We start from the raw sequence: 72089 nt of genomic DNA, 5'->3' as shown, positions 1-72089 counted from the left end.
AATGATTACGATGATAAAACCTTCTGATATTATAAATGTTATATAAAGTAATAAGAAATTGTTAATTCAAGAGTTATAAAATTATCGATCGCCAAAATTAGATACCTGCATGATATAAAAAAAAAAACGAGTGTAAATAACTATTTTACAGTTTTAGCCACGTGCCATACTATCGAAAATATTTATATTTGTTAATAAATTTAAAAAATGAAATACCAGTCATTCGAATTAGGGGACATATCATTTTTCAGGAACTAAATGTGAACAGAAAATGTTACATAACGAGTGTTTATGGATGTATTCTGTTTCATTTTGTTTAATGACTGTTTCATAATTTATTAGAAAAAGAAGCAAGGGTAAAGTATATCTCTCTCACTCTCACCCAAATTACACTTTTCTCCTCCGATTAACCATTTTATCGAAATTATTCGTTACTCATAATTTTTTAATGACATCAAATGTTCCTGCTTTCTTCTAAGTTATATCACAACGACCATGCATAATGATGGAAAATAAAAAGAACACATCTTTTTTGAAGATCAGGGAGAATAAAGATTGAGTTTTTTCATAAGACCCATACACCATTAAAGAAAAAAATTCAAAGTCATGTTATACAATATTTCTCTTTCAAAATGTAATAAAAAGATCGAAAAGCTTCGAGTTTCAAAGATTAAAAAATAAACATTAACCCATAAAATTGACAGTTTCGAGAAGGTATTTGTCGTATCACCTTCAGTGCAGAGATGTTAAGTATACCTATATAAGGTGAGGGGTTTTAGTCTGACTAAGGAGATTATTAGAATAAATACTTATCCCCAAAGTAAAATAGTGTCCAGAAATAAAGCTGTACACTAAGTTTCAGAATTACAAATAACAAAAAGACTGTACATTCAAAATACTACTTCGAAAACTAAGATGGGACAACACACCCCAATCTCACAATGGGATAGTTCCTGCTCTAAATGTGGCAATCGTCGTGTTTTTCATCCGAGTAAAAATCAGGTGGTAGATTAGGACGTCACAATTTAGGACAATAGGGGGTTTGTAAATATTACAATTGAAAAATATATGTGGGCATCTGTAACACGGATATTTTATAATGGTCAACCAACTTGCCATGTAGTCTGTCAAACTTTTGAAGTTATAACTTCAATTGACCACTTGAAACAAGCGAGGGAAGCGGCCAGGATTGTAAGTAGAACATATATGAAGTAAGATGAATATGATGTTATATGCGGATTGCACCCTTCTGCACAGACTAGCCAAGTCGAAGCATACATAGCATTGATTGACAAAACCCTTTTTACAAAGACATTGATTGTTATCAACCGTGTCATAATTATACAATAATGGTATTCTTAGAAAAATATTAATATGGTTTGCCTCATTAAAAAAATATATGTTCTACTTCAGTCACTTTCAATAAGATAATTAAATCATTGAAAGATTTACGTGCTTAAGATTCTTAATATAGTATCTTTTCTTTAAGTATTACCAGGACAAAATAATAAATCATATTTATGCTGTCTGTGCTCTTGTTGTAAACTAAACCGAATTAAAAGTCTTACTAACTAACATGGTTATATAAAAAGATGTAATTGTCGATAAATCATAAGCAAATCTTATGATTCTAATGTAGATGAAACGCGCGTCAGGCGTGTTAAATTATCAGCCTGGCACCTTTGTAAATGATTAGCATGTCAAAATATATAATTGTATTCTTTATTTGTGAATTTTTTATGTGAATGTTCTTGCATTTATTTGTACTGTAGTCCTGTCAAGTAATGTTGTCCTGCACTTTTTTTTATTTAACATTGCCATAAAAGCGAGAAGTTAGGCTAGCTACAAAACAAGGTTCCACGTTCCATTTTTTAAATGTCCTGTACCAAATCAGGAAAAAGGCCCGTTGTTATCTTATAGTTCGTTTCTGTGCGTGTTACGTTGTCATTTGGTCTTTTGTTGCACTTAAGTGTGTTTGTGGTGTCGTTGTTTTCCTCTTATAGTTGATTATAGTTTGTAACCCGGATTCATTTTCTTTCAACAGATATATGATTTTCGAACAGCGGTATACTACTGTTGCCTTTATTCTTGCTTATATTTCTTCTTTCTCTTCTCAGTTGTGATTCGATGGAATAACCAATGCATATATATGCGTTTTCATATTGTAATGTTCCTATAGCATACCTTAAGCAGTTTGTATTCTTGCAAAATATTCAAACCGTTTGCGATGTAGTTGATTGATTGTTCAATTTTAAAGTACATGACTACGCATCTTATATCTTATCCTACACTTTACATATTTCTAAATTGATCTGGTAACGCGACGTTACGACGACATATGTTAGATTTACAAAGGATCTATCGGTTTACTCATGATTTCTTTAAAAAAATTGTAGTTTCTTTGATGTTCACCAGTTACCTTTAAATAAACACATAAGATTTGTTCTCTTCCTTTGTACAATTACAGATCGTGTGTATATGATATTACTCTCTGAGTATGTAGCTATAGTGTAATAAGTTACATCTTGATAAAATCTTATAAATTTAACAATAGTTAGAATTATCTTATCGCGTACATCCATTGGAGGAAAACAGAAGGCAAATATCTTTCAAGATATGATATATAACACAGACCGTCAATGCTAAATATGTTTTTGTAATAAATTTTGTGGACGTTCTCAAACTAAAAATCCCTGTTGAGTTTAACTAAAAGTTATAAATGTATATCACAAGCATCATCAGTTTCTAGATACTTACAATTATTTGGTACATGACAATTGTCAATAGTTTGCTTTACTTGCGTATTACAAGGTCTGTTCAACCTTTGATGTGAAATATTGGTTAAATCAACCTTTAGCTTCGTAAGTGCATTTTTGAAAAGACTGAGGTAATTGTTCAGGGAATTCATGTGACTTAATTGGGATTAATCATAACCTACTGCACCAAATTATAACAAAATCACTGTATACATCATATGTAAATATTGCATGTTTACTACATTCGCTTAAGGCGCACATCAAAGGGCAGGATAATCGTTTTAAGTATTGTACACATCTTCTTTATTTGATCTGTAATGATGAGATAAAAAGAGAACAAAGAAGGGTGAATGAAACCAGCGGGACAGGCAAGCGCGTAGATAAAAAAATTGACAACACCATTGCTAAAAAAAGAAAAAGACACACAGACAAATAATAGTACATGACAAAACATAGGAAACTAAAGAATAAGCAACACGAACCCCACAAGCACATGGGGATTGTTTTATGTGCTCTGGAAGGGTAAGCAGATCCTGCGTCAATTGTGGCACTCGTAGTGTTGCTTATATTATTACAAACCCTTGATTAACTCCCAATGCAAAGGTAAATGGTTGTCCACTGAAAATTTAGATTAATAAGATTGATAAGAAAGATAAGTATATTTCCTCTTTAAGTAATATATCTAACATAGATAATATATATTCTTTGATTAACTGTGTTTTCCATCATTAATTGCTTCACTTTATACACATGAAAGAACTCTTTAAGGGCATACGATTCAGGTACAGGGGAGATAATGACGTTGCTAACGTAAATTATTATTTTCGCGACGCCAAATTATGACTTTTTGGAAAAAGATACAGTTTTCGTCTGATTTTTATCATTTAAACTTATGTTACTTAAAAACAAGTTCATGGACCCCTTTGTTTTTAAATGCCATATGGTTTGATTACGCAAGAAGATTATGTGTTCCAAATTTCATTAAAACGTAAATAGTATAAAAAAGAAGATGTGGTATGATTGCCAATGAGACAACTATCTACAAAAGACCAAAATTACACACATTGACAACTATAGGTCACCGTACGGCCTTCAACAATGAGCAAAGCCCAAACGGCATAGTCAGCTTTAAAAGGCCCCGATGCGACAATTCAAACGAGAAAAATTAACGGCCTTATTTATGTAAACAAAAAGAACGAAAAACAAATATGTAACACATAAACAAACGACAACCACTGAATATACAGGCTCCTGACTTGGGACAGACACATACATAAATAATGTGGCGGGGTTAAACATGTTATCGGGGTCCCAACCCTCCCCTAACCTGGGACAGTGGTATAATAGTACAACATAAGAACGAACATTGTTTATGAATTGATAAATATACAGCAAAAATTTTTCTTTTTTTTCTACATTTATGAACATTTGATAAATATGAGTTTTTTTCTAAATAAAAAATGTATAATTTTTTAGGATACTTATAAAATACAGAAATTACAAATTATTTCACAAAAAAACATTGTGTGTTTATCTTTTCGAAAGAAATACATACGGCCACAGATCCGAAATTTGAGCGAATATACACAATTGCAACCTCATTTTACTTAAAAAGTAGCACATGAATGCATATTTTTTATAACATATTTGATTTAATCAGGTAAAAAAATAGTATAAATGGAAATTTTTATTAAAATGTAAATACGGGATCAAAGCTGTATCGTATGCCCTTAAACGCCTTCAGCATATAGATAACTCTATTTCCAAGTGAACACGATATTTCATAGACTGTGTTTCATATCATGATTTCCTTGATAGAAGAAAAGCTGCTTACAGGGACGTTTTTATATCATGGGTTTTTATTGGTGAAGTTAACTTATCTGTAATAAAGTTTTACAGACTTCTTTATGCGATGGAATATTTTTTTATTACATATAGCCAACAATTTGTTCTAATTGTCGAAACTACAATATCTAAGCTGTCTATCATAGAATGTGTGCTTGTGTGTGTGCCCTATCGTAATACCCGAGTTTCGTCGTTGTTTATCACCATGGCATTACTCATTTTTCTTTACATTTTTAGTTTAAAATGTTTCCATTGTTTCTTTTAACTGATTTTTTAAAAACAGTCTCGAAATTTCTGAATATGTTCTTACGACAACCATGTCATTGATGCTCTGACTTGAAATAATTATATAAGTTCGAATATCTCCAGATGGCTTAGGGGTGCTAAGTTGTGAGAAAAAGTTTGGAATTGTACGATATAAATGAGCTTCTGTCTATTTAAATCTTCCAAAAAGACTTATTCATAAACCCGTGCAGGGAAGACCAATGCATAAAATCACCGTATAGGATTATAGCACGGTACTTGTCTATCCCAAATTCATGTATTTGGTTTTCATGTTATATTGGTTAGTCTCGTGGTGTTTTGTCTGATGCTTGGTCCGTTTCTGTGTGTGTTGCGTTTCGGTGTTGTGTCGTTGTTCTCCTCTTATATTTAATGCGTTTCGCTCGGTTTTGGTTTGTTACCCAGATTTTGTTTTTTGTCCATGGATATAAGAGTTTTGAATAGCGGTATACTACTGTTGCCTTTATATAGCAAATAAGTATAGATCCATGAGATGTGTCTATTTTATTTAATAAATAGTAATGAATGAGAGAAAACGTTTCATCAAGGACACGATTATTGTTTTATAGCTAAACATTCTACAACCCCGTTTATCGTTAATGAAGTTGGCGATGTCTAGGTCACAGAACGAATTCTCTTTAGGTAGAAATTAAAACTTTATGATGTGATTACGGCGATATTTAAGAGAGGCCTTTATACTATATATAGTACAAATAGTTGTCTTTGCTAAACTATATCACCTGCTCTATTACAAATAAACAATTCTGAAAACTTTCTTTTATGAATAATGAATATAATATTTCGGTCATGTTCGACTAAAACAAACAGGAAGAAGCATGTATTTCCCTTGTGCGGCTACACTGTGCACGTAATTGTTTGTAGAAAATAACAATGTTTATTTTCCAACATCAATCTTTGATATCTGCTTTCGGCCAATGATACTATTCTTAGTCCTTATCCTGTTCATAATAAAATTGAAAGCGCTAAATACTCACTCGTATATTTGCTATTTTATTTGGTTATGAAATAGATATAAAAAATTTCGGACTAACGCAAATCAATACTCACATTAAAACTCAGTTTAATAGACGTCCGTGTCCGATGTCAAAATATGTAACTAAGCAAAATGACAACATAGAATTACATGGGACTCCTTACAGTTACTGACTTGTGGACGCCAGAACCTAATTAAACTGATTGAAATATTATATCTGCATCATATGGAATCAAGCACAATCCTTCCATTAGAGGATTAATAGCAAACCATCATTAAATTACAAATTATTTCACAAAAAAACATTGTGTGTTTATCTTTTCGAAAGAAATACATACGGCCACAGATCCGAAATTTGAGCAAATATACAAAATTTCAATCTAATTTTACTTAAAAAGTAACACATGAAGGCATATTTTATAACATTTGATTTCATCAGGTAAAAAATAGTATAAATGGACATTTCTATTAAAATGTAAATACGGGATCAAAGCTGTATCGTATGCCCTTAAACGCCTTCAGCATATAGATAACTCTTATTTCCAAGTGTACACGATATTTCATAGACTGTGTTTCATATCATGATTTCCTTGATAGAAGAAAAGCTGCTTACAGGGACGTTTTTATATCATTGGTTTTCATTGGTGAAGTTAACTTATCTGTAATAAAGTTTTACAGACTTCTTTATGCAATGGAATTTTTTTCTATTACATATAGCCAACAATTTGTTCTAATTGTCGAAACTACAATATCTAAGCTGTCTATCATAGAATGTGTGCTTGTGTGTGTGCCCTAACTTAATACCCGAGTTTCGTCGTTGTTTACCACCATGGCATTACTCATTTCGAATTTTGAGTTTAAAATGTTTCCATTGTTTCTTTCATCTGATTGTTTAAAAACAATCTCCGAATTTCTAAACATATTCTTATAACAAACATTGTCATTGATGCTCTGACTTGAAATAATAATATCCAAGTTCGAATATCTCCAGATGGCTTTGAGGTGCTAAGTTGCGAGAAAATGTTTGGAATTGTACGATATAATTGAGCTTCTGTCTATTTTAATCTTCCACAAAGACTTATTCATAAACAATGATAAACCCGTGTAGGGAGGACCAATGCATAAAATCACCGTATAGGATTATAGCAAATAAGTATAGATCCATGAGATGTGTCTATCTTATTTAATAAATAGTAATGAATGAGAGAAAACGTTTCATCAAGGACACGATTATTGTTTTATAGCTAAACATTCTACAACCCCGTTTATTGTTAATGAAGTTGGCGATGTCTAGGTCACAGAACGAATACTCTTTAGGTAGAAATTAAAACTTTATGATGTGAGTACGGCGATATTTAAGAGAGGCCTTTATACTATATATAGTACAAATAGTTGTCTTTGCTAAACTATATCACCTGCTCTATTACAAATGAACAATTCTAAAAACTTTCTTTTATGAATAATGAATATAATATTTTGGTCATGTTAGACTAAAACAAACAGGAAGAAGCATGTATTTCCCTTGTGCGGCTACACTGTGCACGTAATTGTTTGTACAAAATAACAATGTTTATTTTCCTACATCAATCTTTGATATCTGCTTTCGGCCAATGATACTATTCTTAGTCCTTATCCTGTTCATAATCAAATTGAAAGCTCTAAATACTCACTCGTATATTTGCTATTTTATTTGGTTATGAAATAGATATAAATAATTTCGGACAAACGCAAAGCAATACGCACAGTAAAACTCAGTTTAATAGACGTCCGTGTCCGATGTCAAAATATGTAACTAAGCAACATGACAACATAGAATAACATGGGACTCCTTACAGTTACTGACTTGTGGACGCCAGAACCTAATTAAACTGATTGAAATATTATATCTGCATCATATGGAATCAAGCACAATCCTTCCATTAGGGGATTAATATCAAACCATCATTAAATTTACGAAAAGAACACTGACAACTTTGTTAAAAATAATGTGTTTATTCCGGAGAATAGACACTATGCGTGATCAAAATTAAATCCCAAAAAGCCATCAAGTTTTTTCGTAATTTTATCTCTTCTGAATATGTCAAATTTGTGTATTATATGTAATTTTTCTTTTAGTTTCATACTTGCATCGCATGTTCCCTCCTTTAAGACTACAATAAATATTTAACCTTCAATTAAATGTAGTATTTTGACCTGTACAAAATAAAGTGCGTTTTATTAATGCTTTTGTTGCAGTTTGAAAATCGAAAACTTCCAGTGAAAACAAACCAAGAAGTTTATAAATTACTTTCTGACATTGTGTTCGAGATTTCGAAATAACTCCCGACATACGACAATGCAAACTACAAGGTCTTATCAGAAAAAAAGATCACTTCGACAATTTGCTAAAATGTATATATCAAATTGTCTAGACATTAAATCAATTATCAATGCATTATTAAAATGTTGACATTTAAATATTAATTTGATTGATTCTTTATCATTTCGCCATATCAAATACAATATGTCAGTTCCTTTATGGGTTAGCAATTTGGTCATACATAGTATGTTCGGGTTGCTAAGCCTGGAATTATCTATGGCGTGCAAGGTGAAGTGTTGTTTGTTTGAGTGTGTCTGGTTTATTTTTCTTTTAGGGCAAGATGTCATTTTATTCTCGATTTATTAGTTTGAAGGTTCCTTTGACCACTTGTTGGCATGACACGGATTATGTTCTCATTTATTGTATGATGGTATAATACTAAACCCTAACAGTAAGTCTAGTGGCTGATATTTAAATAATGAAGACATAATCGTTCAATCAGTTTAATTGAGGTTTGGAGCTGGCATGTCAGTGACTGCTAGTAGTCTGTTGTTATTTATGTATTATTGTCATTTTGTTTATTTCCCTTTGGGTTTTTTTCTGACATCGGACTCGGACTTCCCTTTAAACCGAGGTTTACTGAGCGTATTGGAGTGCGTTTGTTTTTCTACATTAGGTAACGGTATAGTAGCAGGGTTGAGATCTCAAAATAATGTTTAATCCCGCCGCATTTTTGCGTCTGTCCAAAGTCGGGACCTTCTGGTCTTTGTTGGTCTTGTGTGATTTTTTTAAATTTTAGTTTCTTGTGTGTAATTTGGAGTTAAGAATGACGTCAATTATCACTGAACTAGTATACATATTTGTTAAGGAGCCAGCGGAAAGACGCTGTCGGGTGTGGGGGTTTCCCGCTGCATTGACGACCCATTGATGGCCTTCGGTTGTTGTTTGCTCTGTGGTCGGGTTGTTGTCCCGTTGACAAATTCCCAATTTACTTTCTCAATTTTAGTATCCTCTGGGATCTTTCACCAATATGTTCCTGCTGATAACTTAGTAGTGTATCTTCTGAAATCAAAATATATATCTTAAGTAACCCTTCAGTCGTTCCACTATTTTTAGCGACTTCATGTCTTTAAGTTTCCAACATAACTTCAATGGAATGTTACGGTGTGTAATTGCTTATTCCTAATATCTGATCAATCACTGCTGTTTCATGGTATCATGGATGACTGTGGTATCATTCCGTACAAAATTTATTCCTGTTTCAATAACGACCATGCAAATATTAACTTATCAGCTGGTTTACATCAATTGGAAAGAAACATGGCTTGAAATCGTTTGCATCTTTTGCTTGTAAATTTGAATCTTATGGGTTTTGTATTACAAGAGTCTAAAAAGTACATAAAGTACTGCCTTGAATATAATTGTTTCGTGAACATAAAGTAGAATAAAATGCAAATAACAGCAAAAACTTATAAATGCATAAGACATAGATCAAAAGGTAGAAAGAATAATAAAAAATATATATAAAACAAGAATGTATCATAAAACTGACGAAAACCTAAAATATTGTGGGAAAAAATGAAGACAACACTATATACAGTTGTTTGATTTGTTGGCAGTTTCTACGTACTTCCACCTTTCGGGTTATTTATGTTGCCATATTTTGTTTTACTTATTCAGATTATTCTCTTCGATAAAATTATAAATTAATATATGAGAATAGTGAAAACGATATTCTAAATTGTATGAAAAAGCTAAATTAACAAGCAAAGAATCGTTATTGAGTCTTGAATAAATTTTCAAAAGAAAATTGACATGTGTTTATTGTTAGAAATATGTCGTGGAGAACTGTCATACTAAATATACTCAATTCCAGATAATTGGCTTTTTGATAATTAAAATTCAGTTTGATAAGAAATGAAGGCCATAAACATGATTATCAACCGATAATTATTATTGTCATCTTGATTGCTTAATCAAACTGTTTACTGCAGTAATAAGTTGACATGTTCTCTAAAACAAATCCACAGTTATAAATAGTTTGACATGTCCGGTAAAGATTACAGCAATCCTCTGTGAAAGATATATGTGTCATTTACATATCATCCGTTCCATAGACATGCATGAATTCTGACAATATTCTATCCTAAGAAATAAATGGACATGTCCATGAAGATTACTGCCGTATTATCATAACTGTAAAAAGAAAAAATATAGAATTTACTTCTAAGTAAGACGGTATATCCTTTGGTGTTAGCTGATAAGAACAATGTGTGTACAAACAATACACATATCTATATTATATACATGGACACAATCTAAGAGTAAATTTCTAAGTAACAAAATCATAAATCATAAATAAAAACAATTTCTCAAATCGATATTTAATTCTATGTTTTTTTATCAATCCAAATGATTATGGAGTTTTTTGCTGATTTACTGTTGTATATACCATTGTGTGCTATATACAAATATATTCCTAACAGATTTCGATGAGGCACGAAAAAATCACACTATATCAATTTACGATCAACGTCATAGATTGTTGACCGATACGATATTTTTGCATCTTAACAAAGTAATGACAACTCGCGGAACAAATGTTCAGCTACAACAATTATACGTCTGATCTATTTCTATACCGATTGTCTTATTCCCGATAGTGACATATTGAATGAGTTTGGGTACGCGTGACAGGTGATGCATGAGTATTAGGAGATTTTTAACCGGTCAGGCTGCGTTGAGAGTTCATATAGGTTAAGATTAGGTTTAAATGTCTACACCACTTTTTATAAATTGAGAGGAGATTTAACATCGATTGGACAGTTAGTGTTGCGTCTAAAGCATTGAAATAATTGGTGTAAAACATCTGCGCCTCAACAGAATATAAGACAATTTAAATAGTATGACTCCAGTCAAAAATATGAAATTTGTGTATCTATAAACGGCAATGAGTATACAATTAATTATACTGTTGCTGAATTATCTTTGCAACAAAAGATTGTTTTTAAAACGGGAATTTGGAGCACATACATAGGTAGATAGATTTTGTGGACATCGAGCTTCAACACATTTCCTGAATGAAATGGAATAACAAGAAACGACTGTACATTATATCAAACAAAGACGTGAACCTTCAATTATTTTGGATAGTAAAAGATTCATCGAAATGAATGTAAAAATACAAGACAGAAATACTAAGATTTCCCATTAAACGATGAAATGATATTTAATCCAACAGTTAAACATAATATGCAAGTCAGATGCAATTAGAGCCAAAGTTCGTCATGTAATAAGGTGATGTATATTCATATTGTAGGACATTAATTTGTCCCTAAGGGCACAACGGTACTAAATATTTATGAAAATCTAATAGCATGTAAATTTAAATTGGTACGCCTATAAATTAATAAGGAGTGTTATGTGTCTTGTACCAAGTCAGGAAGATGGCCATTGTTATATTATTGTTCGTTTCTGTGTGTGTTGCATTTTAACGTTGGGTCGTTTGTGTTTTCTCTTATTTTTGAGATATTGAGATAAGACGTGGCACGGTACTTGTCTATCCCAAATTCATGTATTTGGTTTTCATGTTATATTTGTTATTCTCGTGGTGTTTTGTCTGATGCTTGGTCTGTTTCTGTGCGTGTTGCGTTTCGGTGTTGTGTCGTTGTTTTCCTCTTATATTTAATGCGTTTCCCTCGGTTTTAGTTTGTTACCCCGATTTTGTTTTTTGTCCATGGATGTATGAGTTTTGAACAGCGGTATACTACTGTTGTCTTTATTTATCCGGTTTTAATGCAGACATAATTTTAAAAGAAGAAATGATGTAATTGTCAATAAGACATTTCTCAAACAAAAAACAAACAAATGCAGATATTAAGAACAAAAGGTCCTCCTACGACCTTCTACAAAAATCGAATCCCATATTGCATATTCAGCTTTAAAAGGCCCTGAAAAGTTAAACGAAAAACAATTAAATGAAGAAAAAAAACTTATGGCCTAATGTATGCATGTGCTCTCAAAAGACAATTCAATACTAGACATTGACATTACATGTAAAGGTTACTATTGAATTAACAATGTTGTCAGAGAGGTAATCGTTAAAATTTATTCATTCAGAAATAATTACACACATTGTTGCATAAAGTGTTAGTCAAGATAAAAAAAAAACTTGTACAACCATATATTCGGATAGTATTCTAGTCTTACTATTACTTTCATATTTCAAACAGAATTTGTCGAAAACAATAAAAGAAATCCCAGGGTATATAATTATCCATATGCAAACGTACATTCACAGACTATGCGAGAAGAATTCATCTTTATTTTACTAGTATTATCATGTATGTAACAGGTTTTTTTTACGGTCCATGATAACAGATGGTAAAATATGTGAAGTTAAAAGGAAGTCCATCGGTACAATTAATGATATATATTATAAAAAGTAAAATCACCAAATTACTGAACTTAGAGGAAAATCTAATCGAAAAGTCCATAATCACATGATAAAATCAAATTACAAAACACATAAAAAACGAATGGACAAGAATTGTCATATTCCTGACTAAGTAATTTATGTTGTCCCCACAGTATATTAAGTTCTTTCCTGTGTATTTACATGTGTTTTCATTTTAAATTCCAGATACACATATCAATGTGAATATGCTTTTTATTTTATTATACGCAATGACTAATGTACTGAGATTGACGTTGAATCTGTATCTATGTGGGGAAAATTAAAGCATTGCCCAGGACGACTATGATCAATTTACATCATTATCATTGTAGTTAATATGGTATACATCATTCTATTAATAAGACATTGTATATTGCTTTTGATGTATGTGATTGGTTCCAGACGAACTTCCTTATAACATCAACGTTTTGTTGTAAGTACATGCGTGTAAATGACACACGAAACATATTGAAAAAGAAAAAAAAATAAGAGCTATACAGGTTTTAATTTTTAATTTTTACTTTATTTGATAAGAATTTTAACAATCGATAACCAGGTTTGACCTATAATACCAAATATTTCAACATGCTTTGATATTGGTTTACTTAGTAAAACAATATGTTGGCATGTATCTAACCTGATTAATCATTGATAACTTTCTTGATTAATTTTACTCGGGAAATGTTTTTTTCGTCGGCTTTTTTAAAAATCCAACCTTTGTGCACTGTATAAAAGCAACCAAATCAATTACATGAAATGTGTTTGGAACCAATCGCATAAATACAATAAGCAATATTAAACATCATAAAGAACAGATGCGCCCTATATTAATGAAGTATGGATAAACCAAAATAGAATAATTCAAAAGATATTATTCGTCCCAGACAATCTTATGCTAGTGCTCAATGAACTGAAGATAAACAATCAATAGATATATTCACCTATTAAGTTATAACCATTGATGAAGTTAGTAAATATTTACTGTGATATATTTATAGTTCAGTGAAAATAAAAATAAACGTATCACAGCAAGGAGATGTATTCAATTTGAAAACAAAAAGCAGGCTTGCATTGTGTCACCTAAAATTCATCTTACCGAAATGGATTGCGATCGAAACCCAAGAAATATAAATTGATATTTGCTGTTTCCCCGATAAGCACACATCATTTAGTTGAAAGGACAAAGCCTGATAGGTCTGGTATTGCCGTGTCCGGGTAGGTGACATATCAGTCATTTAAAATATATATTGTATGATCAACACATGTGTGCTTTTATATCTGGGGGAAAATGCAGTTGTAGATGTACGTATTTAGAATTTATGAGTAGAACATTATAATACAAACAAGAATAAAATCTGTTTTGATACGATTAATATATTTGAGAAATAATTCTTCCGTGCAATAAAATAGTAGGTTCGGTGAGGTCCTAAAATGACCCCGTTATTCAATTTAAATTTAATTAGGGTTTATTGACCAATATTACAATTAAACATAGCTTATACAGTGACTAGATAGAAAACAAGTCTATTTGTTGACAATATACGTTCCCACGTTTTATTCATGACGTCACAAATAGTACTCGTTTTGATTTTCTACAAAAAAAAACAATGCACATGACTAACTTTTCGTTGATTATTGGACATGAAACATAGAGCGCATACATCGACAAACCAGATCTTTGAAAATAATGTTTTTATGTTATTTTGCATGTTTAACTTAAATATTTAGTTTGTCGACGCCTGCTATTTTTAATTCCTTATCCTAAACATGGCTAAAATCGGACGAATTTTGTCACATTTCGCCAAAATCCCTTCTATTGGCCTAATTGGGATATGTTGCTAACCTAAGTGTATGTGTGTTTTTACCAATAAACCTTCTTCAACCCTGTAAACAGAATAGAATTCATGATACAAATTTTTCTTTTGCTGATTATTTTTATATGACATATTTTGCCACATTTGTTGCTTTCTTTTGTCCATATTATTATGATATTCTCCTGGAAAAAGCTCTTTTTTGAACCTATTACCATCCTTTTAGATAGATTAGTAAATATGGGCATAGTAAGGGGGGATTATTCAGACTAGTGCAAACCTTTTACAGTTCAAACAAGGCATTGCCGAGCGTGGCAACCCCTCCTATGTAACATATTTCTACATTGGCTAGAGGTATAGTGGAGGGGTTGAAATCTCATAAACATGTTTAACCCCGCCGCAATTTTGCGCCTGTCCCAAGTCAGGAGCCTCTGGCCTTTGTGAGTTTTGTATGATTTTTAATTTTAGTTTCTTGTGTATAATCCGGAGTGTGGTATGACGTCCATTATCACTGTACTAGTATACATATTTTTTAGGGGCCAGCTGAAGGACACCTACGGGTGTGGGAATTCTCGCTACATTAAAGACCCATTGGTGGACTTCGGCTGTTGTCTGCTCTATGGTCGGGTTGTTGTCGCTTTGACACATTCACCATTTCCTTTCTCAATTTTACACTATATTTGTATATGACAAATGCAGAAAATGGTAAATTGAATATGCATATTTGATTCATAAACTATTTTTTTTAGAAATCAACCAAAACAACCTATACACGACGTCTTTTAGACATCGTATGGCCATCGCGCCATCGCCATAATCCATCGTGTAGCCTTCGTGATCCATCGTGTAGGATTCGGCTGAGATATGAAGCTTAAATACCCATCTTCCGTTAACCTTCGTATGTCCATCTTTTGCTATCGTATATAATTTCGGCAACATCGTTTAAACTTCGTTATTCATCGTACTTGCTTCGGTCACTTTTTGGTATTTTTACGAGATCGGGACCAACTTCGTACGAACTTACAATTTTCGCATTCGGGTGTCCATCGTATAGAAAAATCGGGACAGTGTGACGCGGGCGGGCATTAGCCATGTCGGCCATGCTGAGTGGTTGGCAGACACATTTCCAAAATATTCTAAAGATTAGTGTACACAAGTCTGAATTTTAACTTATAGTTGCAGAGAAGAGAAGAGGATTGACGAAAAATAATAGGAAAAGCTCGCTAAGCTTTGGGGTCAAGTAAATTAAAACAGAAAAATTAGATATATTGCTCTTATATTATCCCCCCTGTAAGATAATGCTCAATATTCCTAAACATCAAAACAAATTGAAAAAAAAATACCCCCCCCCCCCCAACACACACAAATGCTTTTTATGGCTACTATTTATCATCAAATCAACAACTGACTGGAGGACCCATATATCTGTGACATGTATCAAGAATGAAATGATTTACAATTTTAAAATAAAGCATGTTATTTCGTGTTATAGAAATTATTTTATATTTCACCTTTGGATGTCAAATACTCTCACCAATAAATAATGATCCAATGACATGTAAACATAACAATTAGTGTCTGTTTTGTAACATTTGATTACTAAATCGAACAGATTCAAACTTTCAAATATATAATTTAATTGACTAAAATAAACTTATAAATTATCTTCTACTCCTTTAAACTAAACACAAGGAGAAACAAATGTGTTCGCATGACAAATTCATTTGCGTAACATCTCTTTTTACCGAATTAGGTAATTGGTATATGTCAACTACAATGATGATAATATTAATTTAAGGCAAAATTAATTGTTCTGTTATCACAATACCCATTTGTGCTGCTACAATTATCTGTTCTACAAAGAATTACACAAGTTTCCATTGGCTGCGATTAATTGGAAAACAAAATTATATGTTGTTTTTTTTTATTTCTATTTCTAAAATTTAGACTTCGTGTGCCTAGGATTGTTATTTGATTTTTGTCTTTGTGCTGTATGATACTGATAATCAAATGTAATGGTGTGATTTGCTACAAGTTGGTACAAAATGATGCTTACTAGCATACGAGCAGGTGACAATAACGACAATTCCTGTATTGGCCACATAAAACTTTACTAGTAAAAAAAATATAAAAATAAACATAGTTACTCTTGACAGACGCACTTTAATATCTGATTTTTCAAAGTTAAAGGCAAATGACCAGATTTCGCGTTAGCTGTAAAATACATTTTATCCAAAGCATCCATTATTTTACACCATACAAGTATACATGAAACATCAAAAGTATTTTCGAAGAAGTCTATAAAACCATTGAACATGCGCTTCAAATTTATACTGTACATTCTATGAATCAACTCTAAGTTCAGTATTTTTATGATTTTACTTTTTACTTCAATGATGCAATGCTACCAATGACAACATTGAATATTTAACTACCTTTACCCGACTAAGGTTCACACAAAATAAGACAAAAAGGGAAAATTTAAACATGAAAAAGAAATGCAATTTTTTTCTTATATCATAAATAGTATTATATTAATTTTTATATGAGTTTTAACTTGTTTTCTTCTATTGCGATGCACTGTGATTCAAATAGAAATGGGGCGAACGATACCAGAGGGACGGTCAAACTGATCATAGAAAGTATGTAAAGCAGAGAGGGTGAACGATACCAGAGCGACAGTCAAACTGATCATAGAAAGTATGTAAAGCAGAGAGGATGAACGATATCAGAGCGACAGTCAAACTGATCATAGAAAGTATTAAAGCAGAGAGGATGAACGATACCAGAGCGACAGTCAAACTGATCATAGAAAGTATGTAAAGCAGAGAGGATGAACGATATCAGAGCGACAGTCAAACTGATCATAGAAAGTATTAAAGCAGAGATGATGAACGATACCAGAGCGACAGTCAAACTGATCATAGAAAGTATGAAAAGAAGAGAGGATGAACGATACCAGAGCGACAGTCAAACTGATCATAGAAAGTATGTAAAGCAGAGAGGATGAACGATATCAGAGCGACAGTCAAACTGATCATAGAAAGTATTAAAGCAGAGAGGATGAACGATACCAGAGCGACAGTCAAACTGATCATAGAAAGTATGAAAAGCAGAGAGGATGAACGATACCAGAGTGACAGTCAAACTGATCATAGAAAGTATGTAAAGCAGAGAGGATGGACGATACCAAAGCGACAGTCAAACTGATTATAGAAAGTATGTAAAGCAGAGAGGATGGACGATACCAGAGCGACAATCCAACTGATCGTAGAAATTATGTAAAGCAGAGAAGATGGACGATACCAGAGCGACAGTCCAACTGAACATAGAAAGTATGTAAAGCAGAGAGGATGGACGATACCAGAGCGACAGTCAAAGTGATCATAGAAAGTATTAAAGCAGAGAGGATGAACGATACCAGAGCGACACTCAAACTGATCATAGAAAGTATGTAAAGCAGAGAGGATGAACGATATCAGAGCGACAGTCAAACTGATCATAAAAAGTATGTAAAGCAGAGAGGATAGACGATACCAGAGCGACAGTCAAACTGATCATTGAAAGTATGTAAAGCTGAGAGGATGGAACAAATTGTCATATGTTTTTAACATTCATTTTCCTAAGTGGTTAAACATGGTGTTATAGCTACATAAACCTTCAACTTATACATGTCAGTCTGCCTCATATATTGACTAAAATTAAGAAAGTAAAAATAAGGGTCGATCGTGGAAAAAAAAATTCCTCTAAAAATATGGTTGGAATTTTACAATTGTAAACTTTCCTAATGTAACATCATTTAGACAATGCCTGCATAATTTGTAAGTATTTACCAGTTTATATGATATTCAATGCTTTCTTACAATAATTGTCCTAATATATAGTTACAGTGTTCAATGTACCTATCCACATATAATGTCTCAAAGGGGTAAACTCGAAGCCAAGTCTTCGAAAGTTTTATTGATGCCACTTAGAAATTTTGACGATATGGAATATCTGTGACAGATCGCTAAGGGTAAGTTCCAATTGTCGTAACCGTAATCCTATTGTTTTTTTCCTTAGATTATAACATCACCGAAGTTGACTAATTACCGAGTATGTAGTACACATTAGCAACAAGACGTGCGCTAGATACAATAACATAAAACATTTCAGATTGTGTATGTCTTGATAAGATAATGCACAATCATGCATTGGTTTGATTTTTGTTTTACTTTGATTTATCCAAAACATTTTACATAACAGAATTAAAGCACTTATTTAAATTATCGTCTATATGTCATATATTTTTTTTAAGCTTTTATGTTTTTCTAGAGAACATTATAACAGTTAACTACTTGGTAATTTTTGCTAATCTAGATCACGAAGACTGAGACTTAAACAACCTTAACACAGAATATAATATAAGTGTACTTTGAAGATATTTCTAACCGATTTATAAGGCTATTTGTAATTATCTTGCAATACAGTACGCTCTATTCATAACATTTGTTATTGTGCATTCGTATTGTTGTCTATACTATTGTTGATTCGGTAGTTTGTAATGCTGAATGTACTTTCTAACTTTTGGAGAATGTAATTATGTGATTGTGTTTATTCTATTTTTAACATAGACAATAAGGAATTATTAATTAGTGAATTGCAAAGGTTACGACCTGGTTTTATTTCTAAAAAATATATTAAACAAAATTGTGTGACTTTTGCTAATAAATGTCATGTAATACGCCAGGGAACTAATTATAAAAAAGAATGATAGTTCACTATAATATAATTGAGTCGAATCACTAGCTCAAAAATGAATTACGACAAGAATAATTTTTATAATTCTAATTTATATTTAGTCTTGACACATATGATTTATAATACAAATTTCGTTAATTAACCTACAAATATATAATTACATTATGAACAAACATGTCATGCTATTGAAAAGCTTCATAATATTTTACTTTTCAAATAAAAAACCACAATGTAAATCATACTGATGATATCTTTTCAAATTTTACATGGACCATTTATTAAACTATTCAAAACTAAGATGGTTTCCATAGATTTTGGTAACTTTTAAAGATAGATTGAAATAGAACTGGTGTTGAATTCAGTAAATTCTGTCATCGTCAGTATACTGATTATTTACTTAATAAAGTTTAAAGATTATCCAGTTAAAGATAGGATTGTTTTAAATCTTCACAAAACAAAATGTAAAATCACTGAACTCAGAAGAAAATTCAAAATGGAAAATCAATGGCGGGAAAACCAAAAGTTTAAACACATCAAACGAAAGGATTACAACTTTCATATTTCTGCCTTGGTACAGAGATTTTCGTATGCACAATTATGTGCAGAAAAAGTGGGATTCAACCCTGTTTTTAGCTACCTACCCCTCTCTGTTGTTTGACAATAACATCAAATTTCATTATATTGACAACGATGTGTTAACAAAACAAACAAACATGATTGGTAAATATGAAGCAAATAGGATTACAGTGTTCAAGATCGTGTTATAATCTTAATCACTATAAAATCAAACAAATATGTAACAAAGAAGCACAAATAGGCATATAGACAAAACACATCAACAGAAAGACAAGGAAAACAAATTTGCCAAAACACAAGTTACATAGCGACGGACGTCATATGTAAAAGGAAACACAAAAAGGCAAATAGACAAGCCACATTAGCAAAATGAAAGACAAGAAGACAACCATGTTAAAAATGCACAATAACACAATGACGCAGGATGTATAAGTAATGAGTCAAATCATATGGATCAAAAGGTATAACATTACTTTTGTTATAATTTATTTATAGCGGTGTTGATGAATTTGTATTTTATATTTTGGTGCGCCCGTTGCAATTTTTCCAACTTCATCAGGAACACTCAAACTCAAAACTCAAAACTTAGAAATCAATGAGATTAAAAATACACGAAAACATGAGCTTGTTGACCAAATTAAATTAAGTATTATTTATCATAACAAATACTAAAGTAATAGATACTAAATGAGACAGTTCGAACCTGGTAAGCATGCAATTGTGTGAATTGTAACTTACACTTTGAGCTTCATAGATGACCCTAAAACACCGTACTGCTATATTTACAAAGTTCATATATAGTTTTTATGGTCATAACTTAAAAAGGCAATTGAAATACTCAAGTGTTTCTACCCTTATGCACATATTATTGACTACTGCATAGAGTTGACCCTCTAGCAGCGTCTGGTATACAATTTATAGGCCTAATATTTTTATGAATTTTTTTCATAAGCACAGGGTTAATGAAACTACTGGTGGATGTTTCGGTTTTGAACAGAATATATCGTTGGTTGTTATTTAAGATAAAAAAAAAAATTAACGTAACAAAGTTTATTCGAAATCAATCGAAATACTATGGCGATCTATTTATCCCAATGAAAAAACAACCGACTTAAGATTTTAAACGTTTTATAGATTGTTTAGTTTTTATGCCCTATGCATTCTAATTGATTGGCTGACGACACGACATAAGCTCTGGTTTTAATCGTTTGTATTTTAAATTAAATCTGATCTTCTTTGATGTACACAATCAGCAATAACTCAAGACTATTTTAATTGTCAAGCTTATTTGTTTCCTTTTTTGCATCAATAAGTACATGCATCATGATAGGACATTCCATTATCCTAAACTACTTTTATATGTAAATAACATATTTTAAATATATTTTTTATGTGAAATTTCACAATGCAATGTTAACAGTATGAACATATTTAAATTATCATTGTTTTTATTTTATTTTATTTTTATTTCAATATAAGGTTACTGATTTATTGTTTTATAAAGAAAAATAATCTAAAATTAAATAAAAGATTTTTTTTAAACAATGTGCTAGCTGGTATTGAATGTATTTTTACCTTACAATGCATTTTTTATATTTCAGTAAGTAATTTACATACATGTTTTGATACAAAAAAAACATCTGTTGACCAAAAGAGTTAATTTAGAAATCAACAGGAAGTTCATTCCCGAGAGCACAAAGATCAATGCTCTGTTTAATTGAATTTGTAGCTTGTCTGTTACTGAAATAAATTTAAGGTGTCAAAATGAAGCCTTTTAGTAACACAATTTCTTATTCAGATATTAACATATCAATGACCGATACATCTACAAAGTTGATTCTGTATATGACAGATGTCTAGCTTTAAAGTGCATAAAAATATGATAATAAGATTTATAGAAGTCAAAGTCTTAATCCTGGGAACAAAGGAAAGGTGTGGTATGCATTTAATATAAGTAACATAATTCTATTATTTGTAAACATGGGAAAATATTTAAGAAGAAAGTACGTCAAGTATCTTATCTTACATGAATGTAAATTTAATGAATACATTGATGAGCATTACAAGACACATTGAAGTATTTATTTGGCTAAATGAATTGTAATAAAAAGGCAAATGTTTTTATCATCCATTAGCTTTCAGAACCTGCCATGCATGCTATTAGGTACTAATGTTTCCTTCCTGAAAGATGCTACAATAAGTAATATCCAACAACCTGCGACTTTTATAGATATGTGTGTTATTATCTACTACATTATCATTGATATCTTTTGTTGCTAAACTTATACATCTGTGTTCCCTTATAATCTAGCTAAAAGACAATGTTGCATATATTTTTATAAGAAAACCGATAACCTTTATATAATATGTTCATGAAGATATACATTTCTTTCACATCTGTATTTTTACTTTGCTTTAATAGATTTATGTAAATGTCGCATATGTGATCTTCCCTATTTAATCATGTGAAATCTTCATAGTTTTCATATCTATAAATCATATAGGGTTATTGCATGAATATTGGGGAATCTTGTTCCGAGTAGAATGTTATATTGCACGAGCTTGCGAGTGCAAAATATGTTCTACGAGGGACAATATTCACCAATATTCATGCAATAACCCTTTTATTGTATAGCAATATAGTATTTGAAAGTACAAATTGGTTTTAACCAAGATTTTGTCGTTGATGCAGTCATGAATTTTGAAGATATTAGAATATTTTGCACGCTAACTTTTGGCTACTTTCTGTGGGAAATATTATATTGATATGCAATAACAGTATAGTTATTATGTGAATCATTCAATAAAAATATGCATTAACCAATGATTAGTTTTATATGCATTATAAATTGTCGATTTGATATAAATCCATGTGTTTTTGTGAAGTGGTCAGTATACAAAACGTTTACTCGTCTAAATACAGGATTTTAACTTCAAACTATTGGTTCAAAAAAGTGTCTTAACATGTGTACGTGTATTTTGTGAAATAGAAGAGACGTCACATTTGTGCAATTAGTTGAAATATACAGATCTTTATAAACCATAAGTAGAATAGCGCTGTTCGAAATTTATAAATAGATTGCAAACAAAACAAATCCGGGTAACAAACTAAAACTGAGGAAAACGCTTTAAGTATAAAAGGAGATTAACGACACAACAGAAACACAAAACTAAAATGCAACACACACAGAAACGAACTATGATATGATAATGGCCATTTTCCTGACAGGACGTTTTAAGAAAAATGTTCGGTTCAACATGGTTTTGTGGATAGCCACACCTCCCGTTTTTATGGAAATGTTAAATATAACATTAAAACGACAACATTACATGACACAAATAAGACTCTTCAGTGACGCTCAGATTAAAACAAGTTCGAAAGTCAAAAATAGTACAAAGTTGAAGAGCATTGAGAAGCGAAAGTTCCGAAAAGTTGGGCCAATACGGCTAAGGATAAGAAAATCCCAAACTGTAAAATTATAAAAATTATTATATAATAGATATACATGTTACAGTACAAATGGCCTTTGAGCGAACACATTGTCAAAATACTTTAGAATTCACCAAATAATATAATTTGAAAATATGTGTTGCATTTGAAGTTGTGTGGAAATATATATTAATAACTAACATAAATAACTTGAATTTGAAAACTTTTACATGACTGATTTTTAATTTATATATAACCATAAAAGAGGGACGAAAGATACCAAAGGGACAGTCAAACTCATAAATCTAAAACAAACTGACAACGCCATGGCTAAAAATGAAAAAGACAAACAGAAAAACAATAGTACACATGACACAACATAGAAAACTATAGAATAAACAACACGAACCCCACCAAAAACTATGGGTGATTTCAGGTGCTCCGGAAGGGTAAGCAGATCCTGCTCCACATGCGGCACCCGTCGTGTTGCTTATGTGATTACAATTCCGGTAAATGATCTAATTCGGTAGGTCAAATTCATGAAAGGGGGGGGTTGTAGTTACGACGTAAGGAACATATCCGATATCATTTGTGAAACGGTTATTCCATAACGGTCAACCAACTCGTGATGGCGTCCGTAAAATTTACGAAGGGATGATTTCAACTTCACCATTTGGAACTCTTGATTTAATAGCTTCCTTGTGAGCAGTAATCCTCTATCAAGAAAATCATGATAGGAAATGCAAGCACGGGAATATCGTATCAATTGAGAGATATATACCCCGTATGCAGGTGCTGCTGGAATGTTGCTACTTAGAAATGGAAAGTTCACAATTGGAAAGCTGAAATCATCTCTTTTGTCGTAAAGTTTTGTCTTCAACCGACCCTCATTGTCAATTTCTAGATGTAAGTCAAGATATGAAGCTGACTTAACTGTATCTGTAGTATCCTTTATCTCCAATTCGATGGGATAGATGCGTTCCACATAGTCACCAAATTTTGAATTGTTTAGTGAAAGAACGTCATCTATATAGCGGAAAGTAGAGTTAAAGGATATTGCTAAGTATGCATTTCGAAGGGAAATTTTAGGATGTTCAATTTACTGACAAGTACGGCTATTGTTTTGTTGAAATTCTCTGTTGTTATATCATTGATATCATTTGAAAAAAAGGAAACTTAACTCCATCATGCATTGTGCATTTTTTGGAGTTGATGTTTGAAACCAATTCTCCCTTCAAAGACTTTTTAACTGTATGACAAGAGCATATTTTGTTTAGTTCAATTTGTGCATTTAACGTTTTTACAATGTCAACTATTTCATGTATACTATAATAACAGATATTACCTTGTGATAATAGAGGCCATACGGGATGATGGTCGGGGAAATTTAGACTGCAACTTTAAAATGAGGGTATACTGGATAAGGACAGAAATTTTGCCTTGCAACAGGTCACCTACGGACCCCTCAAAGAGTTGTTGCAAGGACACTCTCTTACACGAGGCATCGAACTTCGTTCCCATGCACCTTATCGCTATTTTTCCGCCATTACTAGATATCACACAGATTCCAGTAAAATTTTGACGTCATGAAACAAAATATCTGACGCCACAATGGAAAATTGATTGTTGTATGCGTCAAAAGTTCAAGCGTCCGGGTCAGCCGGGATTAGCGATAAGGTGTATTCTGACCGATCGTGACTGCAAACTTGATCTATCCCGCAAAGCTAAATGGAATCCCCAATTCGGCAAGCGTTTTGCAGCCGGTCGGGAGAAGACCAAGTGACCATATGCCGCTTCCCCGGTCACCCTTGGGGTTCATATACATTTTTATATTATCTCCTGTAAAAGATTCAAATGAATTTTGTTTTGTTAAGCAAATGCGATCCTTAATCCCTATTATCCCTATTTCTTTTTAACAACATTATATGATTAATTCATCAAATGGTGCTTGCTACAAATCCTATCAGGATTTGAAGTTTTTCTTGATATAACCTATTACACTGAGTCCCTATTACGTGTTGTAAGTAAAACGAGAAAAAAACATATGTTGTATTGGTTTGAAATGAAAGATGTTTACAAAAACTATATATTTAGTATTATTTCAAAATGTAGTTTTGTATTTTATTTTTCAAAGTCATGTAATTACAAACAAAGCCACTCAAATGTTATTATATCGAAAAAAATATATATCACCTTACTGGCGAAAATTATATGTTTACCTGTATATGAGCATTATATGCTAATATTGCAAAGAATGTTATAGAAACTCGGACTTTGATAAGGAAGAAGCTTACAAATCAACAGGGTTCGCTTTCCAATTCGGTTTATTACACTTTCTTGTATGTGCCCTTTGTTAACCAGATGGGTGCAATAAAGTGGGCGGATTTATATCAATAAAATTGATCATTATTTTATTTATCACTTTGACAATAATATTGTGAAGTCTTTGCTATTCTTTTTGAATCCCCATTTAAATACAGCTTAACCTATCGCTGCGACAATGTCTATTTAAAACAAATGTATGGCAGTGTGTCGTTCCTTAACATTAATATTCTACTCCACGAAATTAATTTCAATCTGTTTAATGCTTATGTGTTTTTTGTTATGTTTTATTTGCATCTTCTGTACTTCTTAAAAAGAAAAAAAAATGCAAAACATTTGGTGTTTTGAGGGTAAGGCAATTTTTTATCCATACGTATCAAAAACGTTAATAAGCCATAACATATGCATATAACTAACTAACTAACTAACTAACTAACTCCCGTTAGCGCCATGTGACGCATAGGGTGCGAATGGAAGCCTTCCATCTGAGTCTGTCTGCTGCTGCTTGTTGTGCTTCTCCCCATATTCTCCATCCAAATTATGTTCTTTCCTTTTCTACCATTCGTCTCCAGGTTTCTTTTGGTCTTCCTACATTTCTCTTTCCTGGTGGTGTCCATGTCAAGCAGGCCTGGGGCCATTACATTGCAATGTAATGCATTACATTACAATTACTTTGTGATTCTTCCATTACAATTACAATTACAATTACATTTTTTCTCACATGTAATGCATTACATTACAATTACTTTGCCTGTGTAATGCATTACATTACACATTACTTTTCCAACATGTTCAATATAAAAACTTTAAACATTTCAAAAGCAGATTTTTATAAGAAATTGATAAATATTACAGGGATATATGTACATATATATATATACAATGTTAGTGACATAGACTTTAAATACTGGTTAATTAATATGCCCATTCACTCCATTGCACTTTATCATCATAAGTGTTTCAAACGTGATGGCATCAAGAACAGGGATCAGTTCTGTACACCTTTCCAGCAATACTAAAAAGCCTTTCTACAGGAGGTTATATATGGGAAATGGCTAAATACTTGATAGCTGTATTAGCCAAAAAAAGAAAGGCACATTGAATTTGACTTCCATTATTCCAGTGCATTGATTGAAATTTCCTTACATGGCTCAGGCAAGGAGATGTCAACATCATGTACTGCACTATACCTGTGTCTATACTCTTTGATGGAGTTGTCACGGAATAGAAGTTCCTTCATAATATAAGTTCCAAATGGAAAAACTATTCTGGATTATTATTTCCACAGGAATAAATATTACAGTAGATGTTCCTAACGGAATAAATATAATAGAATATTTGTTCCAACAGGTACAGGTATTATGACATTGTTTATAATAACGTTTCCTCTGGAACTTCTGTTAGGTGGAACAAATATACGTTGACAGAGTAGTAGGAGACATGAAACTGAAAAAGTCACTTTTAAGTTTCTTAGGTGGTGGTAAAAAATAAAATGAAATTATTATATAATTTTGTTTTTAACATTGATCACTTAATCATTAAGACATCATAAAGGGATTTCAAAGAGAGATAATAAATGTGTCATTAAAGGATTATCTTGTTAAATGCCTAAGGGCTCTGTGAGAACAAACAGAAGTTGAGAAGATTGGATTGCAATAAAAACATTGTGATATTAATTAGGTGAAATAACAACACAAAGTTTGGTTTAAAAATGTTGTTTGATATATTCAATCTTCATTAAAATACATGTAAGGTGTGTATAGAATTATGAAAATTTCATCTTCATAATATTTCCATTCATCTTTATAGTTATGTTTGATAATTTTTTTATAAGATTTTTCATAGACCACCAAAGACCAAAATATTCCTTAAATCATATTAAACAAATATCAGAAACCAAGATCAAGACTTCATAACTTTTACCATTTTATATTTCTTACCTTAATGTGTGTTTTAAAGATTGATGTAATTTATTTAATACAGTAATTGACTGTGACAAAAATTTTATTCTATACTTTCTTTTGTTTTTGTTAATATTTTATTTTTATTATACAATATTCTTGAATTTTATGTATTTTACCAATTTGTAATGAAAAGTAATGTAATGTAATGGAGGCATTACATCAATATTTGACTAAGGTAATCATTACATTACATGTAATTGTAATGCAGAAAATGTGCATTACAAATTACTTTGCATTACATCCAAAAAATGTAATATTACAATGCATTACAATTACAAATTACCATTACCCCAGGCCTGATGTCAAGGCGATTTAACAATCGTTCCATGGGTCCATCCTCAAGATGTGACCTATCCAACTGCATCTCCTGTTTTTAATAGTGTCAGTTATGCTGCACAAGTTGGCTTTTTGTAGCAGTTCTGTGTTGGATATCATAGTTGGCCAAAATATCTTAAAGATTCTACGCAGATTCCTGGTGTTGAAGGTGTTCAGTCTATCTGCATCTCTCTTGCTTATCTTCCAACATTCTGCCCCATATAGTAACTTACACTGATATTACGTTACTTTTATAAATTTTCATTTTAATGTTTCTACTGTATTGGTTTGATGTCCATATTTTTCTTAGCTTATAGTATGCTACTCTTGCTTTTTTAATTATATTCCTTATGTCGGTTGTCGCATTGTCGTTGGTATCTATGACCGATCCAAGGTATGTAAAGCTGTCTACTATCTTCATTTCTTCGTTGTCCAATGTAAAAGGCTGGATGATGTTTGCCTTTACACACATTATTTTACTTTTTCTCTTGTTTATTTCAAGGCCTGTTGTTTTAGCTATCTTTTGTATATCATCTGTTTTAGCTTGCAGCTGTGTTCTTGTTGCTGATAGGAGAGTAATATCATCTGCAAAATCAAGATCTTCTAATACCTCTAGATGATACCACGCTTTTTCTGTGTTGTTTGCTTCATTGTTCAATCTATTACCAGTAAGAAAAGGAATCCAGACATTACACACCCTTGTCTGACTTCTGCATATAGTTCAATCTAATTTGCCATTTCAATATATAGAACTAGTGAGGATTCTAATGCATCAAAATAATCTCCCCAAAGGCGGATCCAGTAGGGGGCCTCGGGAGCTCGCCCCGTCTTTATGGGAAAAATTTGGTTGATTATATAGGCAATCACTGAAGCATAACTAGACCAGCCCCCCTACAGGTCAGCCCCCTTTTTGAAAAGTTCTGGATCCGCCACTGTCTCTCCATTACGCCACCTTATTTATATAATCGTAGAAGTGGAAGCCCTGTAGATTCAAATAGTTTCATTACGATATTCATATGACTAATGTCATTTGTTTTAAAGACAAATGTATCTATTAGATATTGGGCCTAACTGACTGTACTGTTATGCATTTGGTCTGATCGGAAGTCAGGACAAATTTTGAAAATTCAAAAATATTTTTTAAAATTCCAAAATTAGTTATTTTGAAGAAGGACAGACTAAAACTTTTCAGAAATTGAAGAATAATTTTTCGAAAACACACATACATTTGTTTTCAGTAATACATTTTTTAGATCCACTAGAAAGTTTGCCATCAAGTATGTTAGTTAAACTTTTTTATTCGAATACACCTTCTCTGTTGGTATGACTCATTAGAAGGTAATTCACTTGACCAATTTTTTCTACGTTTACTCCTGTAAGTATGTAATGTTAATTTGAAGACTGTAAAATGATTAATTAGACTAAATTTCGTTGACTCTGCTATTTTCCGTATATTTCATGCGACAATGCGTTATTAATATAGATGTTACTCGCTCGTATTCACTTTTAATTAAAATTCGCTACCATGTAGTTGACCAATACATCGAAAAAACGTCACTTAGTTATTTTGAAATTCAAATTACAGTTTCACATTGCTAAGGCTGGCTTGGCAACGAAAATGACATTGTCTCTCGTTGTAAATTAACTTACAGGTTTGCCATTGAAAAACAAAATTTCATTCATTTATGTTCATTTATAATTTGTTTTTGTTTTTGATTGCTACTATTTTGACATGATAATAAACAACCCACGGCCTTGATATAGTCATCAAATTGTATATAACCAAAAGTTTCTTGTCCGAGTTTAATACATTTTTAAGCAGTTATATTGATCTCTAGTACAATGACGATGTTTATTGTTGTCTGTGTTTCAATAGTTTGCTCTCAAATGGTGAGTACAGCTATTTAAAAATACGTTCTTTTCATGTGTGTTTTTTTTTTAGTTTATTCATAAATTTCTAATCCCCAAGGGTGACTGGGGAATAGAAATATGGTCACTTGGTCTTCTCCCAACTGACAGTAGAACGCTTGCCGAAGTGGGGCGTCCGTTTGGCTGTGCGGGATGTTCGCAGTCACACCCGGTCAGAATGGGGACTATAAATCCGATGCCTCGTGTAAAATGAGTGCACGTTAAGAACCCTTGCAACAACTCTTTGAGGGGTCCGTAGGTGGCCTTTTGCCAGGTAAAATTTCTGTCCTTATCCAATTTACCCTCATTTTCCAGTGGCAGTTCAAATTTCCTCGACCATCATCCCAGATGGCCTCTTTTGTGACAAAACCTACCTATTGTATTTATTGTGAACTTGTTCTCGTCCTGAATATGCATGAAATATTTGCCACTGGAAGTTAAGCAACCAACAATCAATCAATCATCATAAATCTTATTTGTATTAATGTGGTAAAGAGCTTTTGTATTCAGAACGTCTGTCAAATTCGGGAACGATGAAATGCTCAACGTCTTGTTAACGTATACAAGAGAAACAATCCACTTAAAACAAAGTCAAAATTGATTTTGAATGGAAATCAAGGATCCGTGCAAGATATAATTTCAGTTGCTCATTATTACTACGATGTATGTAAGAAGAGTAAGAGGGGCGAAAGATTTCAGAGGGACAATCGAACTCGCAATTTGATAATTCAGTAATATCGCCATGGCTTAAACGAAATAGTCCATCAGACAAACACTACCTCACAAAACACAACATAAAATCCTAAGACTGAGCAACCTGAACCCCCATGAAAATTTTGGATTGAGGCCACGTTAGTCCCTTCGTTTTGACAGTTTCAGGATTATTAGATTTCAAAGCTAAATGGTATATTATGTAACGTGTAACTTTGTGTATAGCAATTATCGTAAATTTAATTTAAAAAGTATAGTTGTCAGTAACTACAAGTAATCTCATATATGTACTTAGTGATTGTTTTATTGTGGTTTATAAACTATACAGCTGTATATCAACTGTACAGCTCTAAAACTTTATATAAACTGTACCTCTGTAAAGCCGTATACAATCTGTACATCTTTAAAACTGTCTATAAACTGTGGATAGATATCGTATCACACAAGATGTAGTGCTAGAATCTATATGTTTAGTTTATACATAGAATTGTTGGAATCTTTTCTAGCTAACTACACGGTAATGGTTGTTTCTCATTGCTGAGTGCCATACGGTTGTCTATAATTGCTATAATAAACTTCATTTAAGCCTTGCTTGATAGTTGTCTCATTGGCAATCAAACCAAATTTTCTTTTACAGTAATGTGTTTTTCTACTCTCAGTTTTCAAAAACTTCTTCTAAGTTTATAGGACCAATGCAGAAAGTAAGGACAAGGCTTACATATGTCAACAGAACTTTCAATGAACAGACAAATAGGTCAGTGTATCATTTGAACTTCGTCGCTCCGCCAGATACTACAGGGATATCAGATTATGGCGTCTTCATGTTTACCACAGGTATAATATAACTATTTAATTTAAAGATTACGATACTGATATTTATATTTATATCAGTCTTGTTCGTCTGGGTTTTTTTTTCATTACTTATATGCATACACCTAACATGAATAATACGAAGTATAGCGATAACTTCAATGAGAAAAACACATAAACACAAGAAATTAATATCAAAATGAAGTGATAAGCTAAAACCAGTTATTGGCATGATACGGGTTATGTTCTTCTCATATACTTTTTATTGGTGTGATACTACCCCCTTAAAAAGAGGGATTGTACTTGATATTCATATGATGAAGACATAATCTTTCAATCAGTTTAATTAAGGTCTGGAGCTAGCATGTCTGTATTTGCTATTATTCCCTTGTTAATTTATAGATCATTGTCATTTTGTTTAGTTTCTTTTGTTACCTATTCTGTCATCGGACTCGGACTTCTTATGAACTGAATTTTACTCTGCGTATTGATGTGTGTTTGATTTTGTACTTTGGCTAGAAGTATAGGAGAAGGATATAGATATACACAAAACAAATCATGTTAAACACCTTCGATTTTTTTCGCCTGTAACAGGTCAGGAGCCTCTGGCATTTGTTTGTCTTGTATGAATTTTAATTTAGTTTTTTGGGTATATTTTGAAGTTTCATATGACATCTATTACCACTGAACTAGTATACAATTTTGTTTAGGGGCCAGATGAAGCACGACGCCTGATGTGGGAGTTTATCGCTGCATTGGAGACTCATTGGTGGCCTGCGGTTGTTGTCTGCTCTTTGGACGGGTTGTTGTGTCTTTGACACATTCCCCATTTCCATTGCCAATTTTATTCTAAGATTGTCAATAAGAAAATATTCACAAGCTTAATTAAGATAAAGTGGTAAGGCCTGCAACAATTATATATTTTTTTTATTATTCGGCTTTAAAAAAAACCCTGATATTAAAATAAGCGTGAAATAACTCACTGACTAAAAACGGGAACCAATAGAACAAAATGTGCATTACCAATATCTAAGCGACTATAAAGGCTCCGATATAAAGAAAAATAAAAAATTCCTATTTGGTGATTTAATCATTTTTACTTTGGAATTTATTCCTTAACTTTCAGATGTTGATAAAAGATATATGCGATTTTAATATTTCAGACTCTGAGTGCATTAAAATAAAATAAAAGCACTGGCACAGACGGACTAAACGCTATCTATTATAAAAATTCAAGATAATATTGAATACTTTTAAAAACAATATTAAAATATATGGTGCAATCTAATTTTATACTTTCGTAAGGCTTTCAACTCATTTGAGTAGTGTTTAATGTTTGAATCTGTTTTGAAAATTTTTACTATGTAAACAAATATAAAAGGGGTAACTTGTATAATAGATGGGTTTCTAGCCCCTCCAAAAAAATTCAAGGGGTTAGACAAGTGTGTACGTTATCCTCTTTAATATGTATTTCATTGGATGAAATAAGGAATTAAATTAAGAGAAAATAAGCAACTAAAAGGAACTGAAATTAAATAAGATTGAACATCTTGCTCGTGAACAGTATGTCAATTGGCAGATGATATTTAATTGTTTTGAAAACAGGGACGAAAGATGCCAAAGGGACAGTCAAACTCATAAATCTAAAATAAACTGACAACGCCATGGCTAAAAATGAAAAAAGACAAACAGACAAACAGACAAACAATATTACACATGTCACAACATAGAAAACTAAAGAATGAACCAGACGAACCCCATCAAAAACTAGGGGTGATCTCAGGTACTCCGGAAGGGTAAGCAGATCCTGCTCCACATGTGTCACCCGTTGTGTTGCTTATGTGATAACACATCCGGTAAATAGTCTAATTCGGTAGGTCACATTCATGAAAGGTAAGGGGATTGTAGTTACGACGTAAGGAACATATTCGATATCATTTGTGAAACTGTTATACCAAGTCGTGATGACGTTCGTAAAATTTTAAAAACACCCAAATATTTGTAAGTATAGCCATTAGTATAACTTAAAAAAACGAAAGGTAGTCAAAAGGCTATGAAATTCAGGATGAAGCTTTTTTTATATGAACAATCTGTTAACTATAATTTTTCGTTTTCATCTATAAAGCATAGTATATATCAAACAAACAAAAAAAGTCGTTGATTTCTTTACAATTTTACAAATGAAATATGGAACATCAAGTACATTCTTATCCATCAACTAAGACCTCCTTTAAATAGTAAATCGTGTATAAAAAACAAAAAATATCAAGAAAAGCTTATGTCGGAAAAGAAATAATTGATAAAGAGTGATTCTACCATCGCGGTACCTTGAAGTTATAAATAAACCATAAACAATATAGGTCAAGAAACGTATCGTATTCCGATAAATATTTCGTTTAGTGAAACTGTTCCAATTTTTAACAGGAATACTTAACTGGAGTTGTAAATTAAATAAATTGTTTTTTAGGGGCAAGTTGAAGCACGCCCCTAGGTTGGTTAGTTTCTCGCTGCATTGAAAATCCAATCGTGGGCTTCGACTGTTGTCTCCTCTTTGGCCAGTTTGTTGTCTCTTTGTCACATTCCCCATTTTCATTTTCAATTTTAGTATGAGCTATGCTGTCTAAATATATATACATATATACTAAAATACGCACAAAGTGTATTTTAGTTCCAAATAAATATTCACTATAAATACTCTCAAGTGTCGGATAAAGGTGTGAATTCGTCGTTTTTCGACGCAACTTTTATTAAGGAAACGATACCAGACCTTTAAAATGTCATGCAAATACTCTCTCATCGGTTTCAATCAGAACTGAATTTGAATAAGTTGTAAGTAATACTGGATACATGACCAAATAAACAAAGTTCTTCGAGAAAGATTGTTCATTAGAAGTCACCAAGACAAAATCCAATAGGGTTACTATAGTATGCAATTCAATACCTTTAGCATACTATCTAGAGGTATTGAATTGAATATCAAGGAAGACCAGTTGAAAGCAGATAACGGTTAAATAGACTGTTTGTACTTTGTGTACTTAGACATGATAGTATCCCCTTACAGCCAGTGGCTGGCACAACGTCGAAGATGGCGATTGACTATTGTCCCAAAATCATCCGAGTGCCGCAGTAAGTATTGGTAAGTGCATCTATTTAAATCTCATATTACACTGCTGCCTTTTATATACACAACACACTGTTCAGAGTCTGCAAAAACCAAATTTCGTGCTCGACCAGTAAAGTCGAGAACTCATTTTACTGGACATTGTCTGTACAGTACTTAACTGTACTTAAATGTACTCGACTAGGTCTCTACTTTACTTAATTAGTCTGATTCAGATCTTGGTGTCAAACAGTCTCTACTGGTCTGGGCTAGTCTGGACCTTCATATTTAGTCTTGACTTGTGTAATTCAGCCTATCTAACTAAATGAGATAATGATCTTGCAAAATTCCAGTGTATTTGGTAGTTTGGTCATTGCTTTGAAATTAAAGAATTTAACTAATCGGTTAAAAAAATAATGATATTCAGATAGGCATTTTTTAAATATTTTTATAACTTTTATAAATCAACTTAGATTTCCATCAAACTATGCATCTATCTCAGTAATATATTGAACTAACTGAATTCCAGGTCATTGTGTAGTTTGGTGTTATGTTGTCAAATTTAAGAACTAAATTAATCTAGGTAAAAAAAGATAGGATTGCAGTTTGGACAAAATGCAGATAGTTCACTCTAAATTTGTTTAAAACCTTTTCATTTTATTTTCTAATCAGTGCGGTTCTTAGAAGTATAGCTGAATTGGTTTATAAAGGAGACTTTTGTTTATAAAAGTAAAAAGACTGTTTATACATTGCCCTTTGTTGTTATTAATTTAAAGGTAGAAAATAGAAAATAGTAGAACAAAGCCGATTTCAATTTCATTTATTGCTATGGCCAAAGAACCATAAGTCTAGCTACTTATGGAATATGCGTTGTGATGAATACAAGTCTATCAATAGTCTCTGTTTCACTTTAGAAGTGCACATGACGCATAGTATATTTATCAAATATCTGGAGAAATATTGGTACTGATATCTTTAATCATTTGACAAAATCCTGTTTAGATGAAAACTGATTTAAAAGAGAGTGATACATTGTTTACATACAAATATATTATTGATATCAAACAATATACCAAAATTTAAAAACAAAAATTTATTTTGGATTTTTTTTTGGGCCCAAATAATACTGCTAAGAATGTTTACCAAAATATAGGGTTTAAACTTTTTTAGAAATTAGACTCACATGTAGGAACGTTTTTTTCATGGTTTACTTCAGTTATAAAGAATAAAGAATTAAATTATAAGAAATGACTGTAATATTTTTTCTTAATTTTTTTCAGCCACGGTGGTCGTGTGGTCTATCTGGACGGCTACAGTGCCGGCGATTTGGTGTCACGATATCTCGGAGAGCCGACCTATGGTAACATCAATATAATTTAGCTGATCTGTAAAAATATAATCTTCATGCCTTATATATCATGTACTGTAGTACGAAGCTAGATTAAAACTGACGTGGAAAGGTAATAACCGGCCACTTTTATTTGTAGGATCCTTCACTATAGATAATTTACCTGATCTGTAAAAAAAATATTTTCATGCCATATATATATCATGTACACGCTAGATAAAAACTGACGTGGCACCCGGCAACCGAAAGCTTCATGCAAGAAGTCCAGGTGGTCGTGTGGTCTAGGGCACCTGTTACAGTGCAGGCGATTTGGTGTCACGATATCTCAGTAGCATGGTTTCGAATCCCCGCGAGTTAAGAACATAAAATTTGCGAAAGCAAATTAACAGTTCTAACATTGTTGGTTTGATGTTTAGACGAGTTGTATATATAGAATGTACACAGCACTGTATCACCATCACTGCTGGTGATCCGATGGATAAATCTGTTGTAGAGTTGTCACTGGTTCAGACGTACTTATAAATATAATTACTTCTGTGACTGTATCTTACATTTATTTGTAGGATCCTTCAGTCATGATTTAGCTGATCTATAAGAAAAACATCTTCACGCCTCATCGAATCCCGGCGAGGGAAGAACATAAAATTGCAACATTTGCGAAAGCCAACTTATAGATTTAACATTGTTGGGTTGATGTTTAGACGAGTTGTATATACAATATGTACACATCAATGTTTCACCATCACTGCTGGTGATCCGATGAATAAATTTGTTGTAGAGATGTCACTGGTTCAGACGTACTCATAAATATAATTATTTCTGTGACTGTAACTTACATTTATTTGTAGGATCCTTTACAATAGATAATTTAGCTTATCTGTATAAATAATTTCTTCATGGCTTATATATCATGTACTGTAGTACTACGCTAGATAAAAACGGACATGGAAAGGTAACATCCGGCAACCGAAAGCTTCATGTTAGAAGCCTAGGTGGTCGTGTTGTCTAGGGCACCGGTTACAGTGCAGGCGATTTGGTTTCACGATATCTCAGTAGCAAGGTTTCGAATCACCGCGAGTTAAGAACATAAAATTTGCGAAAGCAAATTTACAGTTCTTACATTGTTGGTTTGATGTTTAGACGAGTTGTTTATACAGAAGGTACACAGCCATGTATCACCATCACTACATGTGATCCGATGGATAAATCTGTTTCAATGGTTCAGACGTACTTATAAATATAATTATTTCTGTGACTGTATCTTACATTCAGTTGTAGGATCCTTAAGTATAGATAATTTAGCTGATCTGTAAGAATAACATCTTCACGCCTTATTGAATCCCGGCGAGGGAAGAACAAGAAATTTGCAAAATTTGCAAAAGCAAATTTTACAGATTTAACCTTGTTGGGTAGACGAGTTGTATAAATATAATGTACACAGCCATGTATCACCATCACTGCTGGTGATCCGATTGATAAATCTGTTGTAGAGTTGTCACTGGTTCAGACGTACTCATAAATATAATTATTTCTGTGAATGTAACTTACATTTATTTGTAGGATCATTTACTATAGATAATTTAGCTTATCTGTATAAATTACATCTTCATGCCTAATATATCATGTACTGTAGAACTACGCCAGATACAAAATGACATGGAAAACTAACACCCAAGCTTTATCGTTCTTTTTGTAGTCATTTGTGTGTAGACTTTCTCGTGTGAAACTAAAACGAACAGTTATTGCTCTTAATATTCGAATATTGATTGTAAGTTCCTTTTGGTATATTTCAGCAGTATATTTAAGGATTCCTTATTATTAACAAATAAATATCAGTATGACAACGTGAAATATAATAGCATTTCGAATGGTCTTTTCTGGCTTTGACACAAACTGTGATTTGTGACAGTACAGATATGTAAGCTATTAAATGGACACAATTGGTGCCCGAAGGAATGCTTATTACCGAGTAGTAGAAACACGCCTCTTTTTGGGAGACATATTATATTCATAGATAATTTGATTTGTTGACACACTGGTTCTCAGATATTATATCTCTATGTCATCTCATAGAGACAAAACTTGGGACTGTTACCAGTATAAAATATCATTTAAAGTTGAATCGTGAAGTAGTCACAAGGTGAAGGTAGGGTTAGTACAGAAATTTTGTACTTTTTAAAGTTCAAAATAACAAGTTCGGGGCATGAATATGATGAAAGTATGCCGCACAGTCCTATGTTTTTACCTTTGAATAAAATAGTAGTGCATATCAACTTCCCTTCCCGGGTGTAATTTTTATACGTAGTTGCATAGTAAAAAGGGCAGTTTCAGCCGCAAAGTGAGTTCCTCCTGGAAATTGCATGGTATTTATTTACAGAAACGCAACCTCGAACTCTGCGATCCTAACGAATTGCCGTCCTTGTGATAGATATCATTAACCGGAACGTGAAATTTTATAGTTTAAAGCGGGTTGATTCTTTATTCTATTGCTCGTGTTAAATTAATGGTACCGGCGGGCTGATCAATGGTAAAATCAATTATAATACTAGTGCCCTTTCAGATACATAACCGAATCTTAAATGGAGTTTGGTCAAAAACACCATCAAAATAGTTTAAATAAACTGATTAATATTAAAAACATATGTTTCAGATAGAAAGAATAAATAGGAGAGTTTATAATTTAGAGTGTTTTAAAAATATATATTCTAGTATGCATATTATATATAATGGATCATTATATATTTTAGTATCGGATATAGCTGATAATTTATCAGTATTTGACGCAACCGTTACTATAGAGAAGGATCTACATGCATGGAGCTATCATATACTAACTCCTTCATCAGTGTCAACCAAAACTTAATATAAAATATGTGTGAGTCGTGTTGCAGGCATTATCGTACACACAGAGTTATTCGATAAAGAATGTTCCTATGAATTCTCGAGGACAAAGTATCTTAAAGTAACAAAGTATGTCGCTCGATATGAAGGCTGTAAAGCGGGACACGTAGGTGTCATTCCAGTATCTAACGGTGATTTGAATATAAATGGTGATGAACTATGGTTTAAATATGATTTGTTCAAAGTGCCACACTATTTCAACATGACAAGCAATTCTAATGGTATAGTATTATACCTGAACGAAACAATCTACAAATTTTATAGTATAGGGTTATTAGTTTTGTTTGGAAATAGACCCGTGGGAATCAGCAATGTCAAAGCTCATTAAGGATTGAGTTTAAATTAGTCTTCTGATCTTGTATCATTCTTAATTTATAACCCAGTGTTTTTCATTAGTGCATTCATTCTGCAATATTTTCGCACAATCAATAATTCAAATCGTTGATGTTCTTTTTCTGAAATATCAGTATCAACAAATTATGAAATGGTTTAACTTATATTCAGTTCTACAAATGAGACTGACGTAGCATATCCACTCTCTCTCCTTTCCCTTTTAGTCACGTTAATACTCGGTTTTAAATTGTTAACATGTTTGTTCTAAATAAGGCCGCTGGTATTCTCGTTTAAATTGTTCCACACTCTGTCATGGCTTTACTTTTAAAGTTTACTACATACGGTTTTCGATTTGCATATTGTGAAACATGACCGATGGCCTATAGCTACTTAATTCAATGTCATTTGTTCCACATCTACTTTTTACATAACGTTAAAAAATAGTTTGTTCTTTGTTGTGTGATCTTTGTCTGTGCACGTCTGTATTATACTCTATAAATTACAATTTCAATATCATCGAGGGTATTACGATAAAAAGCCTTCTTTGACAAAAGAGATGTATTCGCTTATAATTATAAAATAATGACGATGCAGATGTAACGTTTTTCTTGCTATTTAGTTGTTACTTATAATTAAATGTCGAAGGATGAATTTGACAATTATTTTAGGTATTTTTGACACATAGCTCTTCATAGTCTCGGTTCTTATATATACTGTCATTAAAGCGGGTTCAACCCACCTTATTTTTCATTGAATGCCCTGTACCAAGTTAGGACAATGGCTATTGTTACATTATAGTTCGTTTCTGTATGTGTTACGTTCCGGTGTTGTGTCGTAGTTCTCTTATACTTGATACGTTTCCCTCAGTTTTATGAATTTTGAACAGCGGTTTACTGCTGTTGCCTTTATACAATTTCGGATTTCAAATTTTTGGCTTTGATCGTTCTGATGAAGGTAAATCCAGAAAAGCGCTTCGGACGCAAGAAATAATTAAAGGTGTTGTTTTCAATTTTTTGGAAGAGAGATATGGTATATACATCCATGACAGGGTGATAACGACGATAGATATAACTCATATCTAAAAATCTACATCTAAAAGTAGATAGATATAACTTATATCTGATATCTTATCTACAAAATAAGTGCATGTCTTCTGCAGCCCAGTAGTCAGCACGTCTGTGCTGACATGAATTATCATTGTTATCTGAGACAACGTGGGGCCAAATGACATACACATATAAAGTTAGAAATATTTATTTGGCAAAAGTACAAAATTGTACGGCCACGGCTTGACAAAGAATGGGACTGCCGAGAAACATAATTGGCAAGTCCCTAGTATATATAATTAAACCTTATAGTCCATTCCTTATTCCTTATTTCCACATTATTGTCCATTCCACATTCCTTATTCCCACATTATTGTCCATTCCTTATTCCTTATTTCCACATTATTGTCCATTCCTTATTCCTTATTCCCACATTATTGTCCATTCCTTATTCCTTATTTCCACATTATTGTCCATTCCTTATTCCTTATTTCCACATTATTCTTATTCCTTTTTTCCACCTTATTGTTATTTCTTATAATGTCATTTCCTTATATATCAATATAATATCCTTATTAACATTATTGCTTCCAAACTATATATGATGCTGGCCCTGGGAAACAGAAGCTCAGCGGATACATAATTCCATTATAAGAAGCATAATATATTTGTAGATGTTGTGTCGCTATTTTCGCCATTAAATGGTGGGAGTCTTTGTCTGAAGCCGTGACGAAGGATTGGGATTACAATGGTCTGAGTCTTTGTCTGAACCCGTGACAAATGATTGGGATTACTATCGGAATAACCTACCAGTCATTTCAACCTGCAAATAGAACAAAAACAGCAGAAAAACGAACAACATGATATAACATTTTAACACGTGCATATCAACTACATTTTAGGAGTATGTCTTTAATCTAAGTGGTGGGTGGGTGGGTAACTTTTGAAACAAACATTAGTTCATTCATCCGGAACCCAATTTTTTGCGTCATCCCTCTGCTGTATCGTACGTGATATAGAAAGAATGATGACGTCACAGTTGTCAAGGTTAAAATAATTAACGTGACTCATAATACATAATAAGTTCCACCACGTGTGCAAGGCGGGACAACTCCCAAAACGTAAGCCCACTTTCCTCCGATAACCGGATTTATTCTTCATAGGAATAAATCTTAATATGGTCATATTTATTGACTAATAAATACAACTATTTACAAAAATGTTTGAATTTTTGAAATACTAAGGCTTTTCCACCTCAGGAATATATTTCCTTGTCTATATCTGGCAAAAATCATTTAGGAATTTTGGTCATCAAAGCTCTTCAACTTCGTACTTTATTTGATTTATATGATGAGTTTATTTGTAAATTTGTTTCTTAATTGCGTAAAATATTAAAAAAGATTTTAAGAATGTTATATTTTAAACATGATTTCATGTTAAGGATATGTCATATTGCGTAATTATAATTTATAAAATTCAAATATAGTTTTGTGTAATTCTGTATTGCGTATGAGATTAAAATATAACTTTTAAAATACCTACTGCATAAAAGGCATACTGTAATATCTATTGATATTGATTGTAAGATAATTGATTTCCATTTAACGTTTAAAGATCTAAGTACACTATATTATTTAACAACAGTGTGAAAAGGAATAGGAATAAATGAAAAATAAAAATAAACATCGCCACATTATACTATTATATATTTTTTATATTTCATTAGTATTTAGTGCACAATAACTAACAATTATGTATTAATATTCTTGTAATCTAATCTAGATTTATATATATATATATGAAATTTACCTGCGACGTTACATTTTGTGGCGTTGATACATTCGTGTGACAGACGCACAGTTCGCAATTATATTATGCTGCTTTTATTTCCTGTCCTAAATTAATTTTAGTCATTCGATATTATTTTGTGATTGACATGTCGAATTGTTCTATTATTTATGTACTAGTATTTCTCTGTCTTGAGTGTTTGGTGGGTTTTTTCATTTGTTTGTACTGTATTCCATGTAGTGTTGTCATTTTAGTGGTATATTTAACATTGCCATATACGCGGGTTTCATTTAGCCACAAAACAAGATTCAACCAACAATTATTTCCTTACAATGTCTTGTACATGTGTACCAAGTCAGGAATATGACAGTTGTTATCAAATAGTTCGTTTCTATGTATTTTGCATTGTCTTTTGGATTTTTTTGCACTTCAGTGTTCTGTTGTGTCGTTGTTTTCCTCTTATAGTTAATGTGTTTCCGTCGGTTTTAGTTTGTTACCTGGTTGTATTTGTCTTTCAATCGATTGATGACTTTTTAACATCGGTACACACATGTTGCGTTTATTCATATACGGTATAGTTTTCCGGAAAGTTGTGTGATGACCCAAGCTGCTACTTTCATCATTTGAACTTAGTAAGGTAGTTGTCTCATTGGAAATCAGACTGCATCTTATTTCAATGGCACTCAATCATCTCGCTTACCATGTGTAGTTACACGTGATCCCATCAATTTCCATGAATATTTTTTGATTGTAATGAAATGAAGGCAACAATCATAAAATTTAGAAAATTAGGAATAAACTATCACTGAATATGATCCAGAAATAGATTGTAATGCAACTAATTAACACAACACGATAGTATACTATGCAGCATATCAGGTTCAGCTGTTTCTTAAAGTGAAGTTCATAGTTCAGTGTGTTTAGTTTCATGAACGTGTTTGTCTTTTTGTTTTTTGTTTTGGTCCAAGTATTATCTATATGTCTTCGATTTGCAATTTATCATCATTTATTTTATTTTTGAGAGATCTACAAAATTGAATTTGATGTGAGTGTCAAAATCAGGACAATCATAATCATTTGATGTTAATAATAAACATTTAGCCAATTGTTGGGTAAATACAATCCTAAACTTCCCACTAAACCCAAATAGCAATGGATTATTCATTTATCATGTCAAATTCAAATGTAGAGTTCATTTACCATGTTCAAATTCAAATACAAAGTGTTTTTACCATCAAACATAAAATGCAAGTTTCTTTACCAAATAAATTAATAATTTTGGAATTTGAATTGCTATCTTTTGTTTTTGTGTTTTGTCGTGTATTTTGTAAGTTTTTTGTGTTATATGTTAATTATAATTCAAACTGCTCAATTCTCGAATTCAGGAATACAGGACTGCAAATAGGAAATATTAACATCAAACAACCCAATAAAAAAATCAATGGGGTGGTATTGGAATTTCGTTGATTAGACTGTAGCCTGATACAAGTAATATTCTAAAATAATAAATTATTTCTTTCGGGTAAAAAAGTAAAATAAAACTTCCATGGTGACTTTGTCACATTGATATGGTTGTGTGTTGGTTTTTTTTATTTGTTTTGTTTTGTTTTGTTTTGATTTTTTAAATTTTGTTTTTGTACCGCATTAAACCAATACCTTATTAATTGTATAAATTTATATACTCTAATTAATTGATAGCATAGAATTACATATCTGTTATCATTGACTGGATGTATGAATGACCAGCGCTACTATGTTCGTTTATTTACTGTAATGAATGTTGATCACCAATACTGTCTGATCATCTGCATATAATTTCTTTTCTCCTCCCTTGTGTACTACAAATTTGATAACTCATTAAAGCCCGATCGTAACTACTTGACAATTATCGCTCCGCATTTCGGAAAAAATTATGCTAATAATATTATAATATTAACTAGTTATCCAACTACTAGTTTTACGAGTACATATCGTTTAATTTTACTACATGGAGAGCATGCCAAATTCGGAAAAGTTCTTATTTGAAGAGGGTTCATTTCTTCATTTTTTTTTGTATTTTTTTCTAAATGAGCCCGTTTTGACAAAGATTTGATAATTCTGTCTTCTAAACAAATAAATGTACAACTACACAAACAAACACATTAGTACACAAACAAAGTGAATGAGCTGTACACATGCATGCGAAATATTAGCGCTTATTTGTATACATATCATAGTCATGGCACAATATAGTTCTACCGTTCGTTGCGTAGTAGGTAAACATTCCGAGTTCAGGATGTCCTTTGTTCTGGCAGAAAATAGAATATTATTTCGTATTTCTTATCGACTGACAGCAGTTGTGTATGTCACATTTTTGCAACCAAAAGCTTCCATCCTGATCCCATTCAGTAATTCCAAGATCCTGTATCCGTGTGCATAATTTAGTTCCTTTATCATTGTGAGTTTGGTTGACGACATTGTCGGACTGATGACGGATCTGATATGGCTGATTAACTGACTCAGTTTGTCTGGTAGACAATGCAGGAACAAATATTTTATTTAGAAGATATAAATGTGCTGGTTTATAATAACGTACTATGCTCTTGATAATGTTTGATGTCTCAGCATCTTTATAATTCTGAAAAGAGGTATTGTACTTTGTGTTGATGAACGTTAGATTTTGTTCAATATAAAGTTGTTAAGACTTTGCTGAAAATTTAGTTTCTATTTTGTACACATCTATAACATAGAATAAATTATGTATGACTTTGAATTCTTTTATATCGTTACTTTAAAGGAACTAACATTATAAAATTACATTAAGAGCACTTACAAATGTTGTCTTCTTTACCCAAGCTTTTTGTGTTATTAAATGCGGCGTTTATTCAAAACAAATTATTTTAAAACCTATCAAATTATTTATGTTATTAGGTGACTTACCTCTATGTCATTTAAACATTGTATTTGTTAAAATGTTGAACACTTGGGACTTTTCAAACACAGGAATAGATTTCTTTTTTCTAAAATTTGTTCCACATTCAAGATTTCTAGAGTATAGAATAAAGAAAAAATTCTACAAATGATTGTCATTTGTTACAAATGCCTACATAAGTCTCAAGATATGTGGGGACTACGTAAATGAGAAAGCAATCTACAAATATAATCCAAATACCGCCATAGTGCAACATGGAATTTTCGACAAAAGGCAGTGCATTAACAATATCTCAACCTCTAAATAGGTACAATTTCTACAAAATAAAATCAGAAACGACCAAAGATCTCCCATACTACCAAGTTTCCCAAATAATAAAAAAAATATGCAGACATGACAATATGATAATCAACTAATTACATATTCCTGACTTCTGAAAAGAGTTTTGAAAGGTAATTGTAATAATATATGTTTAAAGTATTCTTCCAGTAGTATCTTTATTGCATATGAGGTACTATTGACGTAGTATCTCTATGTGACGAAATATTCAGCAGTTTTTACGAAGAAGTATTTTTCTGGCAGTATATCGGAATTTAGTTATATTTCAGCATTATCTTCATGAAAAGTATTATCTTAGTAATGAATATCCCAGGCATAGATTACCTAAGTCTTAACCCATTTCTCTGACGTCAGACTAAAGTCGCTCGTTGATTATCGTTTACGAATCCACTACTAAGTACTTCTTATCAATTCTCTACTACATATTTGGTACAAATTTTTGGAATTTTAGATCCTCAATGCTCCCCAACTTTGTACTTGTTTGGCTTTATAAATGTTTTGATATGGGCGTCACTGATGAGTCTTATGTAAACGAAACGAGCGTCTGGCGTACTAAATTATAATCCTGGTACCAGCTAGTTTTTTTTTATATAGCGTATTATTCCAGTAGTATTTCAGTATGAAGTATTCCTATAGTACTTTTGGTCCATTTCTTACCCTAAATGGTACATCATGCCCCCTTTTAATGAATTGTGAACTGGCTCATCGGTAATTGCTAATATTAACTTGTTAAAGTGTGCTGTTCATTGTGATTTTTCTTAGTTTCTTCTGTTTCCTATTCTTACATCTGATTTGGACTTTCAACTACTAGTATTTTAACTTTGCGTATTGATGTGGTGTTGTTAACTCGACATTTGCTACATGTATATATATACATGTTTTATAGTGTGACGTTCTATGTTGTGATATTATAGTATTGTTTCCGGAAAGGGTGAAGGCTGGTACCTATAAACCCACTGCATGTGTTTGCACCTACAAGGAACCTGTTAAGTGGTTGTCGACTCAATTGTTGATGTAATCAATAATCAAATGCAACAATAGTATATCGCTGTTCAAAAGTCATCAATCGAGTGAGAGAAAACAAATCCGGGTTACAAACTAAAACTGAGGTAAACACATAAACTTTAAAAGGAAAACAACGAAACAACAGAAGCACTGACGTGCAACAAAAACCCAGAACGACAATGCAACACACAAGTAAACGAACTATAAGGTGTAACACCACTAATGGCCAGAAATCACATACCAGAAAGTAGTACAAATTTAACACAAAATAGTTCCTACGCATGAGTTTAACTTCTAAAATATATAGATTATTTAGGTATTTTTGGTATGAAATGAAAGCTGAAGGACTGGTGATCATTGTAGAACACTTTTGAACTTTTAATTAGGAATATTAAAAAAACTGCATCAAATTTTAAAAAGAGAGTTCATTTTGTCTGTTTGTCAGATTTGAAGTACCTATTTTGGTACATCCGAAGTTCCGGGAACCAGTTCTTTCTTATATGCCATGTAAGGTATGTTGATTTTTTCAGTAGAAGACACCATAAAGTGTTGCTTTGAAATGCAATAGTTGCCACTTTATTTGAACTTAAAACAAAAGAGGTGTTCCTTCTTGAAACGGAGGAATTTAACATAGAAAGCAATGGGACCATGAATTAGTGGTGTACTTCCATAAGATAACAACTGTCATTTTCATAAGTGTTTCTTGTTTTTTTAATATAGATTTTTCCGTTTGAATGGTCGTTTATTTTGAGGGTGGGGTGTATTTTATAGTTTGCTGTACGGTGTGAGCCAAGGCTCGGTGTTGAAGACCTATTATAGTCTACTTTATAAATTGTGATTTGGATGGAGAGTTGTCTCATTGACACTCATACCATATCTTCTTATATCTATTTAGCCCATCACCAATTTTGCGCTTGTCCCAAGTCAGGAACAAATAGCCTTTGTAAGCCCAGGCTTGTTTTTTTTTTTAAATTTAGTCCATTTGCATATTTTGGGAGCTTAATGTGGCGTCCATTTCGCTGAATTATTAAGGACAATCTAAACTCCTTGGGATGTTCTCGCTGTGTTTATGAGTATTTTTTCTGCTGGTTGTCGGGTAGTTGGTCGTGTTACTGTTCTGTATTGAAGTTTCAAATTCATAAGATTATTTTTCAAAATCATACAAAAATTAACACCATTTAAATCTTTGAACAACTTAAGAATTATTTACTTTTCTTGCTAATTTCCTTATAATCAATGCATCACAAATATAGGTTTAAGTTGCTAAACATGTCATCTTAAGATGATAACTAATAAGTTTAAACAGTTAACGATTGTGTTGTTTATATATCAGTCGCTTAGATTCTATTCGATTGAATGAGTAAGAAAACATTATTTACTGATGCTCTGACAATATTGTTATTTGAGACCTAACCGATGAATATCTTCCACGTAGCACTGTTGGATAAGCGTTGATAATCAGAGATGGTTAAATTTGTTATAACTGATTTCATTTGCCTAAATCTGTATTTCACGATAAGTTTTATTCACGTTCATGTGTATGGTGTTAATATCATAACATCACATTATTGCCTATGTATGATGTGAATGTGTTATAATATCATATCATATCACAGCATATGCGTTTGCATATCAAATTGTTTCCTGGTACCTTTGATAAATTTTTTTCAATGCTGTTGGACGTTTCGTTTACTAGGGTTTCACCAGCACAGTAGTGAGCACTATATGGTCATTTTTATAAATTGACCGTTTGCAAACGTATCAATAGTTTGAAGTACTAAGTATTTTCTAATCCAAGACATAGATTACTTTAGTCGTATTTGACACGATTACTTTTTGCAAATTTGGGTCCTTAATGCTCTTCAACTTTTTATTTGTTTGTCTATTTTGATCTGAGCGTCAATGATAGTTCTTATGTAGGCGATACACGTCAAAGTAAATGTCAAATTATAAGCCTGGTACCTTGATAACTAATTATATATGATATACGAAAATTATTGGTCCATTTAATTGTGCGTTAACTTGATGCTTACTCACCAGTTATTCGTTGAAAGTAAATTATTGAACTGTTACATTATGAAATTTAGAAACATGTGTCTAAAACTGCACTTTAACGAAACAACACAACAAAACAAAAACAAGATATATAGATTTGGGAAGATGTGGTGTGAGTGCCAATGAGACAACTCTCCATCCAAATAACAATTTAAAAGTAAACCATGAGGCCCGAGAACACAGTTATTTCGTAGTGCATTTCTTTTAGACAATAAATTCAAATTAAAAAAATCGCACCTGCTCTTTCTCAAAAAGATTTTTACAGTGTAGTGGACTACCAGTGAGACAAATAATGTCAAAATTATAGAAACTTCTCCCAGCTCTAACTCAAAATATTGACAATTCTGTGTTAAGGGGGTGTAAAATTCAGTTTGACAGCTTCAGACGTGATAAAATTTGACCTTTTAGAACTGGACCAATTCACTACTTAACATAAGGATTCAGCACCCAAATGTTTCTGACATGTATTTACATCCCCCTCCTTGATACTTTATGCATTTAATATCAAGAAATAAATTGGGAAAAGGTATCAAATAAAACATGCAAGTTATACACTGTTTACACTAGGGACTATATTCGTAGACAACGAAAACCAAAGGACGATAACTGTGTCCTTGGACCTAATAGGACAGAAAGACTTGACCAATCTTTATAAAACTTTGCATAACCTAAGCTGAGGCACTAATGAGATAGTCTGCCAAGTTTCATGGCCATATGTCATATATAAGAGAATTTGGGGTCATTTTAGTAATGACATTTGGACGTTTATTTTTGACGTATAAATCAAATATCTTCAACTGTAAAGATTTTGGCCTAAAAAAAATTAATTTTGCAAAAATTTGCTTTTTAAATGCTCTTGAATATTAGATATTAAGTATTAGAAGCATCTGCACACTCATTTTATTTATCAGATGTATTGTAATTATTCCAAAGTCAAATTTGTATGAGCCTATGCCTGAAAATAGAGATTTTCCAATTCAGGGAAGCCTTATATAAATATGCATTTTTTTCAGCCAATTTGAAGTTTTTGGAGTTGTTTAAGCCTAAATTATTAATTCATATATATATCAAATGTACTTTAAATGTATAGAAAAGTTACAAAAAGTATACCACATGAGTATACAATGGTCTTGGGCCATGTAGTACTGAGAATTATTTAGAGTCGATTTAGGCGGTAGTCCATATTGACATATAAAAATGCACACAGAAGCTATCAGAAGTAAAAATGTGTTACTTTTTGTTCATTTCTATGCTAAGGTGTTATGATAGAAGAAGTCTAATTGCAAAAGGAATCTTGCATTTAAATTTTTTGAAAGACAATATGGTCTGAGGGCCAGTTTTTTCACTTTTCAATGGAAAACTTGCATTTAGTTTTAGTCTCAATAGGTATGAATTTGGACCACTTACTATCATACAGGAAAAAAATATGGTAGCCTATAAAAGATTAAGGTGTACTGGATATAGTAAAGTGCTTTTTTGCAGATTTAGTGAAATTATTGTGATGGACTACAGATTTGATGTACAAAGCGCTTCACATTTTACATACATGAATTAGGCTGTTTAACCAGGGCCATGAATACAAAATATGCTGCATTTTTTTTTTCTGTGATAATCTACTTTTCTCTATATTCAGAGTTCACAAATGGTTAATTAAATTTGATTTATTTATAGAAACACAAATATCAGGAAAAACAAAGCTGTCAAATAGAAAGTCAGCATGCCTCTTAGGCATAAAATGTAAACTGCTTTAAAATGCTTATTAAAGCCATAGAATGCCAAAATGGCACATTTTAACAGAATTTCTGTAAACCAAAGATGTAAATCCTTTACTTTTATTGAGTTTGACAAATTGAAACCAGCAAATCATTCAGGAAAGTTCCCAAAGTACAGAATCCAGATTTCAGGAATCCATCTCTTAGGCCCGAGAACACAGTTATTTCGTAGTGCATTTCTTTTAGACAATAAATTCAAATTAAAAAAATTGCACCTGCTCTTTCTCAAAAAGATTTTACAGTGTAGTGTACTACAAGAGAGACAAATAATGTCAAAATTATAGAAACTTCTCCTAGCTCTAACTCAAAATATTGACAATTCTGTGTTAAGGGGGTTTAAAATTCAGTTTGACAGCTTCAGACGTGATAAAATTTGACCTTTTAGAACTGGACCAATTCACTACTTAACATAAAGATTCAGCACCCAAATGTTTTTGACATGTAATTACATCCGCCTACTTAATATTTCATGCATTTAATATCAAGAAATAAATTGGGAAAGTGTATCAAATAAAACAAGCAAGTTATACACTGTTTACACTAGGGACTATATTCGTAGACAATGAAAACCAAAGGACGATAACTGTGTCCTTGGATCATTATAGGTTAAAGTACGGCCTTCAACACGGAGCCTTGGCTCACACCGAACAACAAGCTATAAAGAGCCCAAAAATTACTAGTGTAAAACCATTCAAACGGGAAAACCAACGGTCTAATCTATATAAACAAAACGAGAAACGAGAAAAACGTATATATTACAACTACTGTACATCAGATTCCTGACTTAGGACAGGTGCAAACATTTGCAGCGGGATTAAACGTTTTAATGGATCCAACCCTTCTCCCTTTTTCTGAAACAATAGCATAACATCACAACATAGAAAAACACACGATAAAATATCAATTGGCAGACTGAACACAATCAAAAAACGTATGATTACACAATGAAAACACATATATAACAACTATACACGTTATTTCCAAACATAAAATATATATGAACAAGGCTTAGAAGCACTTTGTTTACTTTTGTTATACGTGGTTTTTTTTTTATCTGGATAAGGTGCCTTCCTTGGATGTCTACATTTTGTACAAAATCTCGTCCTCGAATGCCTTCAAAACAAACGAAAAGATGTTGTTTGAATGAATTGATGTTGTTTTAGAAAAAAAATCTACAAAAGTCTATAAAAGTAGAAAAAGAGAAGTTAAAAAAAAACCTTTTTTTCGCCATGCAAATTTATCATTTTTTTAGATAAAAGTTTTGCCTAATGATATAAAATAATAATAAAATTTATTTTAAGTTGAATAATAATGAGAAAAATATGTTTAAATTCAAAGTAAGAAATTAAAACTGAAACAAACTAATGAAAGACAGAAAAATGTTACTTATAAAGATAAGATGTGGTGTGCGATTGAAAATGAAACAATTCTCAACAACAGACAAAATGCCAACATTTGTTTTACCTATATTTCGTAGGCAGAACAAAAGGTTTTGGCACTCTAGGAATAAACCTTGGCTATATATGTACAGTGTGGTTTTTTCCTCGTATTGAAGGCCATAAGGTTACCAGAAATTATTCATATATTTGTCCTTTGTTCTATAAATAGTTGTCTAATTGACAATAGTTCATTTTTCGTAGTTCTATAAATACACTGACGGCCTATCATGGTTTGAGAATATAAAACTTGAATCTAATCGTTTATAACCTAATTTCTGTTCATTGTTTTTTTATCGGGCATATAATCTAGGTTTGATATTGCATATGACATTAGTTTAGTGTATTGTAGTGGGGTTTTTTTTCACAATCTGTTTATAATAGTCTAGGAAAAATCCCGGTGAAGTAAACTGGTGACTCAATAAATTTAATTATGATTGAGCTTCAAAAATAAAATGAATGGTTTTTTTTGTGTTAATCATACTTCCGTAATTGAATGACCGTTATTGTAATTCAAGTCGTTTAAAACAGTTATCTACTGTTGTTTGTTCTTGTTTTATGCTAAATTGATAAAAAAAAAAGTGTCCAAGGTTAGTTGAGGGCTAACACAGGTAACCCTAAATCAATTACAAACGGGACGATTTCTACTTCCCAATTATCACTTTCCCATCTTAAAGCAGTAACATGCCTTCTGCCGAATCGCATGATGTTTATATATTTCATTTGATACGTTATACTTGTGCATGTTCACACTTAATGGACTTCATATACAGGAGTGTGTTCCTTGAGCAGAAACTGCTCAAACAAAGTTATGAGAACGAAAAATTAAAAAATCAAATTTAAGGGACATCATCACGAATTGGTTGATTCATATGATGTGTCTGTTTCTAAACTAACTAAGGGCATTTTTATCACATCTCAGATTGTGGTTGACCATTTACGTCGTCTGGTCCTTAAAGTACCGAACATTTACTATTCCCAAAATTACAGTTTTGCTGAGTGTGAATTCGAATTGCTATAAAACGTGTTATGGTATTTGTTTATCCAATATTCAATACAGTATTTAGTTATGATGTGGTATTTTTTTGTTCATAGTATGTACCTCTAAATTTTTGTTTAAATATTTGGTAAATCTTAATTATTTTAAGATGTAATAACTTATGAAATCAGATGCAAACATCTTTTCAAATAGTTGTGAACATGAATAAGTAGTTTTCTATTCATAAAGGAAATAGGTCAAGATTGTGTTAGAAAGGGTGTTTTTAGAAACAAAGTTTTTTTCAGAAAATGTACTTACCCTAAGATTCCACGCAGTTTATAATTAGTTTACAAAGCATTTTGTAACAACAAATTGTTAATTTTTCTTTTTTTTTTATATCATAATATCATATTGGGGTCTAGTTAAATGTTACTTTTAAGATCAAAATATTGTGTTTTGGGATTTTCAATATTTTAAAATATGTTAAGCCTTCACAGGAATCGTACACTCAATCATTTAAAGATAATTGATCATGACATTTCCCCCTTATAGTTTGATAGTATGGTAGGTTATGAGCACCACTGAGGATAATTCCATTTTGAAAATAAGCATATAGTGCAGTAAAATCAGTAATGCAGTATATCTTGTAATATTAAAAGACAGACGGGTTGGTATTTGCCTTACAAGTTTTGGTATTAGAAAAAATAAACATACAAAAATATTATTCTCATAATGTATACAAATGTAGTCTGGTCGTCAACTATCAATCTTACGAATTGTTACCATAATTCAAAATAACTACTTAAGTCTTCCAGTAAATGCACATTTCCATATAGCGTGAATGTTTTTTACGATTTCCCCAAAAAGGCCATTGTTTGATTGTCATAGGTTCAAAATTCGAAAACATTACATTTTGATGAAAGTTCCTTATTTGGTTTCAATAGCTTCGACTATTTTTAAAAATTCATTCACGATGACGATTGCGTAGATATATCTCGGTTTACCATATTTATATACTTGAAATCGTATGTGAAGTCATCAATTGTTCTGACGAAAAAGATTTCAAATCGACAGGGGATTCATCTAAATATTTTCATAGTTCTGTTTCATTTGTTAAAAGTTCCAAGAAAATACAAAATAAATAAAATCCAAAACAATTTCCTTGCGCTGGTTTCATTATCATGTACAGGAATAGTCTTACATCTAAAATATTTATAACTTTTTTAAGAATTGATATGGTAGTATGTACATAACCATTATCATGCAATTGTTGATATTAATGTGTCATATTACCTATAATTGTCGTTCTAAATGTTTACAGTTGGTTGACACTAGCTTACATAGTTCACTGCAAGCATTCAATAGCTATAGCTATTTTAGACAAACGAATTGCAATCCAAGATATTGTCTACACGTACATATACAGGAATACTTGGCCTGTTGAAGCCATCGTAATCATACAAGTTTTTATTCAATTATTTTCTACTTTGAAGACTTTCATAAACAATCTAAATGTTATTTATAATTATCATATACAAATTATTTTTTTGAAACCATATCATTACACAACTTTATGTCATGAAGTTAATCTTTTTAACTTACGAATAATTTAAACAGTGATTCTTTTATCGTTGCCGTTCCAAATCATCCAATGGCAATTTGTTTTACAGAAACTGAGAATATATTTTCAATGTATTGGAAGAAGCAAAACATTTATCATATTAAGCTGTTGTATAACATTCATTATGCCCGTCTGTTCGTTCGCTAGTTTTTTTTTGGGTGGGAGAATTTTATGAGAAAGCAAATAACAATAATAAAAGGTTAAAGAACATGCTTCAACACATTCCATTTACAGACGGAGGGTTTTTACGTTTTGATAGACAGATTAACACCAATTGAAAGTGAATATCAGAAACGCTTAGTAATATGGAAACAGACAGGAATACCAACGAATATCTGATATTTCCTTTAATGAATCGGATAATCGAGGTTAAAGGAATATAACTATTATATGAGAGTTGAATTTAATGAATTGGTCAAAGTGATTGTGACATCAGGAATACACCTATAACATTAGATTTCCTAGAATTATAAACGTAAGTATCGTCAGAAAGGTGCATACTAACTACATCGTGTTTCTTCAACTGAACTGGAACAAACATGGTACTCGTTTTGTAAACTCCAATGCCATGAGGAATCTGTATTGTCTTTTCCACAATAGTTTTGTTCGAATTTCCAGAGTTTATTTGAATATAATGAGTTATCCCATAAATAGTAACGTCTGCTTTTGACTTACAATAGCAGGAAATCTGTATACAGGCGTAAAGGTAGTATAAACCGTCGGAGGATATCCTCACACCTGTCGAAATATTTCCACCGGAGGCTTTCAAAGGAGGATCAGTATCTATAAACACATTTGTCGATGAATAGCTGCCTTTTACTATTTGAATTGGCTGTGCTATAGGAAATGTATTGTCCTTCCTGTTTGATTCCTTTGTGTCTGTGGTATTCTCATGTGTTATAAAATATCCTGAAATCTAATAAAAGTGAAAAAGTGTATTGGTTATGTATAGAAATATTAACCAAAGATCAAAGACGTGTATTCAGGCCAACATACCGCCTTCGTCAATGAGGCAAAACCCTATCGTAATGTCAGATACATATCTAAAGACATGGACCGACATGACCAAATGTTAAATGATTTAAAATTGACGAAAAATTTATCATGACATTGAATACTGTAAAAAAAAAAGAGAAAAAGAAAAATCAACCCATTTTTTATGTAATATATTTGATTCTCTAGTATGGGGTAAGATTTATGAAATATGGACATAAAAATAGAAACACAGTGGGTATGAGATATTCATGACACGAAATCAGTATGTTTTATTGTACACAACAAAACACACACAACGAAGGAACAGCGCCTGTGAAGCTGTTCTTCATCTCAAAGTCACAGTGAGTCCTTCAACACGAAGCTAAACAAAGCTCACATCGCACTGCAGTTTAAGACGGCTCATAACACCGGCTTGAGAAGAATCATTGCAAAAATATTTCTGATAAACTTCGTAAGATGTTACACCACCAAACGTCTATCATACCATTAAAACGAAAATACAAAAATAACACATAAAAAAATCTTTATAAAAACAACACACGATGTGATAAGCACATGAATCTCAACCATAATCCTGATATTATCGCTACTTTATCTTAGTAACACAAGACCTTTTCTTTTATACACAAGCCTTCTGTATCTTATTATTTTACAAATTTAATGTATTTATATTGAGAAAAAGAAAAACAAAATAAAGTCTTACTTACAAACATCAGGATTAACACTGCCGATTCTGTTGTTGGTACTTTAATATACGGCACTTTTTTCGCGTTTTGCACTGCAGTCGTATCATTCGTGGCATGTGTCGGTAGCAATATATGATACTGTGTTTCTTTGGTTATAATGTTAACTTGCTCATTCTGTAGCGGCGAGATATGCAAGAGATTCAATATAATTAATATAAAAATTGTTACCAAGCAGAAAAATATCAATACACTTAAACAACATCCTATTTTGATAATGTTTGAATTATTGGATTTACGAATATTAAACTGTTTATCCACAAATGGTGTGTCCCCAAGTAATGCGTTGTCTGCATATACATCCATGTTTGTAAAATGTAATCGGTATTGTTTATTTACTTTTTTTTAAATTCTGGAATTTCTATTGATTAGGTTTTCGCTGAAAGAGCACAGGAATTTTCATTACTAGTACATCCGTGTCTATTTATAAATAGTAGGATTTACCCATTTCATTTAAATAAAAACATGTCACAGAGAATAGTTTTCTTAGGCCGGCTAGTATATAATAGATGACCATTTAAACGAGGGGGTCTCAACGTGTGCAGTGGCGGATCCAGGAATTTTCATAAGTGGGGGCCCACTGACTGACCTAAATTAATATAACAACAAAAACAACTAGTATCTCAATTGTTTGTAAAACAATTGAAAGGTCTTTCCTGTAAAAGTGATGCTTTCATAATGTACTTTGTACGACCTTTCGTTTGATATACGACAAGCATACCTTCTGAAACTTTTTACTTTTATCACTTAATGACCTCATCCGCCTACATTTTTGAGATCGGAATTATTATATATGTAACATAGAGTATATGAACTTTCATTTGATATGCGACAACGCCATATTCTAGAAAGTTTGATTTTTGCACTCAATAACCCTATCTTACTAATTTCTGGAGGTCAGGAATTTGCTATTTGAAATGTACACATCATGACCTTTCATTTGATATACAACAACCCTTCCTTAAAAGAACATTTATTTTTTGCACTCAATGACCCCATCCAACTCATTTTTGGGAGACGTCAATTTGAAATTTGAAATGTTCGCTTTATGTTCTTTCATTTGATATGCGACAACCTTACCATCTGAGAAATTTGAATGTTTGCACTAAATGACCCCACCCGTCTCCCTTGGATGAAAAGGGGGTTTCAAATTTTCATTTTTAAGTAGAGTTTATTAAGACCTTCAATTTGATATATCAGATGACCCCATTTGACAAAGTGCAAATAATGATGCAATATCAACTATATAAATAGAAATTATGAAACTTACAAAGTCAATGCAAAACATGAAAATTTCAAATTGAATTTTTGGTGTTTTTTTCCATGGAATGTTTTTGGTATTTGGTCAAACATATAACTATGTCAACCTCTTCAATTTCTTAAACATTTTAAGTGGTAAGCGCTTGATGATTCAGAAATACATGCCTCCGCTCGCAAAACTTAAAACTGCATTATCTCTAAAACGACAATAGATATCTCAAATCTGTTAAATGATAAATGATCTACAGTTAAAGGACAACATTATAGAAAAAGAATTAAGACAATTTTAAAGCTCACTAAGGTCACAATTAATCATCAAATATATGATGCAATACAAAACTTGAGAACCGGAAGTCGTAAAGACATGGGACTATCACCATTCAACTCAGGACCACTTGACCTTTTAAATATCACAAGGTCAAGGTCATAGTATAATGTGAAGGTCAAGGTGAAATTTCATCATGACCTGAGATTGACCTCAAATTGAAGGTCTTGAACTACTGATCATCTTTTAAGTTTATAGTAGGTTGATATCTGTTAACTTTAAAAAGATATACACACAATACTATATTTTTAAGAATCATCCCGTCGTAACTTTTGAACAGAGTGTCGGACTCTTTTGAGCTCAGTGTATAAATTGTAGAGCTCGTCGAGAGGAACATTTTATCCGCTGTAAGTATGCAGCAAACTCTTATCGTTTTCTTAATATGGAAGCTTAAAATTGCAGCGTAATTTTTTTTTGCACTCGGTGACCTTTGACCTTGGGTGCAAATTAAAGGTCATATGAACTTAAGATTATTGGTGTAGGTCCCAAGTCTTTACGACTTCCGGTTCTCGAGATACAATTTTTCAAAAATTGTGTATATTTTTTTAAGGGAAATAACTCCTTATAAGGGTTAACAGCAAAATGAGTGTATATGTTAATTAACATTGGCATCTGGTCTTGTACATGTTGCCGTTTTCAAATGGATTCTATCTTAAATACTTTTTGAGAAAAATGTAAAAGAAAGAAATTGCTTCAAGGGGACATAACTCACATAGGGAATGATGAAATCCTTAGCAGCCTCATATGGTAACACATCATGATGAGATCTAACTATTGTCTAAATAAAGTCATGATATCTTCAAAAACAACGAGGGTGGGCCATGTCGAAAAAAAACAATAAAAGGGAGATTACTTCTAAAGGGGATGATGAAATCCTACACAGCCTCATCTGGTAATACCTCATAATGAGGTCTACCGATGGTCCATATTTGGTCTTGATAACTCCAATAGAAACGAGGGGAGGCCATGTCAAACAAATGATGGATGAAAAAAAAAACAGGAGAAAAACAATAAGGTCTTTTCTCGCGGAGAGGAAAGACCTTAAAACCTATGGTATACATTGTGGCTTAACTTAAAAATTTAACACTTTTCAAAATAAAATGACTTGTATACTTTTTGATTTTTTAATTTTACTGGACAATGAATTCCACACTTTTGGACCACTAAAAGAAAAGATTTGTATAATTCTGTATTTGATTTAGGGACAATAAAATTATCCGATGATGAAAGTCGAGTATTGTACGATTGTTTACTACTTGTAGGCAATAAGATTTGATAAATATGTTGGTGCCAGTTGGTGTTTTGATTTATACATTAATAATGATTGTGGTAAGATATTCTCTTAGTAACAGGAATAATTCCAGATTCCTTAAATAGTTCAATGGATGGTTTACGAATATCGTGTTCGTTTAAAATAATTCTAGCTGCCCTTTTTTGCAATTTTAGTAAACTGTCAACTAAAAACTTGTTACAGTTTCCCCATACTGAACAACAGTAATCCAAATGTGAAAGAATATACGCATTGTAAAATAGAATTCGTGCATTGTGATTCAAGAATTTCTTGATTCTTTTTAATAAAGCTAATGAAGAATTAACTTTTTTGATTACATGATTAATTTAATCATACCAAGAAAGAGTTTTGTCAACAAAAATACCTAGGACTTTTTCACAGTGACTTTCATTAATCTTTTGGCCATTAATGGATACATTTAATGTGTCATTACACATCACAGACAGTTTTTGTTTTGAAATTATACACATTGTCTTAGTTTTTGACACATTAACTAACATTTTGTGTTCATCAACCCATTGACAAATATTTTCTAGATATCTATTTCATTTCCCGATTTCGCATTTTCGCGTTTTTGCTTTCTTAATTGCTCGATTTCGCGTTTTCGCTTTCTCGATTTCCCGAATTCTCGATTTCTCGATTTCGCTTTCTCGATTTCTCGATTTCCCGATTTCCCGATTTCTCGATTTCTCGATTTCGCGTGAAGGTGAAAGAAAACGCGAAAAGACGAAATGGCCGCATCTGGCCACCATAATTCTCAGAGTATGATTTCAAGATTTTATCTGATAACATTGTATCTTAAATTTAAGACGGATCAAACAGAATGTATATTTAGAATGATGTCTAATCGAAAGTTGATAACTATGCTTACCGATTGACATTCTTACTTGACAAAATTGCAAGCCATTGATATATTTGACATATACAAAAGGAACCATTCCAGCGTCGTGTATGTGTAAACCCCTCGGTAAACCCCACCCATGACCATATATACCTGGATTTGGAGTACCCATCTGGCCTCTTCTCATTATATGAATACTTTACATTCAAGTCTTATAAGTAATAATAACAAACAAAAGGATTTTTTATCGACGTATACGCTAGATGAATCGTTTCCTATAATTCAGTTATAATTTTCTGTACATGTGTCTATCATAGAATTTCAAGTAAATCAAAACACAGTGTAGATACTATTCTGTACGCTATCCGGAAGTCGCGATTTTCGAAGCGAGAACTTTTTGAATCACATTTTAAATTTGTTGGATATACTATATCAAACGGTAAAATGTTCATCTGTACATTGTTGAATGATTAATTCAGCTGACATCGATATTCACAAATGGTTTATAATTAAATTAAGCACATTCATTATTCGTATCTTTGCCTTAATCAAGAGATTTTCAAGTGCATCACTACGGTAAATCAGTCGGTGAACCTGAAAACAATCTTTTTGCACCCTTACTGTACAAATTACAGTAAAAACCAGTCTTAATTTACTAAATAAAGTATATTTTAAGTGGTGGTAAAAGTTTGAGCCAGTTCTTTGAAGCCAGAAATAAGAAAATTACACTTGTTTGAATTTCTCACTGTACGATCAGTCTCGCTTGTATATTTTGAAACTGTATGATCAGTCTTTATTTCACTGTATTCTAGTAGTGATTTCAAAGTTATTTACGAAACATTAAAAGATTGCATTTTTCTTAATAACACAGATATATTTTAATAAATTCACATCCTGAAAACTTATCAAACATGTTTTAGCTTGATAGGATGTACACGACTTACTACATTAAGTATAATGATGTTTGAATGTTGCTGAAATAAGAGGAAGGTTTGTTTGTTTATTTAAGTTTCAGAAATGTCCTCCGTTATACTTAAAATTGTACAAACACACAGATGTAATTGTTTTATAAAAATGCATGTATTTACAAACATTCGAGGCCGTACTGAAGCCTATAATTGATCACAGTTCCTTCACTTTGTTTTGGATGTAGATCTGTCTCTTTCACACTCAATTGTACACCACTTGGTAAAGCGGTGGTTTATAGTGATAATGAAGTCCGTCTTTCAGTTCGTCCGTTGGACCGGTACAACATGTTTCGCCGGTTTTGTAAGGGCATCTCCTCATAAACCACTTAATATACATTGGGGTTTCCAGACATTTTTAAATCCAGGAGAAAAGAGGATTCCAAATATATGTCCCCATACAAATGCATTGAAAATTAAAAAAAAAAAGAGTTTCAAACAGCCGGATCCCATTTTTCTTGAATCCGTGACTGGTATAACTATTAATTATTTTTTCTCGGATTCCGTAACATAAATGATAATATAAAAAAAGAAGATTCGGTATAAGATTGCCAATGAGACAACCGTCTACAAGAGATCAAAATGACACAGACATTAACAAATATAGATCACCGTATGGCCTTCAACAATAAGCAAAGCCAATACCACAAAGTCAGCTATAACAGGCCCCGAAATGACAATGTGAAACAATTAAAACGAGAAAATTAACGGCCTTATTTATATATTAAAAATGGAATGTATTTCGAATTTTATTAAAAAAATCTTTTATAGGGTTTCTTTATATAAGATACGGACTTGAACATTTCATTATATGGGGGCACCTATCAAGTATTTCCAACCGTGACACTTTTCTAAAACTGCTCCATTTTTTAAACAAAGCTTTCTCTATCTATTTTTTTGTCATTTTAAAAGAGACAGGCTTGATATATGTTATCACCAATTTGTCAACGGCAGACGGTGTAAATAGTCTTTAAAAATGTAATCTTTAAACAGATAACTGCAACGACACACTAATACAAAGTCAACAAGCGAATCATGTATTGCCTTTTAGGCATTTGATTTTAAGTAACACTGACGGAACAAAAATATAATTATTTTGCCGTCTACAAAAATCATCAGAAATATATTTATATTGTCCGATGAAAGAAATTACACGTTATAGTTCCATGGACACAATCATAATATCACATAGACACGTATATACCATCAAATTGCCGTTGTTTTTCAGTCAAGGTCGTTAAAAACTTCCATTTGTTGTTGTTTTTTTTCTTCAAAATCACGACTAGTCATACAAACAAAAAATCTGAAATCGCTTCTAGAATACAGTCAGTTTTGGACTGATCGTACAGTAATTTATTATGGGATCCTCAAGGAAAGCATATTTTTATTAGAAATACGAACATTCTACTTAAATACGGTAGGAATATTGAAACAGTATATATTTAACTGTAAACTGATGCAAATATTTACAATAAAAGATTATTTGCTTTGTACTACGAGAGCAAAATTGGCAATCGATTACACTTTTTGCTATGAAGTTGGTGTGATGCACACGTATATTTTATATTCTACTGCATGTTTTTGTTACAGTTACTCATATCTATGATGCTATACATACATTTAAGATGTGCAAAGCACTTTATAGATATAGGAGTAAACAAATGATGAGAAAAAGCACCAAAACAAAACCGTTCTGTTAGGCAGTTTGAAATCCTCGCTTCGAAAATCGCGACTTCCGGATAGTGTACAGAATAGTATCTACACTGTGCAAAATTTCTGAATTTTTCGAAGTCACTAAAAGATCACTCGTTGGTATGTTATTGTTTCAACTGTAGTACTAGAATGTTTGACAGCGTTGCATAGTGTGCCAATCAAACTTAAAACCCCGTTTACACTGACAAAAAAAAAGATCGATATTTGTTCTAGTGTAAACGGGTAAGATCGATCTTCAATCGGACTTAAAAAGTCTACCTCTAGAGGTGGTTTTAAAAAGATCGATCTTATTTGAATCGATCTTTTTTTTTTTGGTGTAAACGCTTTGACCGATCGCAATCGATCTTGTTTCAGGTGTTTCTATATTTCGGTGTGAAAATAAAGGTCAGACCGGTTCTTTTCATGTTGTAGTGTTAACGCACTGGATTAAATAAGATCGATCTCGATCGATTTTGCTTTGTGCAATGTGAACGCGAACTGGTCTTTTTAAGATCGAGTTGCCAGTGTAAACGGGGTCTTATAGTTGCTTCAGTCATATTATGTTTATATGAGACCAGCGAAAACAATAAGGCATAAACTGTTCAAAAAACATAACGTCACAGTACCCAAATTGCATCGAGTACCCAATTAGCACCTATTTGGCAAACAATAGCAGCGGGAATCTTTCAAGTTTTACTTGAGACAAACACTACTTTTGTTGTAATTTGACATTATACACATCTTTTAACATAGGTAGATAGTTAAAAATAAATACACAAAACGTTCACAGTTTTTATCAACAGAAAAAGTAATCACTTAAATAAGTAAATCTACTAGCTTTTAGCACTAAGGGACACATTCAAACCCAACTTAACTATTAACTCAGTCCTAGTATGTTATAACAAATTCGGATCAATTGAATTTGTATCCTTAATTTAGGGTAATTAATTTAGTTTTTAATACTTTTTTCGTTTAATTTATTATTGGAAGGCGCTGTTCTGAAACTGGCGCAACAGAAACGTTAATATATTCGATCTCTTCCTAGTACAAATGTATAAATTTACAAACGTATTTTAAAAGAATTTGATTGGGTCTTTAACCCTCTTCCTGGTTCGTCAATGGTTTTTCTTCAGGAATTGTGGTTTTTAATTAATTTTAGTCTATGAATGTTTAAAATAATGAAATGAATGGTTCGTTGTCCAAGTACTTCATGACGTATGTGAAATTGTGTTTCTCAATTTGTTATAGTCTAGTATTACAAGTAAGACAACAGTAATATTTTAACAGTACAAACGTTTTAATTAAAAAAAAACAAAGACACTTAGAAACCTCTGCAATTTTTAAAGATGTATTAATAGTAAGCTCACTCCTTCTTAACAACCACAATTTATATACCATACTTATACTTATCGGAAGTATTTCTTTATACAATTTGAACTTTTATACTTGACTATAAAAGTATATATATATATATTCTTTAATATGTTATCTCATCCGAAATTTTTGAATTTTATGCATTTTTAATGCATATTTTGTTTTTTATGTATATTATTTTTCAACTTCTCTGTAACCTTTGTACTTGCATGGTTTTATGAGAATAAACTATCGAATTTTGCTTTTGAATTAAAACATCATTAATTTACATACACATACACCAATTAAACAAGGCTTAAATATTAGCCAAAAAATCTGTTCTTATCCTTTGTGCAAATACCATTTTAAAGATATATGTTATCCCTGCTACAATGTGCCTGTTAAGCTGATATACTAAAAAGATGTACATGGTACGATTGACAATGAGACATTTTTCCACCAGAGACTAAATGATACAGAAGTGAATAATTATAGATCGACATTCAGCTGAATGAGCAAAACAAAGTTCCAAAGGAGCATCAAGATATTTATCCATATTCTGATTTATTTAGCCAAAAAAACAAATCAGGAATATAAATGTATGTTTCCGTTAAGAAATAATTCACTGAAAGTCATATAATTCATTCCGAATACTAGTATCCACCGCTTCCGGTTGATTTATATATCATTTTACATATAAAATAATACAATGCTAATTAATGTGAGTTGTAATGTTGCGAACAATTGTTTATTTGTGGTCAAATTTAACTGAAAACGTGGAGTAATAAATGATGACGACAATGATATATTTAAGTTATATTATATAACTTTACTTTTTTTTTGTTGTTTTTTGAATTTTGCTTTGGGGGAATGTCTTTGATAAAAGGTGTGTATGAGATGACACAATGTCGTTATATAGAAATATATTGTTTCGTTTGTTGAATGCAGAATTAAATTAAGAACAAATTGTTCTTATATTATAGATGTTAGACTTTCTCTAAGTCTATTTGAATCTATTTGTCATGCATTTATTATTGACTATTCTATTGGGGCTTCTATTTTTAAATCTTCATGTATCTTATATTTTAAGCGCCCGGAAACACTGACGTGGTGGTTCCTTCATTATTAAATTGTTCTTATGCTGTTGTAACAATCATAGTCGACAGTTGTTTTCTAAATGTCATATTTCATAGGTTTTTGTCATTTGATCAATTCAGAGTTTATGTAGTTTTATTATTGAATTGAATTGCATTAATACTTTTAATCTGAACTTTTCTTGATGACGTATAATCCACATGTCCTTTATTTACAAATAAGGTACAATGTCATACATAAACAAACTGTACACAAAATTAATGGCAACACAAATTCTTTAAAAGTTCTATGCATTCAGTAAAGACTGCATGATAAATCTGATTTACATTATTAAAATCAAGTTGACTAGATAAGTACACATGCTGCAGTACCTGTAACATACTTGAGATCATTAACACCAATACTTAATCTCCTTCAGTGTCAATTACAGCTACGTGTTTTCTGTTAGAATAGTTGGCAGTTAGACCTATCTGTCTATTTCATTTCACAATATGCAAACCTAAAGCGCATATTCCCATATTAACTTCTGATAAAGATTGCTCTCTCGAAACCCTTTCGTAAATTTAATAACCAGTCAGAAGTTTCACAATCTGAACATACCAAAATAGCTTCCGTACTTTTTCGTGGACACGTAATCATACGAAGACACTTCCGTTTTCAGATTGAAATTCCCTTGCATCTGGAAAGTTCCACACAGGAAGCTCGTGTATACCCGTTTTGATTCCGATGATCCTCCATATTTGGTCATCAGCAGAGTATCTATGGTATTAGGTAATAGTGGATGACTTTTGGTGACGTTATGGTAGAATATTGGGACGGATTCTATGTCACCAAAGTCAAAAGTTATTGCCACGTAGACGAAATACAAAGCTCGATGTGGACCTGGTACTACAATACTGTTAGTCGTAGTGTTCATGTCTACTCCATGTTTGAATGATATCCCGAGAGGGTCTTTGTCTGTTCTCCATACAAATTTCTTTTCTTCTGAAATCAGATTTACACCAAATAAAAGTCCATTTGGATATAAAGTTTGGTACTTGCACCTTTTGGTGTTTTTTTTTTAATTGAGATCGAAAAAATAACGGATTCAGTGCACTAAATACCGATGTACACCCGCCCCAAGATCGAATGCCCTTCACCAGATACATGTTTATTCTAGGGAAACTGTAACATGGCAGTTCACAACTACTTTTTTTATTTTATTATTTTCAATCTGATTTAGAAATTCACATATTGCATTGACATGTTTTGTTAGCTAACGTCTGTATATTCACTTGTGATAGCGTTCCTATCTGATTAACGTATTTATAAACCACAAGCTTTAACTCGAACCTGTCAATTTCGGAATTATTATTTTGCCGATCAGGAATTAAGTTATTGGTCAGTTTTAACTGTCAAACAGACAGTTGATTGCTAACAACAACAAGGGATGAATTAGTTTGTTCCTATCTGTGGTTTTTTTAAAGTGTTTTTGTTTATTTCAAATGGTTCATTTGCTTACATCGCGGACTTCCGCAGGTAAATAATACAGAACAACTGAGATATAAGAAGTAAATGATTTTTAAACCATTCTGCTATTTCTTAGAATCATACAAACCTTTCAATTTGTCAACATCTAGATTCATGTGAATTGAGTTTGGTCGATTTCTCCACCATTTAAGTTGTTCGTAAATATCCTCAATGTTTCCAGTATCTAAACAAAAATATATTAAATGCAAATTATACACTTTCTGTAAATAAAAACAAAACACTAACAATTGATATGACAAGTATTACATGGTATGATTTTCTTCTGATAACTATTACCTCAAATGTTGATACTTTGTTTGACAACATCAGACTGATGATTGAATAACTTAATATATTCTTTTTTGTTTTACAACTATTATTTCTTTTCAAAATCATAAAATGTTAAATTATAAAAGTGGCTTGTTTTATGAAGAAATGTAACTGTTTAAGTTTGTACTGTGAAACACATTTGTTTTAAGATATTATCTACCTGTTATTCGATGTATTTTCCAATATCTGATATAAATATCGATCTAAATGTTTAATCTATTAGGGTTATCTAAATATCACAGTGTGGGAACGGAACTGTACGGTGTTTTAATGTTTTGGTCATTCGGGAGACTGTCAAGCGGAGCTCCGACATTCGAGAGCATTTTCAGCTACGGAGAAATTAAGTGTTTTATATAATTACTATCTCTGGGCTCACTTTTAATGCATATGAGAAAAGTATTGCATCTGTCAATAATATTCAAACATTCCAGGGGTCAGAAAATATTCTAGAGGCAAGAAAACAGGGAAAAAAATGGAATAAAAGTAAGAGCTCCGACCCAAATTATGCAAATGATTGTCTTCATTCAGCTGAAAATCTGACTTTACAAGGTTTTTTTAACAAAATTTTAAGTTGTGTAATAAGAATTTTTATATATTTTTCCATCATATACAACTTCATCATGTTTACACTAGAAAATAGTTCTAAATCTTTGAAAACAGAAGTCACTAAATATTTTTCACTGTACGGTCGCTCGTTGGTAAACAACTTTCGACTGTATTATCACTTGGAGCAGTTCTGTAATGTCGCCTGGGAGCAGAGTAATGATTTTGGCTACAGTATTCATGAGAAACCTCGCTTTTAGTACAAATGTGTATAGAAAACGGAAATTTACAAATCAAATATCTTTAAATAAAAACTCAGATTATATTTGATAGCCAATAGGATATTTATGATATATACATTGACCTGATAAACTTCTTTATTTATCTATATTAATATCATCAGTTGTAGTGTTCCTAAAAATTATTGAATTGACTCCAAAGTAAGTAGTAATCGAGACGTCCTTATCATTTACATTCACAGAATTGAGCACGATCACACACGTAAGATCTATATTATTATTAACCAACTAGCTGTCAAATACAAACACAAGATAAAAGAATGTACATTTTGGAATTTGTTTGTTTATTAATGGAGAAAACATAAAATAAACTTCGATTTATGTGTCTCTGATTTTGACTTTTACCGTTCAGTATTTATGGTTCATGAAAGATCATAAAATGGCGTTTCCATTCACTTTTTTGCATTTACTCATGAACCATTCAATCTAAGCTTTTCAAATTTTAATATGTTGATACTGATGACAAAATGGAGGTCAAATTTGATATGGACGATTTTCACTTTCACCATTCACCAGTAATGGTTCTTGTGATATTGCCAGGACACAAATAATTGTTAATAAATCCGGTTTGCTGTCGTTGTGACAGCCTCTTGTTCATATAATATGATATGTAGACTTGTTCCAAAATTTATCAATAAAAAGTAAACAGACAACCCGTCGATATGAAAAAAAAACAAAAAAAAACTCCCTTATCAACTTTAAACATGGTGTTTAATTTTTATCCCAATAATTTGCGGATTGTTTCCTACTGAGAGTGGTTATTGAAATCAAGCGCTGGAGATTAAAAAAAATCCAGAGCCATTAATTTTAAGTCCAGCGCTGCAGATTTCAAATCCATCCACACTGCTAAAGATTTAAAAGCAATTGAGATACAAAGTCGTGCACTGTGTAGATATAAAGTCGACCACTGGATTTGTTACATCCCGATCGCTGGAGCTAAAATGTTAAGATGTGGACTTTTGATCTTCAGCGCTCGACTTTAAATCTTTGAATCTGTACGAACTCTTTTCACTAAAAATCTTAAGTATTACATGCATCTTACATGTATATTCCTTAACAATTCAACTAAACTTTTATGTCGTAAGATTAATTCTACACTTAATTATTGTCCAGTGACAATTAGTTCGTGCATAATCAGGCCGTAATATAGTCCGAGATTACTCTGACGTCCAACGGCTGTTTTGCCAGACAAGCTGGGACCTAATCTCGGACTAGCCGTTATATTAATAATATTAGTAAATAAGCTGTCACAGAAAACAGAGGAAATCCTCGCTTTTTTATATTGTGACCAAAGTTGAAATCAATTCCCAAAGCTTGAAAGTAAATTCATCATTTTTTTATATGGAAAATATTGGAATACTTGAAATAATTACTTTATTGACTGAATTTTGTGTGACGAGCTTATTATTCTTAATCGATATTTATTATGATGTGTGCTTTACGTTTTGGTTTTTGTCTTGTATACTGATTTTCGATTTATGTGTCTCTGGTATAGAAAAACTACGTGTGCGTTAGAATGGTGTACTCGATTGAAACTTAATTGGAAAACGAGTAGAATTTATGGTCACTCTTATTTATATATTTAATACATCAATATTGAGTGAAGAAATAGAAAACAATGAACTGAATATGCAATCTATTTTATTATTTTGCCCGAGTGATTGTACAGAAAGGCTCCGAGCGAGAATACAGCCAGCGAGCGAGTGATTGTACAGTCAATAATATCAACCAACATCAAGAAAATTGATTTATTTAATTTTCTACTGAAACAATCGTTATAGAACTTTCAGAATGGTTAGACTATATATCACCAAAGGCTTAATTGTAAAAATTGGTGTAGTTATGAATATCCTTTTGAATTATTTTTTAACTTTTTTTCGATGTTGATGACGAATTTTGAGCGATTTACTCGGAGCCTAACCGTTTGTTAGAAAACGTCTGGCTGTATATGTCGCTTACAGCATTTGATTGGTCTTTTATATTGTGTAGAATGTTTTCGTTACCAAATCTTTAAGCAGAAACTTAATATTATAATGTTTGCGTTAATCAAAACTTACATTCATCGACTTGTTATTTTTCGAATGTCGGAGCACCGCTTGACAGTCTCCCGAATGACCAAAATATTAAAACACCGTACAGTTCCGTTCCCACACTGTGAATATATGTTTCGGAGAACCCGACAATATAAAAATAAAATATCTTATTCGTATAATACAAATAGTGTAATTGATCATAGTTCGTAACATTAAAGTTTAGAAGTATTAACCCATCTCAATTACAATTGACAAAAGTAGCAGAATCTTTGTTCCATAGCAAGTGATTGTTTTTGTACAGTGCAGTCTAGTAAATAATACACTACTTTTAGGAATAGCATAGGTTCAGATTATCTGATTGTTCTATTTATAGTTAACCTTATCTACTCACTGATTAATCCGTCTCACTTGCGGACAAACTTATCCCCTACTAGTAGTGTTACTGTATTAAACAAACAATTACTATAGGAAATTAATATGGAATAGTATTTTTTTCTTTTATAATTTCAATTAAATATGATTTAGTAAAGACTGATTTAACATTCTTTTATAATAAGTAATATTTCTGAATGTTTATATAACAATTATATGTACACTTAAAGGCCATTCCTTGTTGTCTATATAGAAAAAATAAGTATCGAAGAATATTCTTTTTTGGTTGAAATATTAGTTTAAAATAGTAATGGAATGTACTCTTTGAAAAGAAACCCACACAAAGTCCTCTAACATTATTCCCTATATATATAAAAAGAAAGAAAAAAGTACCCTTTGCAACAAAATTTTCTACAAACTCTCTTAAAATTTTTTCTATAAGACGGTCTAGTTTAACTTACCATGGAAGAATATTCATAGTTTTAGAGCCCAAAAAGGAAAGCATTTTATAGAAAATGACATATATGAGTGTACAATTTTATCAATAAGACTCATTATGAAAGTATACATGTATATATATATATATATTTCAAAGACCCTCTTAACCTAGACCAAAATTATATATTTGGAATATTAATTCTTATATTGTGTTTCAGATTAGAATTCATTCATTTTCAGTTAAATTTTTCTTTCCCTGCGAAAATCTACACAAAAATAGAATGCAAAAAGTATGTTTTATTGAGTCACATAATTTACTTCAAAATTGAATCTGCTAGTGATTATTATAATAATCAGAGAATACTTTTTATTAGGCCTAGGATTATTGTGAAACTTATTCATAATAATAGTATGGACTGTATAATTGTTTACATTTCCAGCAGGTAAAAATATAACAATGAAAAATAAAGTAAAATCTGTTCTCTAAAGAGGAAAATTAGAATAAGGAAAAATTTGTAAAGATTGATATTATTTAGTACGCTTAAAACACTGAAAATCTATTAAACTTAACATTTTGTTTGATTTTTTGTTAATTTATTTGTTATTATAATATGTTAATATATTTAAACACAATGTAAATGTTTACTTTCCAATTTTACAAATTGATATGCATTACTGCTGTACATGTTATAAGTTAAAGTAATACAATCATGCTGAGTGTTTGTCCGCAACATCCGGGTTTTCAGAGATAAGAATAGCTATAAAATCTGCATCTCATTAGATGACGTGTAACATAGGGGAATCTGATCCTATGCTATTATAGGTGCACATTAACCACACAATCGCTCGACGATTGAGATCTGCTTCCGGAGTGTTAAAATAGTTTATGAATCAATACACTTACCTGACATTCTTTCTTGTTCTGACATTATCATCTATAAAATCAAAGAAACAATATTGTATGCTATTAATTTAAAAGATTTAATTCTATTAACCGATCTACCAACATCCATAAAATATGACAAAGGTCTACAGATTATGGTGCCAGAGTATTAAATTAGATATGATTTGCAATCGAGACCAAATTATTAAATCTTAGACACTAATATAAAAACAAATGATAACCAATGATGAAGTTTGTAATGTCTTTCTATACGATATTTGTTTGGCTGTTTGCTCAGAGGCTGTTTGTTTTCCTGCATGAAGACCGTCAGTTGTATTCGGTGGACATAGTTGTCGAAATGGCAATCATACCAATATTTATTGGTTAAATTGTACACAAAATACAACTAAACTATAATAACTATATAATAGATATTAAAAATAAAACAATAATAAAATGTACCACATCAAGGACTAAATTACTTAAAGCATGATCAAAGCGAGGATCAAAGAACTAAATTAACTACAAACATTTCAATGTACACTGAAATATCAGCATATTACTTTTATCTAAAACAGCGAATGTTTTCACAAAACCCAATTCTTTTACGACTTGTAGTATATATTACCTTCCCAATAAGTTTTGGTAAGAACGATGGTTTGTTGGTACAGCAAAGTTTTTGTTTACCATCCTTTGATTTGGTTATACTGTCAAAAAGAGTGTCTTTTGCTGTGATGTTCTTTCCAAGATAATCACACGGAATACACACACCAGAATCAGCAGGCAAGTTAAAAGAGTCTAACTGTCCTGAATGGTCACTTTCTGTTTTAATTATTCTGTCTTTATAGACAAGTATTGCCGCTAAAGTTAACGCCATGAACAAATTGGCAAAAATTGACGAAGTCAGTATACAGCGAAGTTTGTTTTCAAGACAAGATTTCTTATTTAAAGTCATGTTGCAAAACAATGGAACAAATTAAGAATGGTCTGCCTATTGGGTTTATCTTAAATGAAGTTGTTATAATCTATACCGATCTTCTTATTTATAACTAACTTACTTCCCGCTTATTGTGACCTGTTGCGTTAGGCTATAAATAGAAAAATGGAATTTACTTGGTAAAACTATCTGCTACGTATTTTCTGAAAAGCCAATATAAACCTACACAATTTATTTTTATTTAAACTATAATTACAGCTAAAGTTATATTTATCGAAAATCATGCAGCATATATTTTTTTAAATACTCTAAAATAATGTTAATTGAATGA

The 72089-nt window shown here is 31.8% G+C and overlaps 2 protein-coding genes across 3 annotated transcripts; both read right to left on the bottom strand.

The window, feature by feature from the left end:
• Window positions 1–54239: 54239 nt before the first annotated feature.
• Window positions 54240–55987, bottom strand: LOC134709821 (uncharacterized). Its single transcript, XM_063569957.1, has 2 exons — window positions 55557–55987; window positions 54240–54769 (listed from the first exon to the last, which is right to left on the bottom strand). Exons 1-2 carry the CDS (start codon window positions 55896–55898, stop codon window positions 54269–54271), a joined length of 843 nt encoding a protein of 280 aa, XP_063426027.1. The 5' UTR covers window positions 55899–55987; the 3' UTR covers window positions 54240–54268.
• Window positions 55988–64606: 8619 nt separating this feature from the next.
• Window positions 64607–71864, bottom strand: LOC134712752 (uncharacterized). Of its 2 annotated transcripts, none has more exons than XM_063574601.1 (4): window positions 71450–71864; window positions 70843–70873; window positions 66012–66107; window positions 64607–65395 (listed from the first exon to the last, which is right to left on the bottom strand). In XM_063574601.1, the coding sequence occupies exons 1-4, from the start codon at window positions 71774–71776 to the stop codon at window positions 64998–65000; spliced, it is 852 nt and encodes a 283-aa protein (XP_063430671.1). In that variant the 5' UTR covers window positions 71777–71864; the 3' UTR covers window positions 64607–64997. The 2 variants fall into 2 exon arrangements, with proteins under 2 accessions (XP_063430671.1, XP_063430670.1); XM_063574600.1 differs by having other exon boundaries at window positions 64607–65398; window positions 71450–71863.
• Window positions 71865–72089: the final 225 nt, after the last annotated feature.

This window comes from Mytilus trossulus, chromosome 3 (assembly GCF_036588685.1).
Source record: "Mytilus trossulus isolate FHL-02 chromosome 3, PNRI_Mtr1.1.1.hap1, whole genome shotgun sequence".
Taxonomy (NCBI): Eukaryota; Metazoa; Mollusca; class Bivalvia; order Mytilida; family Mytilidae; genus Mytilus; species Mytilus trossulus.
Note: the sequence above shows the minus strand (reverse complement) of the source record. Positions and strands in the feature narration are given on the sequence as shown.

Bases quoted from the DNA above. Each gene is read 5' to 3' on its own strand.
- LOC134709821 (XM_063569957.1), bottom strand. From the start codon at position 55,898: ATGGATGTATATGCAGACAACGCATTACTTGGGGACACACCATTTGTG. The intron at 54,770-55,556 runs GTAAGTAAGACT...CACTTTTATTAG, and splicing joins CAGTGTTAATCCTGATGTTT to ATTTCAGGATATTTTATAAC.
- LOC134712752 (XM_063574600.1), bottom strand. From the start codon at position 71,776: ATGACTTTAAATAAGAAATCTTGTCTTGAAAACAAACTTCGCTGTATA. The intron at 70,874-71,449 runs GTAATATATACT...TTGATTTTATAG, and splicing joins TACCAAAACTTATTGGGAAG to ATGATAATGTCAGAACAAGA. The intron at 65,399-66,011 runs GTTTGTATGATT...ATCTGATTTCAG, and splicing joins AGATGTTGACAAATTGAAAG to AAGAAAAGAAATTTGTATGG.